The 71,678-nt window shown below is 48.0% G+C and overlaps 1 long non-coding RNA gene across 1 annotated transcript; it reads left to right on the top strand.

Moving 5' to 3' along the window:
* The first annotated feature begins 20,144 nt into the window (after window positions 1–20,144).
* On the top strand, window positions 20,145–41,505 carry LOC138428412 (uncharacterized). Its single transcript, XR_011252436.1, has 4 exons — window positions 20,145–20,218; window positions 20,868–20,942; window positions 29,421–30,173; window positions 41,231–41,505. It is a non-coding gene; the product is annotated as an uncharacterized lncRNA (long non-coding RNA).
* Window positions 41,506–71,678: the final 30,173 nt, after the last annotated feature.

Raw genomic sequence — 71,678 nt, 5'->3', positions numbered from 1 at the left:
CCAGGGATCAAATGTATGTCTCCTGTGTCCCCTGCATTGCAGGTGGGTTCTTTACCCCGCTGAGCCATCAGGGAACTTATATTGCTTCTGGGTATGTAAATTCTTGTAACTACACTAGAGGGTAACTGGCATTTGGTAAAAAGGCCTTCCCTGGTAGCTCAGACAATAAAGTGTCTGCCTACAATGCAGGAGGCCTGAGTTCGATCCCTGGGTTGGGAAGATTCCCTGGAGAAGGAAATGGCAACCCACTCCAGTATTCTTGCCTGGAAAATCCCATGGACAGAGAATCCTGGTAGGCTACAGTCCATGGGCTCACAAAGAGTCGAACACGACTGAGCAACTTCACTTTCTTTCTTAAAATGTGTATATCCAGTAACCTAGTCATTCTACTCATAGGGGAACAGGAACTCTTGTGACATTGTTTATAGTAGCCCTGTAATAGCTGGAAGCAATCGGCGTATCCAATGCCAGTGGAATGGTTAAGTACATTGTGATATATTCACATAATAGAATGCCATAAAGCCGTGAGCACATCTGAATTACAGCTGCACTCAGAAATATGCGTGCGTGCTCAGTCCCTTCAGCTGGGTCTGACTCTTTGCGACCCTCTGGACTGTAGCCTGCCAGATTCCTCTGTCCATGAGATTCTTCAGGCAAGAACACTGGAGTGAGCTGCCATGCCCTCCTCCAGGGGATCTTCCCACCCCAGGGACTGAACCCATGCCTTTTGTGTCTCCTGCATTGGCTGGCTGGTTCTTCACCTCTAGTGCCATCTGGGAAACCCACACAATAATATGGATGGCGTGAAATACTGAATGAAGAAAGCAAATCTCAGAATACCCTCAGTACAATTAGATTTATATAAAATTTTAAAATACTAACAGGCCTATTGCATAAGAATACAAATAAGAATTTAAAAGCATAAACCCAAAAGCAAGCAAGAGAGTGATCTCCAAATTAAAAATAATCCTTTATCTGGAGGAGAGGATGAGATGGGTGGGGATTTAATACGCTTCCCTGTAACGGTGGCTTTCTTTTTCTTAAACTGATTTGTGAATTATTATATTGTTATTACTTATACCTTATGCATAGAAATAGTTTGGTGTATATACAGGCATCTAATCTAGCAATTAAAAAAGAATAATGACAAAAAAAAACCAGGTACCAAACAACAGAAATAAAAGTGTCAAACAATTGCCAAAGCAGGCAATAGAGTGACAGGCCTTGACCAAGACTGACCCACCATTTATATATTGCATTGTTGTTGACATTTGACATAGATCATTTTATTACATTCTTTCCAGTATCTTTTGAGGATATGTCTGATTACCCTGTTTTATAGAAAAGGAACACTGAAGCTTAGAAAGTTTAAGTGGCTTGATGGTAAAAAGCAGTAAATGACAGGACGGGAACTCAATTCCAACTATCTCATGTTCCAAAACTGGCAAAAATCTGTGTTCTGAAACCTTGTTCTTTGATTTAAAATTTCAAATCAGCTTATCAAGTTAAAAACGAAAGCTGAGACCGGCATCTCCTCTAGGCCATCAAGGACCCCGGACCCCTTTCTAATCAGCAGAGAAGCCAGACATAGATAGAGCAAGGCCCTGCAGCTGCTGCAAAGGGCAGAATCCCAGGAGAAGAAAGCAGCCTTAAGGAAAACGGAGGCCAATTTCAGTCCCAGAAGACGCCTGCAGGGACTCCCCTGGCAGGCCAGTGGCTAAGACTCCACCTTCCAAAGCAGGGCTGCACACCTGGTCCCTGATCAGGGACCCAAGGTCCCGTATTCTGAGGGGTGTGGCTAAAATCTTTTTAAAATAAAAATAAATTAATTAATTAAACATAAACTAAAAACCAAAAGATGTGTGCAGCCCCCAAAGGAGATAACCTATGGGCAAAACAAACAGAGCAGAGCTCAGTCTGCAAGGGAGGAAGTGGAGACAGAAACAGACAAGCAAGCAAACAAAACAAACGGGCCGTGTGGAACTTCCAAGGTGAGTAACGCTGCTCCCAGAGCCAGTCCTGGGCCAGACCCAGCGGATGCTGCAGGCAGACGGACGACAGATCTGCCTGCTGTCCTGAGAGGCTGCTCTGCGCAGGGAAGGCGGCTAGTGCAGGCGCCCCCAGCCTACCCCTTCCTGTCAGACCGGGCCAATTAACGTGACTCATTTAGGAGAAAAGCTCTTCTCAGAACTTAATCTTTCAGTGGTGAGCTGGGATCAAAATAATTTAGCAGAGGTGATTTAGGGCCTAAGAATTGGGCAAGAAGCAGAGATTTCTGCTGTGGTGTGTTTACTACAAACATTGCAAATGCTTTTCCCGTTGGGCAGGCCTTACTCTGTAGGGAATGTTGTCAGAAGTCTGTATTTTCCACTTTCTTTTCCCTCTGTGGCTCATTTTGCTCTCAATAGCCGCCTCTTCTGAACTTGCTTTGCACGGAGGAGGGGAGGTGTGACATTTCCCCAAATCATGGCCTTGACACACTTAGGTTTTGAAATGAGACTTGCTAAATATTCAGTGTCAAATCTTCCAAGGAGCTGGTTGCCTGCATTATCAGGGTGGTAAAAATTCCAGGTTCCATGGTGAGCTGAATTCCTGGGCTCTCATTGCTACTGTCTGCTGAAATTTCCTTCAAAATGAAACAGCCACTCCACTCCCTAGATCCGAGGTGGCAGTTTGGTGGCATTCTCGGTTTCTCAGTCTCTAGGTCTCACCGTCTGAGATCTGCTGACTTCCCCAAATCCATTTAAAACTTGGCTCCCCCACCATCACCCCCCCCCCCCACCAAAAAACAGCATTTCTTCACTTTGCTTCACACCATATAATTGTACTTTCTGGATGAGAAGTTGCACCTCAGACATTTAGCCATGGTTTTCACAGTCAATAAATGAATAAATTAAAGTGCTCCCTGCCAGCTGTGGTTTCTGAGAAGAAGAAACATTTTTCCTCATCATCTGACTCTATTTCCCATTCTTCCCTTTTAGGCAGAGATGAACTTGGTAGGTGGATACAGTTTCTTTTTTATTTTCCATTAGAATTTGACAATTAATATTTATAGTTAGTCAACCCCAAATAAGTTTTTCTAGCAGGCATTTCCATACTTAGAGAGATTAGAGAGTTAGAATCCAATGAACTTATGAGGATTTCTCCTGCCCAGATCATTTTTGTTTAAATTGTGATAAAATACACATAACAAAATTTTGTTTCTCAGCCACTTGAAGAGTAAATAATGTGGCATTAAATATATTTACAACATTTTCAACTATCACCAATAACTAGTTCTAGAAATGTTTTATCATTCCATGCAGAGACTCTGTATTCAGTAAGCAATAATTCTCCATTTCCTGGCGCACCTCAGTCCCTAGTGACCACCATTCTATTTTCTGTTGCCATGAACTTGACTGTTCCAGGCATGTCATGAGTGTAATCATAGGAAAGGCAGCCCTTCCGTGCCTGACTTAGTTCACTCAGCGTGTTTTCCAGGTTCATCCACGTTGTAACAGGCATCAGAACTTCATTCCTTTTTACAGATAAATAATATTCCATTGTACACGTTTATCCATCTGTTGATGGACACATTATTTACAAAGGCCAAAGACCCTCCTTTTTGTTTGACTCTTGTATGTTATGAATGCTCTGCACTGGTATCAGAGTCTGCTTTCAATTATCTGAGGTATGTACTTAGGGTTAGACCTGCTAGATCCTACGGTGATTCTGTGTTTAACCTTTTGAGGAATCAGCCTCTTAGTTTTCTTCCTAATTTATTTTTAACTGAAGGATAATTACAATATTGTGTTGGTGTATGCCATATATCAACGCTCTTATTTTTTAAGGTAAGGGAACGAAGGATCAAAAGGATCAATTATTTTTCAAGAGCACTCTTACTAAGAATGTTTGATGACCATACATTTTAATTTTTTTAATTTATTTATTTTAATTGTAGGTTAATTATTTTATAATATTGTATTGGTTTTGCCATACATCAACATGAATCCGCCATGGATATACATGTGTTCCCCATCCTGAACCCCCCTTCCACCTCCCTCCCCATACCATCCCTCTGGGTCATCCCAGTGCACCAGCCCCGAGCATCCTGTATCATGCATTGAACCTGGACTGGCGATTCATTTCATATATGATATTATACATGTTTCAATGCCATTCTCCCAAATCATCCCACCCTCTCCCTCTCCCACAGAGTCCAAAAGACTGTTCTATACATCTGTGTCTCTTTTGCTGTCTCACATACAGGGTTATCATTACCATCTTTCTAAATTCCATATATATGTGTTAGTATACTGTATTGGTGTTTTTCTTTCTGGCTTACTTCACTCTGTATAGTTGGCTCCAGTTTCATCCACCTCATTAGAACTGATTCAAATGAATTCTTTTTAATTGCTGAGTAATACTCCATTATGTATATGTACCACAGCCTTCTTATCTATTCATCTGCTGATGGACATTTTTAAAAACATGCTTCTTCCTACCTTAAAATGTTTCTTATGAACTTCCAGAGGGCAGGAAGCTTAATTTGTTTGAATTTCCAGTGTTTAACAGTGTCTGGTGCATGATTAACTTGCAGAAAATATATTAGGTTTTTACACGTCAACATTTTGAAATGGGGCTCTTTCAAAGACTCAGAGCCAAATGAGATGGCGAGTTAACCCTCACGTTCTTAAGTGTGGTGTTAGAGCACTTATAGAGGACTTGAAAATCTGTAAGCCTCTTCTATAAGTAGTCTAACACCACACTTCAGAATGCAAAAAGTAGGAAGTCAAGGAACACCTGGAGTAACAGGCAAATTTGGCCTTGGAATGTGGAATGAAGCAGGGCAACGACTAATAGAGTTTTGCCAAGAAAATGCACTGGTCATAGCAAACACCCTCTTCCAACAACACAAGAGAAGACTCTACACCTGGACATCACCAGATGGTCAACACCAAAATCAGACTGATTATATTCTTTGCAGCCAAAGATGGAGAAGCTCTCTACAGTCAGCAAAAACAAGACCAGGAGCTGACTGTGGCTCAGATCATGAACTCCTTATTGCCACATTCAGACTTAAATTGAAGAAAGTAGGGAAAACCTCTAGACCATCCAGGTATGACCTAAATCAAATCCCTTATGATTATACAGTGGAAGTGAGAAATAGATTTAAGGGCCTAGATCTGATAGATGGAGTGCCTGATGAACTATGGAATGAGGTTCGTGACACTGTACAGGAGACAGGGATCAAGACCATCCCCATGGAAAAGAAATGCAAAAAAGCAGAATGGCTGTCTGGGGAGGCCTTACAAATAGCTGTGAAAACAAGAGAAGTGAAAAGCAAAGGAGAAAAGGAAAGATATAAGCATCTGAATGCAGAGTTCCAAAGAACAGCAAGAAGAGATAAGAAAGCCTTCCTCAGCGATCAATGCAAAGAAATAGAGGAAAACAACAGAATGGGAAAGACTAGAGATCTCTTCAAGAAAATTAGAGATATCAAGGGAACATTTCATGCAAAGATGGGCTCGATAAAGGACAGAAATGATCTGGACCTAAAAGAAGCAGAAGATATTAAGAAGAGATGGCAAGAATAAACAGAAGTACTGTACAAAAAAGATCTTCACGACCAAGATAATCACAATGGTGTGATCACTCACCTAGAGCCAGACATCCTGGAATGTGAAGCCAAGTGGGCGTTAGAAAGCATCACTACGAACAAAGCTAGTGGAGGTGATGGAATTCCAGTTGAGCTCTTTCAAATCCTGAAAGATGATGCTGTGAAAGTGCTGCACTCAATATGCCAGCAAATTTGGAAAACTCAGCAGTGGCCACAGGACTGGAAAAGGTCAGTTTTCATTCCAATTCCAAAGAAAGGCAATGCCAAAGAATGCTCAAACTATCACACAATTGCACTCATCTCACATGCTAGTAAAGTAATGCTCAAAATTCTCCAAGCCAGGCTTCAGCAATACGTGAACCGTGAACTTACTGATGTTCAAGCTGGTTTTAGAAAAGGCAGAGGAACCAGAGATCAAATTGCCAACGTCTGCTGGATCATGGAAAAAGCAAGAGAGTTCCAGAAAAACATCTTTTTCTGCTTTATTGACTATGCCAAAGCCTTTGACTGTGTGGATCACAATAAACTGTGGAAGATTCTGAGAGATGGGAATACCAGACCACCTGACCTGCCTCTTGAGAAACCTATATGCAGGTCAGGAAGCAACAGTTAAAACTGGAAGTAGAACAACAGACTGGTTCCAAAGAGGAAAAGGAGTGCGTCAAGGCTGTATATTGTCACCCTGCTTATTTAACTTATATGCAGAGTACATCATGAGAAATGCTGGACTGGAAGAAACACAAGCTAGAATCAAGATTGCTGGGAGAAATAGCAATAACCTCAGATATGCAGATGACACCACCCTTATGGCAGAAAGTGAGAGGAAGTGAAAAGCCTCTTGATGAAAGTGAAAGAGGAGAGCGAAAAAGTTGGCTTAAAGCTCAACATTCAGGAAACAAAGGTCATGGCATCCGGTCCCATCACTTCATGGGAAATAGATGGGGAAACAGTGGAAACAGTGTCAAACTTTATTTTTTTTGGGCTCCAGAATCACTGTACATGGTGATTGCAGCCATGAAATTAAAACACGCTTACTCCTTGGAAGAAAAGTTATGACCAACCTAGATAGCATATTGAAAAGCAGAGACATTACTTTGCCGACTAAGGTCCGTCTAGTCAAGGCTATGGTTTTTCCAGTGGTCATGTGTGGATATGAGAGTTGGACTGTGAAGAAGGCTGAGCGCCAAAGAATTGACGCTTTTGAACTGTGGTGTTGGAGAAGACTCTTGAGAGTCCCTTGGACTGCAAGGAGATCCAACCAGTCCATTCTGAAGGAGATCAGCCCTGGGATTTCTTTGGAAGGAATGATGCTAAAGCTGAAACTCCAGTACTTTGGCCACCTCATGCGAAGAGTTGACTCATTGGAAAAGACTCTGATGCTGGGAGGGATTGGGGGCAGGAGGAGAAGGGGACGACAGAGGATGAGATGGCTGGATGGCATCACTGACTTGATGGACGTGAGTCTGAGTAAACTCGGGGAGTTGGTGATGGATAGGGAGGCCTGGTGTGCTGCGATTCATGGGGTCACAAAGAGTCGGACACGACTGAGCGACTGAACTGAACTGAACTGATAAGCCTATCTTGTGATCTTAAGCCCTGAAAAAGATTGAGGTTGAAGAAGTCAAGAGAATTTCCCTGAATGTGGTGGTGAACACGCTCCAGCATTTTCCCTTCACCAAGTGTGCTGTTGGGAGAAGACTGGACTTCTGCTGACGGCAAGGCAGGGTACCCTGTAGACCGCATGTGAATATAGGTCACTCAGAGACGACATCCTGCCAAGAATGTAGGGATGCAAAAGCTGATAGGGATGTCTTAAGCAGATGGCCCAAGGAGAGACCTTATCCTTTCAGTCAAGAGAGCTACAGATGGGCATTTCCGGTAGGTGCCCCATGAGATGGTCAACAAAGGAATCCGCGCAATCACAGAGCATGTTGGCAGGTCCTGACAGTCACAGCCAAGTAATTCAGTGCTCCTTTATCTCCCCAAGAGCTGGCCCGCAAATCCCATTTTCAAGTGCAGTCCTGAAGGATTCCGAAATCTAGGCTGCCCAGCTAGAGAGAGGAACAGAAAGAGGGAAAGGAGAATGTGATTCACCTCGCCCCCCGCCCCAAGCAGACACCCCGCCGGAAACAAAGCGTGCGGTGGGAACTTCCTGTGAAGTTTGTCGTTTTATTTGTTAAACTGAAGAGGGAATTTTAATTGCTGAGCGGAGACTGCCCTTGGTCCTGAAAGTGACTGGGGAGCTTTTTCTTATCACAGTGCCTGACAAAGACAAGATCTGCCAAGGGTTCATCCAGAAGGCGTGGGCAGCAAGCACTCAGAAGGTGAGCAGGAAAAATACACGTGTTTCCTGCGTTCCTACTGTTGAGTTTCTCTTTCTCAAGGCTAAATTTAAAGTGAGTTAAAATAGAGTTTTGTTTTGAGAAAATCATCCATCATAAGCTTATCCAGGCTAACAAAAATGTTAAATGTATTTGCTTCTGTTTATAGCTTAATTGACGGTATGTGGTAACACTGCATATTTTATCCATTCTAACATTCAGTATCTATTTTAGTACTAGTATTTCACATGCCTTGTGGGAAATTGTTTCTCTTTCATTTAAGAAACTTTGGTAAGACTGCTACTCGAGAAGTCTAGTCTTCCCCTAGCCAAAAAATGGAATAGTGATGCACGCTACCCTGGACTGTTTATATATACATTTGAAAACTTTTTGGTCCTGTGGCATGCGGGATCTTAGTTCCCTGACCAGACACCGAATCAGTGGAGGCTTAACCACTGGACCACCAGGGAAGTCCCGACTCTAGAATTTAAATTTCAAGCAGAATGAAGAAAAATACAATTAATAGGGGTAGCAGGCCTCCCCAGTGGCTCAGCCATAGAGAGAATCTGCCTGCACTGTAGGAGACTAGCAGGAGAGGCTGGTTTGATCCCTGGATGGGAAAGATCCCCTGGAGGAGGAAATGGCAACCCACTCCAGTATTCTTGCCAGGAAAATCCCATGGACAGAGGAGCCTGGAAGGCTGTGGTCCGTGGGGTTGCAAAAAGTTGGACACAAGTGAAGTGACTTACACACACACACAATAGAGGTGGCACTCTGAGAAGGCTGTGAGTAACGACCTAAGCTCTCTGACCCACCCTCTTGCCCAGATCCGGGTTTCTAGACTTAGTTCTTTGTATCTGAGCCACCACATATCCTGCCAACAGACCGCTGCAATCATGGATTCTATAACTCAGAACCAAAAGAATCTAATTTGTACTTATTGGAGGTTAGTCGTGTTGGACTCTTTACAACCCCATGCACAGAGGGGCCTGGCGGGCTACAGTCCATGGGGATTCTCCAGGCAAGAACACTGGAATGGATTGCCATTTCCTTCTCCAGGGGATCTTCTGATCCAGGGGTTGAACCTGGGTCTCCTGCACTGCAGGAGGATTCTTTACCATCTGAGCCACCAGGAAAGCCCACTTATTGGAGGCTGACTTATGCGGATACCAGGGTTCGATCCCTGGGTCGGGAAGATCCTCTGGAGGAGGGCACGGCAACCCACTCCAGTATTCTTGCCTGGAGAATCCCTATAGACAGAGGAGCCTGGTGGGCTACATGTCAGTGATTAATACATACAAAAAACAAAATAAGTTTTCATTTAATATTTGCAGTTTGTCTTTCAAAATGGAAGCTGAATGGGGGTGTATATTATAGATCGCAAAGTGCCTGGTGCCTTCAAAGACCTGAAGGAAGAACCCTGTTGCTTCATCATGGAAACGCACAGTCCGGAGACCAAGGGTGGACCCTGACTGAGGATGGGAGATGGGCGATGCCTGAACCTCAGAGCGTGACTCTCCCCTTTGTGCAGGGAATGTAGGCACCCAGGCAGGTTAGTGAGAATGAGGAATGGCTCTTTCGTGTGTTGGGTTGGAGAGAATACTCCAAAGGCCTGTAGTCACTGCGTTTTCCAGTTCAGCTCAGTCGCTCAGTCCTGTCTGACTCTTTGCGACACCATGGACTGTAGCACACCAGGCTTTTTAACCTATACTTAAAATGGTTCTGCCGGGCTAAGCACAACCAGAGCAGAAACTGTAATTACCCCTGAAATAACAGATCCAGCCTTTTATTTTTTAATTAATAAGAAGTTTGGATAGCAGCAGACTAGTAATCTAGGTTTGAGGAGATGCATGCACTCAGTTCTGCAGAAAGAAAATGGCAGATGTGGGGTCCCATGATCCCCTCCGCTGATTCTACTCCCTGACTTGTCTGCCGCGGGGGAAAGGGCGCATAAGAGGAACCGACAAATGACATCGTGATTACCGGGTTTCTTGCTTCCAGAAGGTTTCCCTTTGGAAACCCAAGAGTTGAAAACTTCATGGTGGATACCACTGAAGAATGTGTGCCTGGTAAGTATTGATTTGTTGGGGAGATGCCATGGAGAACCAATAAAATGAAGCATCTCCATGTTTTAAGACAAACTGGCCAGTTTCCACAAACACGCTGAGCACTGCCACGTGACCAGCGCTGGGCGTGACACTCTGGGAGGTCTGTGGGTAAGTATGGCACTGACTGTCCCCTCAGGAGCTTGGCTTCCTTGGTGACTCAGATGGTAAGGAGTCAGTTTGCAATGCCCGAGACCAGGGTTCAATCCCTGGATTGGCAAGATCCCCTGGAAAAGGGAAAGGCAGCCGTCTCCAGTATTCTTGCCTGGAGAATCCCACAGACAGAGGAGCCTCATGGGCTGCAGTCCATGGGGTCGCAAAGAGTGACGTGACTGAGCGACTAACCCTTTCACTGTCAGAAACTTATCTGATAGCAGGCATTTGCGATCACTGTAGATCTCATGAATTATTTTGGACAAATTGCTTACTGTCTATGAGTAGAGATGCATATTGTCAGCCTATATTATAATGAATGAAATAAGCTGATTGTGATGATATGGCATAAAGCTGATATACTATTTTAATAGGAATTCAAGAGGAAGAAAAACGAATGATTATGGGCCAGCGGCTTGATGAGCCTCATTTCATTGAGTTCTCCCTGCGACTTTGAAAGTACACGTTAATGGCCCCACTTTACAGAGGTAGAAACTGAGGCAAAATTAAGGAACTTGCCTACACGCACACAACCGGCAGGAAGCGGGCTGGCTGGGGAACCTTGTCTCCAGGGTCCCGGCGTTTCCCCCTGTACCACGCTGCTCCTCCTGCTTCCGAATGAAGGATTTTTCCATGAACCTCTCAGAGCCTTGCTGTACTTCCCCAGTGCTTCCAACAGACCACTGAGATTATTTAAAGAAGTGATGAGCCTATATAGTAGAGAAGCTTCTCATGCATAATTCTTTTATTTGTCTATACTAGATGAGACTGGCCAGATTTTAATCTGAATTATTGCAGGAGAGACGCGGCTGTTGTGTGCCCATGAGTCTTCTGCTCTGATGAATCACCACTCTGTGACCCTAAAAAGTCACAGTTGACAATAATCACTTATTGTCATTGAGGAAGGAAAAAACGGATACTCGCTGAGTGAGAACTGTGGCTCTGTCTGGGTATTTAGATGATATATGCTCCACTGCAATGATCCCTGGCTTTTAACACTTGTGAGCCACCCTTCTTCCCACTCATCCCAAGTGTGTTGCAGAATCTGACAGCTGTCAGCCCTGGAGCAGTGTGAAGTTGCTAGAACACAGCATGTATCCATTAGTGTTTTTTTTTTGATTGAGTGTCTGAATGCCACAAGTATGGTAGTGACCCCCTTGGACACTTAGCCTTTGCCAACCCCCAGGTAGCTGTTAGTATCCTAATTTCCAGGTGAGGAAATGAAGTTCAGGAAGATGAATACACTTCTTCACGTTCTCATGGCTAACAAACGGCAGAGCCGGGACTCCAGGGCACCCTGTGGGGATTCACTTGGCTCTGCCTGAGTATAGGCAAAAGAAGCATCCAGGTCTTGAAGTCCTGGGGGAGCTGGTTATCAGTGGGCAAGACCTGAAAAGGATGGTTGTTGTGGACCCCACATTTATATGTTGGAATCCTAACGCCTAATGTGATGGTTTTAGGGGTGGGGCCTTTGGAAGGTGGTCAGATCAGGAGGGTGAAATCCTCGTGAGCAGGGTTAGTGCCCTAGGAAAGGAGACCCCAGATGACTTTCCCCCTCTGTCACCGAGGACACAGCGAGAGGGGACGGTCTATGAGTCAGGAAGCGGGCCTTACTGGACAGCCAGTGTGCTGGCTCTTTGATTTGGGGTTTCTCAGGCTCCGGAGAAGGCAGTGGCACCCCACTCCAGTACTCTTGCCTGGAACGTCCCATGGATGGAGGAGCCTGGTAGGCTGCAGTCCATGGGGTGCTAAGAGTCAGACACGACTGAGCGACTTCACTTTCACCTTTCACTTTCACACACTGGGAAAGGAAATGGGAACCCACTCCAGTGTTCTTGCCTGGAGAATCCTGGAGATGGGGGAGCCTGGTGGGCTGCCATCTATGGGGTCGCACAGAGTCGGACACGACTGAAGTGACTTAGCAGCAGGCTCCAGAACTGTCACAAATGTTTAAGACACCAGCCTGAAAGGACTAACGGTCTGTTGGGGTTAGTGATAGATGCTGGTTTAACGTAAATGTATCTCCCTGTCGTTTATTGCCTGGTCCCGAGCCGGCTGCCGAGCCCCTCTTCCGAGGGCCCCACGGGCCCTTCCAGCCGCTCTTCCCACCTGTCCGATGGCCCTCCGCAGCCTCAGCAGAGGACTCCCATGGAGAGCTCCTTCTGGCAAATCCTCAAATGTCCCCTTCATTCTCCCTGCACCTACTACACGTCGGGTCCTCAAGAAGCTCATGGCCAAGGGCAGTGACAGACGTCCAGACCATTTGGTGTGACGCTGCGCCTCATGAAAGTGGATGCAGCCACAGACCTCGTGCACTAGCGAGAGCCGCTGGGGCTTCCCTGCGGGCTCAGTGGTGAAGAGTCTGCCTGCCGTCGGGGACACGGGTTCAGTCCCTGATCCAGGAAGACCCCGCCTGCCGGGGAACAACTGCGCCGTGCTCCAAGGCTATTAGACCTGTGCTCTGGAGCCCGTGTGCCCCGGAGCCCGTGTGCCCCGGAGCCCGTGTGCCCCGGAGCCCGTGTGCCCCGGAGCCCGTGTGCCAAGGCTATTAGACGTGCGCCCCGGAGCCCGTGCGCCCCGGAGCCCGTGCGCCCCGGAGCCCGTGCGCCCCGGAGCCCGTGCGCCCCGGAGCCCGTGCGCCCCGGAGCCCGTGCGCCCCGGAGCCCACGCTCGGCAACAAGAGAAGCCACCGCAGGGCGGAGCCTCACACCGCCGCTAGAGGAGAGCCCGCACGGCCACAGAGCCTCAGCACAGCCAGAGTAAGTGAATGAACAAAGTCACATAGAGAAGAGCCCCCGGACACGGGGCAATCTCCAGTGATTACGGGAGACGACCCTCAAACTCATCTTCAACCTCCTCGGTTGCATCCTGGTTAGTCAGAAAAAAACCCTTTTCTGAACTTCCGCTATCACAGCTTGCTTACTACTTTCTGTTTCCAGCAGCGAGTCAGCTTGATACGGCCTCGCACGTTCCAGAAGAGCCTCTGGTGCCATGAGACTGAAGTATCCTTTCCTGGGGCTGCGAGGGCCTTGCAGGGCTGTCTCTTCTGGTGTTTTAGAATAATGCTGCGTATAAATAATGCTTGAGCGTTGCTTATAGCCCGTGCCTAACATTTCGATGTGATCCCCAGTGCATTAAGCACCATAACAAGCATCTTTGGATTCCTGGACATTTTCAGCGATGGACTTTGGGAAATGCTTGTATGTATCAGCGTCAGAGCGTCAGACGGAGCACGGGCCGAGGTGGTGGGGAGTCGCCACAAGCAAGCCCTCCGCAGCGCTTGTGCCCTGAGGCTCTGAGCCGGGCTGTCTGGCTTTCACTGGAAGCACAGCACTTCCAGGACTTCCCCGGTGGCCCAGGGGCTGGGACTCCACACTCCAGATGCAGGGGGCCCAGGTTGGGTCCCTGGTCAGGGAACTAGACCCCACGTGCCAAAGCCAAGACTTCATGGGCTGCAGCCAAAGGTCAACTAAGACCCGGTGTAGCCAAATAAATATAAAAAAAAAAAAATCCACATCGCTTCTGATGAATAGATGTTACTAAGAGAATTTAGTGGCTATTGCTCAAATGATCTCTATGCCCTACTTTATCTGAATATCGAGGCTGTTTTTTTAGAAAATCCAGAACCTCCAACTATATTTAGCAAGTAAATTTCACGGCCAGGCTATGCATGGTAGGAGTCAGAAGAGAGCATCAGTTAATGCTTCTCCTTTTCAGAAGAGGGAAGCAGAAACAAGAATATGGCCTGCCAGCAGAGATGTGATTAGGTTACATATAGACAACGGATTTTTGCCATTCTTTATCCCTGATTTCTGGAAATAGCCTGTCTCTGAGTACCAGAAGGCCCAGGGCCCGGGGGACCAGACCGTGGAAACAGCTTGTGCTTCAGTTTCTAGGGCTGCTATAGACGGCATGCCTTTTTATATTTTCTTGCAGTTTTTCTTATCAGACGGATTTGTGAGTAATGATGTACTTCCTTGAAAGTTCTTAAAGCTCTGCAGGAGAGGGATCACATTTGAATGAATTACAACAGATGGTACAGATCCTTCCAATGTCTGGGTCACGTCTCCGTGACACAGACTCTTTTAAGACCATATAAATGTGTGCATTGCATGAAGGTGATATCAGGACATTTCAATAAGTTACGGAATGCGTTCATTCATTCAGTTGCCAGTGGACATTTCTTGAACACCCGTTACATGCCAGGCTCTGCGTTAGCCACAGGGGTTATGAAGAGCTCTAAAGTGGTTCCTGAGATCAGATGCTGCCCCCGTGGTCGAGTGTTTTGGTATGAAACGCTGCATTTGTCTTCACAACGATGTGGGGAAGTAAATATAGTTATTGGCTCTGCTTTACTGGTGAGGAAACAGGCTCAAGGAGCTCAAATGCTCTGCCCAAGGACCTAAGACCCTGCCCCCAAGACCCTTGGTGTCTGGTATTCATGCCATTGTATCCCTTTCTCTTCAACATCAACTGGACCTATGACTTGCCTTTTACATTTTAATGTTCATTTATTTCGTTGTGCCCGGGTCCCAGTTGTGGCATGAGGGATCTTTCGTCGCAGTGTGGGACTCTTGGTTGTGACATGTGAGATCTAGCTCCGTGATCACAGATTGAACCCAGGCCTCCTGCCCTGGGAGTGCACAGTCGCAGCCACTGTACCGCCAGGGAAGCTGTATTCACACTTTCTGTGAACTTCGGCTGTGTGTTAGTGGCTCTGGCTAACGTTGGTGGTGGCTCAGATGGTAACGAATCGGCCTGCCATGCAGGAGACCTGGGTCCAATCCCTGGGTTGGGAAGATCCCCTGGAGAAGGGAATGGCAACCCACCCCAGTATTCTGGCCTGGAGAATCCCATGGACAGAGGAGCCTCAGCCACTGGGCCGCCAGGGAAGTGGTATTTGCACTTTATGTGACCTTTAGTTACTAGATTTTAACCAAACGAGACCAACCAAGGTCAATATATAGACCCTCGGCATTGGAGGACTTAACTTTCCCGGCTTTGAATATTTGCTAGACTATTCTTGGGCACCAGCAAATGCCAGGGAAGAGCCATATCTTAGGGGTTTAAGTTGTTGATACAGAATCTACTGCCTCGCTCCCATATGAGGTGAGGGTAGGGGGCTAGTCCCTTATGTTCAGAGTGTCTTACCAAGTGGCTGCACCTCAGCGTGGCTCTATGTTTTCATTTATACATTTTGTAGGGAAAATGCTACAGTAGCCTACCCATTATTAATAGTATTTATGAATATTGGAACTCATGAAAATATCTCAGGCGTTGTCCATCATGAATGTCAATATGATAAAATTTACTAACTTGGAAATGAACAGCTTCAGTTTGAGAATTTGATCTCATTGAGGTTCACATCTTCTCAGCCATTTGACTCACCAGAGCCTCTTCTACTGGCCTCTGAAATGGCAACCCACTCCAGTATTCTTGCTTGGAGAATTCTATGGACAGAGGGGTCTGGCGGGCCACAGTCCATGGGGACGCAAAGAGCTGGACACGCCTGAGAGACCACCACTCACTCACTCGAGGAAAGGGGCACAGGGCTGTGGCTTGGGTCACTTTTTATTGGAACTTGAGCAGTCATGCTCTTTGTGTGGAACCTGCAGAGAGGTCCCTCTTGGACCCTGCAGGCTTCCACAGCTCCCGGTGTTACTCTGCATGGTCAGCTGAAGCAGTGGCCACTGAAGCTCCTATAACAAAATACCGCAGATGGGATAGATATAGACAACAGAAGCTTATTTCTCAGCTCGGGAAGCGCTAAGTCCGAGATCACGGTGCGACGGTTTACCGGTGAGCAACCTTCTTCCTGGTTCATAGTTGGCAACTTCTCTCTGCGTCCAGGGGCTGCAGATCTGTCTGGAACTACTTTTATGAAAGGGCACTCATTCCATTCAGGAGAGATCTACCCTCTCTTCAGGATTCCCGAAGGCCTGCTCCATAACTCCCTCATCTTTGGGGGTTAAGTGTCAACATACGAATTTTGAAGGACACAAATATTCAGACCATAGCAGGCGGTACTGCAGAGAATAGACAGTTCTATGCAGCCTTGTGGAATTTTCGTACTTTCTCTCTGTCGTGAAGTTAGTAGAATGAGCAGGTCTGTCTCAGATCGACCCACTACATCTGTGTCTGCTGCAGACTCCTGACTGCTGGCAGGAGTCTAACCAGGGTACAATCTCTGACCCTAGAGGCTTCATAAACCTTTCATTCCATAAAGCACCCCATTTGGAAGAATTTTGATGGGAATGAAATGCTCCAAATAATGGCTTTAAAAATCCTTTTTTTATTTGGAATAGGTATTAGTAAAATGAAACTCTCTGTGGCAGTTCAAGGCTATTTTAGAAGAGTAGGAAAAAAAAAAGGGAAAATGGGGATTATAGCAACCCAACCCCAGAATCACAAAGCAGCATACAGGATAGTGGACACAGAGCAGAGAAGCAATAGTTTAAAAACCAACCCAACCACTATTTTCAAAAAACTATTCCAATGAGTGGAATCCATAGTCTTTCTGATACAAAGACACCATATGCTATACTGCAAGGAGTTGTTTTGGAAAAAAATAAAAAATCTCACTTTTTACCATTAGTCACCTATGACTTTAACCATTAAGATTCTCTGGAAATATCCCTCCTGACCACATGCAAATTTTCGTATCATCATTGAGTCTTATTTAACCAAATGTGTACGTGTGACTTTGGCTTGGTTGCAAATAAAGGGAGCACTTAGATTTATCTGTGCTTCCCTCATGGCTCAGATGGTAAGGAATCTGCCTGCAGTGCAGGAGAACTGGGTTCGATCCCTGGGTTGGAAAGCTCTCCTGAAGAAGGGAATGGCAACCCACCCCAGTATTGTTTCCTGGAGAAGTCCATGGACCCAGAAGCCTGGTGGGCTATGGTTCATGATGCTGCAAAGAGTCAGACATGACTGAGCGACTAACGCTTTCACACTTTTTAGATTTATATACCTTAAAACTACCCGTTTTACCATTCATTCCTACCACATATAAGAATTTGAAAATGTTCTTCAGAGGTCCAGGGCAAATACGTGTCATATCCTGGAAACAAATTGCAGGCTGAACAACTTCTGTTCTGTTTCTTCTTTGTCGATGAGAAGGAAGAGTGGAGCTGATGTGGCCAAGAAGAAAGTGAGGAGAAACAAACCAAAGCGCATCTTTAGTTTTGGGTGGTACCGGCCTCATCCTGAGCACATTATAGAGATTTGATGCCGGGCCCGAGCATTAACAAATATTCTTTACGAGCAAAGAAAAATGCTGCTCCTGCAAATGGGAATGTCTAAATGCTAATCAAAGCTTTGCCATGGTCCTGCGGAAATGCATAATGAGATTTCCCCGCTGTCAATCACTGTGACTCTGACAGCTGTAGTAAGATTCTGGCTTAACGTGTACTTCTCAGCAACGTGGGCCCTGGAGCAGGTGTTGTCCTCTTGAAAAGACAGCTCTCAGACTGTCAACCAGTTTCTCCCCGTTTGGAAAGGAGGCGACGGCCCTCCTTGGTCCAAGCCCGAGTGGGGCCGCAGAAGAACTGGGGCAGATAAGGTGCTTGATTTTTTCTTCTCTACCGCCGCTCATTGTTCACAGGGATGACAATTTCCCACTGCAACTGGTCTTCCAGAGGGACACTTCGGTAGAAGACTGTCTAACCAGGAAAGGCAGAGCGTTTGAGCTCCAAAGTTTTACTCTAATTCCAATAGAAAGATTTCCAATAATAGAAATTAGTTAAGGGTCTGTTCTCGGTAACAGAATGTTTACTGCCACCTCTTTTGAGATAATGAAATGCCGTTTAAATTACCCTCTCCCCCTGGTAAATCTGAGCAGAAAGCAAACTCTAAGTTTCCTATCATTTGGCAGAGCCTGAAACCGTGTCTAGTAATCACTTCAAGTCTCACTGGGGAAGAACAGCAGGTAGGAAGCTATTTGGGATTTATAGTGCCACTTACTTCTCGAGGCAAAACCGGAGTCATAAAAAGCAAGAAGAAAGACTTCCTCAGCCCTCTGGGGTAAGTAAGGCAATAGCCTTTAAAATTCTGGTTTTTATTATTCTAGACAAAAGCATACACCTTAGCCGGTTACTGCAAGGCTGAGCTTCAGCTTTTTTCTGCCTACTTATCCCTAGGGAGCTCAGACAGGGCTGGCACTCTCTCCCTCCCTGACTCAGTCTCTCCATCCCTGAAGTGAAGCTAGCCATCAATATCCACCAGGTGGTAGCCTGGGCGTGCAGGAGACTCAGGAATAAGAGGCGCCATCTCGGGGGCTCGAGGACTTTGTAAGGATGACCGAGACTCTGACGGCAGAGAAACCAGACACACAAATGTGACATTTCCCCAAGTGTTTCCAACCAGAACTCGTCCAGGTTGTGCCCTCTGTCGGCTTCCAAGCCACGGATCACCCTCTGTTCTTATGGGCCCTTCACCTGGGGTATCAGAGGTGGGTCGTAATGGGGAGAAAAGAAAGAACCCCGAGTCAGAGTTGCTGGCTTTTCCGGGTAAACTTGGCCAGGACCCAGCAAGAAAGCCCGAGAGGAACCTCATGGCTTGACGCCTGTTAGAGAAGAGGCCAGTCTCAGGCTGTGGGAAGGTCCAGGGCGAGGCTTGTTCGCAAACCATTCTAAGTGGGAAGAGGGCTCTGATCCTGGGTCTGCCCTCCTCTCCCCTCCCCCGCAACTCCTCCTCTTGGTCTTGAAGGCCGCTCGTCCCCTTGCGGCAGATCCCCTCCCCTCGCTGACAAACGCGCACGGCTCTTTTCCAACAGAAAAGGGCAATCACACAAAGGGACCCCGGCACCCCTTCCAGCACGAGTGTGCTGCGTCCATCCCCTCACGGCGGAGGAGGAAGACGTGTCCGGAAAAGCGGGGGCTGGCGCTCAGGCTCGCACCTCGCCTCTCTCTCTATGCGTGCACCGGGGACATCGTCTCCCCTCTGTCCCCTCAGCAAAAACGGCAACACAAAGCGGTGGTCGCAACGCCCGCCAGAATTAGGGAGCTGAGCGAGGGCGGGCCTGCAAGCGCGCAGCAAGGAGCCCGAGGCCCCCATCACGGCCGGGACCGCGAGCCCCGCCCTCACGCCCGCCGGCCGCGGGCCCTGCAGGGAGCGGGTGTCTGTTGACCTTCTGCCGTGTGACAAGGATAAACACTGCCCCCGCCTCGGAATCCTGCCGGCGCCGGTTTCCATGACGCAGCAGAATCTCTTGCTGTTTACACAGCAGCGCCGAGAATGCCTCCTCCAGTTTGGGGGCAGGGCGGGGTCTGCCTGTGCTTCCTCAGCGCCCGCAGCCTTGGGGAGGGGTCCGCAGAGCTCTGCAGACCCCTGGGGGTGGGGCGCGGGGCGGACTGAGTCGCTTTTATTTCCGTGAACGCTCAGGGAACGCGCTGTATTAATGGCAGCGAGCCCTGGCCGCATCCTCACAGGCCGGAGGAGCCCCCGATTTGTTCTGGTCGCTCTGGATATTCTGGAGTGAGTGGGGCACGTGAGGTGGGCAGAAAAGAAGTGAAGGAAAGAAAGTGTTAGTCGCTCAGTCGTGTCCAGCTCCTTGGGACCCTATGGACTGTAGCCCACCGGGCTCCTCTGTCCGTGGGATTCTCCAGGCAAGAGTACTCGGGTGGGTTGCCATGCCCTCCTCCAGGGGATCTTCCCAACCCAGGGAGCAAACTGGGGTCTCTTGCTCTGCAGGCAGACTCTACCGTCTGAGCCACCTGGGCAGAAAGTGCATCTAACATCCTCTGCTCACCCTTGGTGGCTCGCTTGGAGCCTGTGACCCCCTCGAGTCCCGCCCTTTCATCATCCATGGAGCAAGCCGGTTCTGGGACATCGCACGCAGGCACGCGGGTCTCCGGCCTCAGCCTGGAGCTTGCTCCACCCCGTCTGCAGCCATGGACTGTTTGTCTGCAGACAAGATGCCAAACCCATGTGTCCTATATAAACAAGGGTGTTTGTGGGGAGAAAAGCGGAAACTAGACTGGTTAGGCCAACTGGCAACCAGACAGTGGATGGAAAGAGAGCCCGGAAGCCTGGTGTAGGTGAGACAAGAGAAAGGGCGAGAAATGAGTCAAGGGAGCAGGGAGACCCATTGCTCAGGGTCGTGGCCGCCGGCGGGAGAGAGCTGAGGAGGTTCGCGGGCACGTGGGGGCCGCTTATGCTGCTCTTACACCAGAAATTGAGGGTCAGACGGGAAATACTGGACAAAAAGCCTTTGCCGGCTGTAAGACTCCAAGCACATGAATAGGGAGGGAGGGCAAGCATGGGGCCAAATCCAGGAAGGAAGCAGAGGAAATATCAGAGGAGGGTGTCGTGGATCACTTCATAGTATATAAAAATACTGAGTCACTGTGTTGTTCACCTAAAACTTATATAATATTGGATGTTAATTATAACTCAATTAAAAAGAAAAGAGATTCTAAGATCTTTAGGCTCAGAAGAAATGATCTAATTTTATTCCTTCCTTTACAAGTGAGAAAACTGCAGGACAGGAAGGTTAAACAGCCTCAGAGCAGGTCGCTGGGTCAGTGTGTAGAAATCACTCTGGATCCGGGTCTTCATTATTCAAGTATTGGTTACCCTGGATAAATATTATATCCTCTCTCCAAACAAGGTCACTTTTGTAGATACCAAAGGTTAGGACTTAGACATTTCTTTTACACAAAAAGCACATACTTCCTTCTCACACAGGGCAGAGACTGAAGTGCTGCACTTTCCAGCCACGAAATGCCGTGAATTGTCAGCAGCCACCGGAAGCTGGAAGAGGTGCGTAAAGCGGACCCTCCCTCAGGGCCCTCCGGAAGAAACCAGTCTGTTTTCCTGACCTCTGGCCTCCAGGACTGTGGGACATGAATTCCTCTTGTTTTGAGCCACGCAGTTTGTGACCCTTTCCTATGGCCACCCTAGGAACCACCAGGCTAAGGAAATCGCGCGTGTGTGAAGCATGGAATTTCCCCAGGCATATAGCCCAGTACATGGCAACATGTGATGGCTTTCCACAGAGTCTGGATACACCTTCCACACGCTCTAGGTTAACTATAAAGCCTTAGCAAGCAGAGACAGGTGAGAGGGAACACAGGGGACAGAGGACGGGCAGAGAGAGCCAGGACCAAGACAGGGGTTGTAACTGTCCGGTTTTTAGATTCTACAGCTGTGTTAAGGCTTCCCAGGTGGCGCAAGTGGTAAAAAAAACCCCACCTGTCAATGCAGGGGACTTAGGAGACTCAAGTTCGATCCCTGGATCAGGAAGATCCCCTGGAGGAGGGCCTGGCAACCCTCTGCAGTACTGTTTCCTAGAGAATCCCGTGGGCAGAGGAGCCTGGTGGACTCCAGTCCATAGGCTCGCACAGAGCTGGGCACGACTGAAGTGACTTAGCAAGGCTCAGGTGTGCTAAGGGCCATCTTGACCTGCGCTGCTCTTGGATGTTGGGGGATGAGCCAACAGTGATTCCTAGGGTGCCCGTAAGAAAGGGTCACAAGCTAGGTGGCTCAAAGCAAGAGGAATTCACTGTCTCACGAGCCTGGAGGCCGGAGGTCAGAAAGAGAAACAGCCGCCTGGGGTGCTGTGTTCTGAATCGAATTAAAGGGGCTTAAGCCCGGGGACGCCACCTGGTGTCCTTGCCTGATGAACTGCAGGGGATCAAGTCCACGTCCACCCGGCCCTCATCTTCCTCCCTGCATCCCTGAGGCAGCCCTGCCACACTCAGGTCCCAGCCAGCCCCTGCCAGGGTCCTCGCTGCCCTGCACCCCGCACCCCACCTTGCACCCTGCCCCCAACCTGCGGCCCGCACCCAGCCCAGCACCCCCCCCCGGCACCCCACACCGCCCCCCTGGCACCCCGCACCCTGCCCCGAACCCCCGCCCCCTGCCTAGCCCCGTGGACCCTGTCTGCAAGGAGTGGCCAGCCCCCCGGCCGCGGGACCCGCAGCACACCCCCCTGTGAGGCCACTTCGTCCGGTGGCCTTCCTTGTGTAATTGCCATCACAGATGCGGAGAGTGTTGCGCTGGGTTGAAAAGATCAGCTGTTTTAATTAGACATATGTCTCCCATGTCGCCTGGCGCTGACAGCAGTCACTCTAGGTTTTCTTGGTCCTGACAAGAGAAGGTGAATGAGGCAGAAGCTGCCTTTTCTCATTCAGTCTGGCCTGTCAAGTGAGCTTTGTATTTCTTTGTGGTGAAACTGCTCAGTCAGTTAGGCAGGGGGGCAAAGCAGAGCAGTTACACAGTGTAAGTCCTGGCGTGTAAGTCCGGGCTCTGCTGCTCTGCTTATGATTTCGGCAGCTGGTGAGCCCTTCCTGTGCCTCAGTTTCCTCATCTATAACTTAGGGCTGCTAATGGTGCTTGTCTCATAGGGTTTTTGTGAAGGTTATATGAGTCAGTGTCTTCCCAGATGGCTCAGCGATAAGGAATCTGCCTGCAATGCAGGAGATACGGGAGACCTGGGTTCAATCCCTGGGTTGGGAAGATCCCCTGGAGAAGGGCATGGCAACCCACTCCAGTCTTCTCACTTGGAAAATTCCACAGACAGAGGAGCCTGGAGAGATACAGTCCATAGGGTTGCAAAGAATTAGGACTGAAGTGGCTTAGCATGGCCGTATGAGTTAATAACATACAGCACTTGAAGTAATGCAGAGTGCCTCATGGGCCTTCAGGTGAGTTGGGTTTATTTCAGTTCGTGCTCTTTGAGTACTTGCCGTCGTTTCCTGCTTTTAAAGCCACTGTTGGCAGGTGGCAGAGAAGCCATTATTGACAGGGTATAAAGCTTCTGCAGCCCTCTCTCTCTCTCTCACAAAACATCACTTGGGAAACTCTTTCTGTGAAAGTCTGCAAAATATTTGTTCTTTCTCCAAAGTACCTCCAACTCCATTATACCCTTTCTGAAGGTGGAGAGACTGATAATTGTTTTTACAGTCAGTTTGGTAGAGGTGCATCTTCTTACTTTTTGTAAAAAGCAGCTGGAATTCTGTATGTGCAGTCTTTCCTTATTCCTGGGTGTCCTTGAACTGGTGCCTGGGTTTAGGGGCAGTGGTTATGCTAAGGAGGGGCTTCCCTGGTGGCTCAGATGGTAAAGAATCTGCCTGCAATGCAAGAGACCCGGATTCGATCCCTGGGTCAGGAAGATCCCCTGGAGAAGGGAATGGCTATCCACTTCAGTGTTCCTGCCTGGAGAATCCCATGGACAGAGGAGCCTGGAGGGCTACAATCCACGGAATTGCAAAGAGTTGGGCATGACTGAGCGACTGCGCTTTCACTACGACTTTCTCTGTGCTGAAGCCCCAGAGACATACTGCTCATCAGACACCAGCCCGGCATGTTGTGGACACCCTGTAAAGACTTGCTCCCATTCTCTGCTCTTCCGACTTGTTTACCAGTCTGAACTATTACTACAGCCGTGGCCAGACTCCCCTGGCCCCACCCCGTGCTGATGATGCCCACGTGTGGACTGTGGTTCTGCATGTTCAATCTAGTGAGCGAGGAGAAAAGAAGCACGCATGATGACCTCACAAGCAAAGGTAGCCCCTCGGTCACTGAGCAAAGATGCACTGACTTGGTAGAACCATATCCTTGAACGATGCATTTTCTCTGCAAATTTGTCTTTGATTGAGAAATTCGCTGCTCTGGGTGAGCGGGGTGGCTCTTCATCATGATGCCTGATACCCACCTGGTGTTTGAATCAGGAGGGCCCTCTTGTAGCTCAGGGTCACAGCAGAGGGGATCAGCTTATTTTTACTTGCCTGTAACCAAGAGTTCACTCCAGAACCAACCCTGGCTACGTCTGGGAAGCACAGAAAGAAAGCTCATCAAAGGAAATGAGAAACAAATCCGTGCTGGTTTCTAAGAACCCCTGGTGGGGGCTGCTGAAGGGAGATACTTCCTTTCTCCACTGCAGGGACCCTGGCGATCAAGAAATACAGTGGGTTTTCAGGGAACCGTCACCTAAAACAATACCACTTATGTGTGCCAGGCAATGCCATCCTTTGTAGCAGCTTTTCTGCACTGGCTAATTGCCGATGTACTAAACCAATTGTGTGCAGACCCCTGCCCCTGAGGATCTAACTTCTCCAAAGCTGTCCTTTCTGCCCCTTGCTTTGTCACAGAAATGAAATGTATTCGCTTCCCTCCCTATGGGGAAAACAGTTGCCCCTTTAAGGACTTTGGCATGGGCCTCGAATCACCTGCTGAGAGAGCAAGAAAATCAGAAAAATCTATGTAAACACTGAGGCTCCCCTTTGCTAGACAATGACCAGAGTTCTTACGGCCCAGCCCCCTACACATGCGGGCCCTGGGCTCAGCATTCTGAACGCTGACCTGTGTCCTCTCTTTACGAGCTCCAACTTATTCGCTGTCTCCTCTTGTTCTCATTCTCTGGGGCATGCCTTTGTGTTAGGCCTCCCGAAGGACACTCACGATGGCCCCAGAAATTCAAGCCAAGGCTCACACGATGGGCCAGATGGCTTTCCTTCTCTGGTGCCAAAACCGTGGCGACTCTCTGAACCTAACACTCTCACGTGGGAGCTAGAAAATGACTACCCAGGCCAGGAATGCGTGCTCTGCATGCTGAGTCTCTTCAGTCGTGTCCGACTCTGTGCGACCCCATAGATGGGAGCCCACCAGGCTCCCCCGTCCCTGGGATTCTCCAGGCAAGAGCACGGGAGTGGGTGGCCATTTCCTTCTCCAATGCATGAAAGTGAAAAGTAAAGTGAAATTGCTCAGTTGTGTCCGACAGAGACCCCATGGACTGTAGCCCACCAGGCTCCTCCATCCATGGGGTTTTTCAGGCAGGAGTGCTGGAGTGGGGTGCCGTTGCCTTCGAAATCTGTCCTCTATTCAGAAGCAAAATGACTGGTTATTGTTGAGGTCTGCGCCTCTGTGCTGGCTGCTGCTATTTACTATTTATTTGGCTGTCTTGGGTCTTGGCTGCAGCTGTGGGATCTTCCACGTTGCGGCTGGAGGCCTTAGTTTCCCCTCAGTGAGTGGGATCTTAGTTCCCTGACCAGGGAATCAAACCCACGTTCCCTGCATTGGAAGACGGATTCTTAACCACGGGACCACCGGGGAAGTTCCGCACTGGTTGTTAAAGAGCTCTAATAAAGACCATGGGACAGCCTGCCCAGAAGGCCAAAGGAGCTTCCCGCTTTCTGGAGGGAGCCCAGCACGTTCTTGAGTGAGCCCCAGGCAGATGGACCCGCTCTCATGGGTAGAGGCTGGAAGGGCAGGAAGTCTGCATTCAAGCTTCCTGGAAAGTTTTGCTCTGCTGTGTGGAAACTGTGCTACACTCTGCTGCAGACGGAGAAGCATGAGCCATCTGAAAGGCACCCTCAGCCTCTGTTAGGAGACGCTGGGCTGTTCGAGTGTGTGTGTGTGTGAGTGTTCGAGTGTGTATGTGTGTGAGTGTGTGTGTGTGTGTTTGAGTTTGAAGGTTAAAATGCTTTGTACAGGAAGAGATACAGGTACTTTGAGGAGATTGTTTCCAGCTGTAGGCTCTGTGTTGACAGTTCCTAGCTGCTGAGAGGATGGTTGTATTCAGTTTCAGTTCAAACAAGAACTTCCTCAGGAGACTGAAAGGTCTGCTTCCCAAAGTTGTATGTACTGAGGGCACCTTCTGACTGAGGAGAAGGTGAGTGCACCTGAGCCCCTGCTGGAGACATTTCAGCATCAATAAATAACCATGTCCTACCATGGCCAGAGGACAGCCAAGCAGCTGCTCTAAAGGGTGGAAGTGAAGCAGAAAAATCCAGAGTCATGTGACTGTATGAAAACCTGGAGAATTAGGTTTTCCCTACCAGGGACATTAAAAAGCAGACATTACTTTGCCAACAAAGGTCTGTCTTGTCAAGGCTATGGTTTTTCCAGCAGTCATGTATGGATGTGAGAGTTGGACTATATAGAAAGCTGAGTGCCGAAGAATTGGTGCTTTTGAACTGTGGTGTTGGAGAAGACCCTTGAGAGTCCCTTGGACTGCAAGGAGATCCAACCAGTCCATTCTGAAGGAGATCAGTCCTGGGTGTTCATTGGAAGGACTGATGCTAAAGCAGAAACTCTAATGCCTTGGCCATGTGATGCAAAGAGCTGACTCATTGGAAAACACCCTGATGCTGGGAAAAATTGAAGGCAGAAGGAGAAGGGGATGACAGGATGAGATGGTTGGATGGCATCACCGCCTCAATGGACACGAGTCTGAGTAAGCTCTGGGAGTCGGTGAAAGACAGGGAAGCCTGGCATGTTGCAGTCCATGGGGTCGCAAAGAGTCAGACATGACTGAGCAACTTTCCCTTTCACTTTACCAGGGGAATCACAGCAAAGCATAGAGCATTCTGTGAGGGAGGGAGGCTGGGAGGAATGTGACCAGTGGAAATCCCTGATATTTGATGGAATGGCCAAAAGGCTGGGAAAACGAGGAGTCTCAAGCTTAGTTTTATGAAAACGAAAGTGTTAGTCACTCATTTGTGTCTGACTCTTTGTGACCCCATGGACTGTAGACCTCTAGGCTCCTCTGTCCATGGGACTCTCCAGGCATGAATCCTGGAGTGGGTTGCCGTGCCCTCCTCCAGGGGATCTTCCCGACCCAAGGACTGAACTCAGGTGTCCTGCATTGCAGGCAGTTTCTTTACAGTCTGAGCCACGAGGGAATCTCATGCTTGGTTTTATGGATACAAGTAATTTTGAGCCTGTGCTGCTTCAAGGCGGGCCTTTTCACTGTCTCAGACCTTTAGTGAAGTCAGCTTCAACAAAAAACTACTGCGTGAATGTATTTGGAAGAAAATCACGGAAAAGAGCTGAGTCCCAGGTCTTAGGGCAAGAGGATCGCTCTGCAAGGTGGCAGAGGGAGACACAGCCCGAAGAGCTTTGAGGAGTCGCTGGACTTGCCTGAGGACTTGCCAGTGTCTTGACCTTTCCACAGAATTTAAGATCGAGGCATTATGCCAACTTAACTTCAATCCCAAATGACACAGGGACCCCAGCAGCTGCAGCAATCAAAGCAGAAAGCACAGGTGAGTCACAGCACATAGGACACGACACTTAGTAGGTCCTCAGTGATTGGAAACCAAGATTAAAGGGGTGGTTATTACTGAAGACTCTGATTTTTGAATTGCCAAGCTTGTCTACTATGATAAGGAATTCTATTAAAATCCTGCTCCCTCTTGGTTAATTATGATCACAGATGTTTGCTTGTTGGATTATGACATCATCATGACCCAGGTAGGGCCACCACCTGGGAGGAGCTTGTCTGGATGTCAGGACAGCTCCCAAGGAGGTAGTCCTCCTGCTTGCCCTGGACTTGACAAAGGCCAAGGTAATCTTGCAAAGGCGTTGGCCAACCACTGGCCAAATCTGGTTCGAGGGCCTGATAAGATTTAAAGGGGGCTTCCCCAGAGGCTCAGCCAGTAAGGAATCTGCCTGCAATGCAGGAGACCCGAGTTCGATCTCTGGGTCAGGAAGATCCCCTGGAGAAGGGAACGGCTACCCACTCCAGTGTGCCTGCCTGGAGAACTCCATGGAAAGCTATAGTCCATGGGGTCGCAAAGTGTCGGACATGACTGAGGGACTGATACACACACACACACACACACACACACACGCAAGATTTAAAGGATTAAAAAAGCAGAAGCCCCTCCAGGAAAACAAACAAGGAATGTGAGACGGAGATCATCTGAGACCAAAAAGCCCCCAAATGTTGGCCACTTGACCTTTCACAGGAAGTTTGCAGCCCCAAGGGTTAAGGCCATGCTGGCCGCAGACCCCCAGCCCGGAGGAGGAGGGGGGTTCCCCGATAGAGGGTGTCGCAGACACTCTGGGCGGCTCCAAGTCCAGGGATGCACCTGGCACTCAGTCTGGTCTAGACAGAGGGCTCAGGATCGAGTCCCCCCACCCCCCCAGGGCCCCACAGAGAGGCCAGGGCTGACTGGGGGCCTGGGCAGATGCTGGCATGGCAGGAACCCCACCCACTGTCCCAGGACGCCGGGAGGGAGGCTCTGGCAGGAGCGGCTGGCTCCGCCACGGGAGGCGCTGGAGTGGGCCCCGTGGGGATGGTGGGAGGTGGGATGTAGGCCTGGGGAGGGGAGGAGGCTCAGCGGGTAGCCCGACCTGGGGGCTGAGCCCCGGGTGAGTGGGGAGATGGGCCGCCTCCTCCAGAAACCAGCGCTCCGGGTTGGTATGATCCTACCGCGTGTGTGCGTGCCTGCGTGCTCAATCACTTCAGTCGTGTTCGATTCTGCAAAACCATGGACTGCTGCCCGCCAGGCTCCTCCGTCCTTGGGACCCTCCAGGCAAGGATACTGGAGTAGGTTGCCATGCCCTCCTCCAAGGGATCTTCCTGACCCAGGGATCGAACCCACGTCTCCTGAGGGAGGATTCCCCTTTACTGCAGGCAGATTGTCTACCTCTGAGCCACTGGGGACGCTGAGATCCTGCCTCCGCCGTCTGTAAGCGGCCTGCCTCTGCCCCTCCTGTGTCTGAGCTCTTCGTTTGCAGCCTCTGCTCATGTTTCTCCACCACTCTGCTGGGAAAAGAGAGGACAGCCAGGCTCCAGGCTTCCCCAAACCCACCTTCATCCACACACAACCTGGGGGAGGTTTCCCATCTCCAACGGCGGCACATCTGGGGTTTGGAGTAAGAAAGACAATAGAGGGACCTCCCTGGTGGTCCACTGGTTAAGAATCCCCTTGTAAATCCAGAGACACGGGTTCGATTCCTGGCCAGGGAACTAAGGTCCTGCATGCCGCACGTTCCGCAACGAGAAGCCTCCCAGACACAGTGATGGTCTCACATGCTGCGACTAGGACCCAGTGCAGCCAGATAAATAGTCGTTTTTTTAAAAAAGAGAGACAATGTAATCTGACAACTAGACTTCACATCTGTGCGCTCTGTTTTGAGTCTTGTTTGTTTGTTTGGGTTTTGGTGCTGCAGGCATTCCTGCAGAGTGGAGTCTGAATAAAGGCGCATTCTTCTCAGGGAACAAATCCCACTGCATCACCCAAGGCCAGGCTCTTAGGCCAAAGCATCTGGATGACGGTGTGGAATCACAGGGGCCACCTGAGAGAGTCAGAGGATGTGCCCCGGACAAGCCCTGGTGGCCACACAGGGTCTGGGCCCCGTGGGGTGGGGGCCCAGCTGCAATGACGGAGGCTGCGGGCCTGGGAGCTCGGGCGGCCTGAGCAGCGGCTCCTGGTGCTGGAACCTCGCCGCCCGCCCCGGCTGTGCCCGCGTCTGACTGCTGGTTGGTATTTCTTGGGCATTTTTCAGGAACCAGAGAAGTCCAATTAGGAGACGGTTGTTTCAAGCTCCCGGACAGAAGGGGTCCTGTTTGCTGTATTCCCTGCAGAATCCTCCTGCTCGTAACAGAGCATGCCTCCTGGAAGACACACAAATATCCGTTGATGCTGGGCATGTTGGAAGCTCTATTTTTAAAGGGAAGCCAGCTCATTTTATAAAGAAGAGGCGAATCGCTACCCAGGCAGGGTTTGGTGCAGCAAGCTATTCCAGAAATTCTTTCCTTCCAAACCCAGTCACTTCTTTGAGCTCCTAATGTGTGTGTAACTCTGGTGGAAACAGAAAGATGGGAGGGACTCAGGTTCTTAACTCGAGATGAGAAAAGGAACCAACTTGCGGCTGACTTTCCTGGCCAGCCTCACTGTGCCGCGCTGTCTGCAGCTTCAGTTTCGAGCCCAGTCATTGCCTTCACGTATTTCCTGAGTGGAGGAAAGGCCAGGTGGCTCAGTGGTAAAGAATCTGCCTGCCAGTTCAGGAGATGCAGGTTTGATTCCTGAGTTGAGAAGATCCTTTGAAGGAGGAAATGGCAGCCCACTCCACTATACTTGCTTGGAAAATTCCGCAGAGGAGCCTGGCTGGCTACAGTCCATGGCGGGTCACAAAGAGTCAGACGTGATTGAGCACGCATGCGTTTCCTGAATGGAGAATAAGCTCATGTCTTAGGAGTCAGAAAGCCCCGGGTTCCAATCCCAGCCTTGCCAAAACCTGCTGTATGACCTGAGTCAGGTAAGCGATTTAGTCTAAGCCTGAGTTTTCATCTATGCAATGGAGATAACATAGTATCCATCTCTGAGTATGAGGAGTAAATGAAGCAATGGAGGCGGTGTATCTAGAAGGGTACCAGGAACACAGCAGAAGTTTAATAGAGTTTTAACATTACTATAGGACTTTTTTTTAATGTCTTCTCTGCCTAGAACACAACATAACCCTCCACTCTTTCTCTAAGGCTCACCAGTATGACATTCCCCTGGGAGGAAGCTTCCACGGACATTTCCCACTCATAAACGTCTCTTTGTGCTTTCGTTGTAACCTGTGAACACTTCGTCCTTGGATTCACTGCCTTTATTTTCATGGTCAGCTCCGGTACCTGTCTCTTGGCCAGAATGAGAGCTCCCTGAAGTCAGGGCGCTGTGTTACTTAACCCTTCCCCTCCCAGCTTGCATGGCTTTGGGTCATGTTAGGGGTTTAAGCATTTGCTGGTTAAACGAAAGGCAATGTCGCATAGTTTAAGGGATAAACGATCGTTACAGATAGCCAGGGCTTATCTCAGGCCTGAGGAAGAGGCAAAAGGGACTAATACTTGTGGACTGTGTTCAAAGAAGGAAGGACAATTTGATAAAAAGAAGTGAAGGTTTTGATACATTATCTATATTTTTTTAAAGAACTCTGTTTAAACCGGGTGATGATCATGTGTTTTTGAGTTTAATTGCTGCCCTCAGCATAGTTATTTAACATTTGAAGTTTTCTAGCATTCTTGGATTGTTTAAGGGTAGTTCTATCATATTCCAGGGGTTCCTGGCTGGGCTCTAGTGGTAGAGAATCTGCCTGCCAGTACAGGCTACAAAAAGAGACTCAGGTTCAGTCCCTGGGTGGGGAAGATCCCCTGGAGGAGGGCATGGCAACCCACTCCAGTATTCTTGCCTGGAGAATCCCATGGACAGAGGAACCTGATGGGCTACAGTCCATATGGTTGCAAAGAGTTGAACACAAGTGAATTGACTTAGCACACAAACACACTATTATATTCCAGAGGTTGACATTGATACATTGGTTATATTTATTTCCAGCGAACATCAGAAGGTGTATTAGTGTCCTGGGTATCAGATTTTATTTTTTTGTTGGTGGAGTGAGTCGTGCTTGTTGGATTGGTAGACAAGTTGTTCAGAATCCTTGCCTTCACATGAGGAGAGCATAAGCAATTCGTGTCCTTTGGAACGGCCTCCAGGTCTTAGAATTCCACTAGGTCCCGAGTCTATCGCTTAAAGAGAAGTCTGTCATCTGACCAATTCACTGAATCTTGCCGCTAGCGTCTTGTCACATCTGCTTTCTCGAGTGAAAGGACAGAGAGCCGGGGCTCTGAGAGCTTACAAACCAGGCGGTCTGATGCCGGTTCCTGCTGGCTGATGAGCACCTCCGGTGTCAGAATCCAGCTCGAGACTTGCATTTTCTGTGACAGGCTCAGAGACAGAGGGGAGGACACTCATGGCCCTCGCTCCCCTCCACCACTGAAGCCTGCAGAGTGATAGAGGTGATACTCTGATGGTGAGCAGCCACTGGTTCAGGTCGTCATGGACAAGCAGGCCAGGAGGCGGTGGCAGCAATGAGAATGGAAAAGGAGGAAAAAGTGTGGGCGGGACCCAGAAGAGAGCAGAACCAGCAGGACCTGGTGGCTGTGGTTCGATGGGTACTACAGTCTGGATGTTTATCTTCCCCCCGAATTCATATTGCAGTCCTAACCCAAGAAGGTGATGGCCTTAGGCGCTGAGGGCTTTGGGAGCTGATTGCATGGTGGAGCCCCCAAGCACAGGATCCGTGCCCTTGAACAAGGCGAATCTTTTCTGAAATATCTATTGTCTGGCTGCGGTGGGGCTGTTGCTGCACGTGGCATCTCCGACCTTTGTTGAGGCACGCAGGATATTTAGTTTCGGCGTTTGACCCTTAGGTTTGGCATGTGAGCTCCAGTTCCCTGACTGGGGATCGAACCTGGGTCCCCTGCATTGGGAGTGTGGAGTCTTAGCCACAGGACCATCAGGGAAGTCCCAGTGCCCTTATACAAGAGACCCCAGAGAGCTTTTTCTCCCTTTCTACCCTGTGGGGTACATGAAGTTTGTGACCTACAAGAGGGCTGTCACCCAACCACGCTGGCACCATGATCTCAGATCGCCAGCCTCCAGAGCCACGTGAAACACATTTCTGTGTTTGACAGAAAGTCGCCTGGTTTGTGACATTGTTATATGAGCAGCACCAGGAGATGGAGACGGGCGCTGATGCTGACCTTGCACACAGAAGAGGCTTGGCTTCTTTGTCCTAGAGGCAGACTCCCCTAAATCTGAGGGCGAGTTTGTGTAGAGGTCCAAGGTGTCCCCATAGCTTACTCTCCAGGTCATACGTTTCCTGGGAGCTTGCCTTCTATTTGCAGCCTTCTGTTTTACCCAGAAACCCATCCCCAACATCCCAATTTAGAAACAAATATATCTTCTGCCCTATAACATGGCTTTGGAAAAAGGGTTTTCTATGCATCAGGGGATGTAAAGGGAAAGCACAGCCGTAGAACATATTTTTGTTGGGCATGTCACCGTTGACACTTGGGGACTCCTCGACTGTGAAACAACAGGTCCTTTGTGATCCTTTGAAGCTCCCTGGTTGAGCAGAATCTCCTATCTCAGCATCTTCCTGCTGTTTTAAGAAATAAGTCAACAAATAAAGATGAACATCACATTCTTTATTGTTGATATCCACAACATCATCAAACGAAAGAGAACACAAACCACTGTATTTTGGCTTTTTATTTGCCATCACTTTAATTGAGACCATCAGCTCTCCCAGGGAGCCTTGTAAAAATACAGATTCCTGGGCCCAGCCCCGCTCCCAGGTTCTGGTTTTTGCAGCTATGAAAGAGAGACTGTCTTTCCCACCAGAGAGCCAGCTGTGTTTTTGTTCAAGGAACCTTTGCTCCTTTGTTCTAGGACAGGCTACAGGCTGAGTGAAGGTGGAACTTTCCGTGTGTTCTGTGCCAGTGTCCATGTGGTCTTGTTTGGTGGCAGCTTCTCACTGCATTAGTAATAAGCTGCCTTCGGGCCCGGGCCAGCTCTGTTCCCCACGAGCGCTCCCCCAGCTTCTCCATTTGGCTTCAGCCTTCTGTTTCTGAATCGGCCTTGGCAGGTTTAGAAGGTGCCTTGGAGACATTTCTGTGCCCAGTGAGCAACTTGACTTGGCACAGGGCTCTGGCCAAGAGGGCTGATGGGGAGAGCACGGTCTAGGCTTCCGGACGCAGCGTGTGACAGAGAGACTGACCGGGGGAGGAGACTTCGGAGAAGACATTTCTAAGGTTTTCAGAGACACGCAGGCAGAATCTGATTTTGAGGCATAAAAACACAGGCAGAGTTAAAATACAGGAAGGGGAACGGAGCTGGCAGCCTGCTGGAGAAGGTTGGAGAGGTTGAACGGGGAAGAGTCGGGGAGGTTGCCAACTCTGTTCCCGTCCCTGTACTTTAACTCTGCCTGCTCAAAGCTTGGCCTAGGTGAAACGTGGCCGTTCGTGGGTGCGTCTGTATACATCTTCTTAGGCCCTTACACCTCAGTGTGAATGAATGTATTAGCATTGGGTCCTTTCCTGGAATCAGGAAAGAAAAGAGAATGATGGTTGGACATGAAAAGCAGGAAGGGCGAGGGGGACGAGGGGCCCCGAAGACCAACTCTGGCTCATTGGCAGCCCTGCCTGATACGGGGAGGGTGCGGGCTGTACAGGCAGGCGCACTCACAGCAGGCTAAGGGCGCAGGGACCCGGGCTCACGCGTTCTTTGGAAACATTTCACACGAAAGCCCTGAACTTGAATGGATACAGAAACGTCTCCAACACCTTGAAGTCCTTACCTTTCTCGTGTCCCCCAGTAGTGTTTTTCTTTAAAGATTTTTTTTTTTTAATGAGGACCATTTTTAGTCTTTATTGAATTTGTTTCACTATTCTTCCTACTCTGTGTCTTGGTTCCTTGGCCGTGAGGCATGAGGGATCTTAGTTCCCCGACCAGGGATCGAACTGTATCCCGTGCACTGGAAACTGAAATCTTACCCACTGGACTGTCAGAGAAGTCCCCGTCAGTGATGTTTTTGTTGTTTATTTTCCATTATAACTGATGCCAATGTATTGCATATAGCTCCCTGTGCTGTACAGTAGGACCTTGTGGCCCGTCTACCTTATAAAGTCACTAGCTAATACACTCTGCTAATACAAAACTCCTGATGTGTCCGTCCCCCTGATTTAGCAATGATTTTTTTTTAAATCAAAAAACGTGGAAAAGACTTAGCCGTAGACTATATGTTTATGAACAGAATTAAATAGGAAATGCAAGTGTGTTGTTATTAGGGTAAAACAGACCCAACATAGCATCTGCCACTGAGCCATTTTTAAGTGCACAGTTCAGGGCTGTTAAATCGGTTCACCTTGCTGTGTAAGCATCACCAGCATCCATCTCCAGAGCTTTTTCATCTTCCCGAGCTGAAACTTTGTGTCCGTTGAACACTGACTGCCCATCGCCCCTCCAGCCCCTTGTAACCACTGTTCTTTCTGTGTCTATGAATGATGCCAGGATTTTATAATATGGATCCTCTAGGATACAGCTCACAAGCTTATACCCTAAGAGTGTCTCTCTCTCCTTGGATAAAACGAGTTGCCTGCTCTGGTGGGTTTTCCTGTGTTTTGACCATTTGTGTCTCCAAGAGCCCTTTTACTGCAGGGCCACCTTCCTCCTGCGCTCCCCTGGTGTCTCAGAGGTAAAGAATCCGCCTGCAGCGCAGAAGCCACGGGAGACCCAGGTTAGGTCGCTGGGTCTGGAGGATCCCCTGGAGGAGGGCAGGGCAACGCATTCCAGTACTCTTGCTTGGAGAGTCCCGTGGACAGGGGAACCTGGTGGGCTGCAGTCCATGGGGCTGCAAAAGAGTTGAACGTGACTTGGCGACTCAGCAGTAACAGCGCTGGCAGGTGACTGGTGGGTCTGCTAATCCGATCAGTCTTGAGATATCGCTGGGCGGCTCCAGGCGTTCAGCCACACACCACATGCTCAGGACCTACTTGCTCTAAAAACCACAACAGACAGCAAGGCAGACCACCCCAGCTGGCTCGGAAACTGGCTCTCTGACCAGCCTGCCATCTCTCAGGGAGGCAGGTTCAAGGTAGCTAATAAATAGCTTGGTTGTAGTTTTTGTTTAGCTCTGTGAACTTCACAGGCAGCTTAACTGCAGTTGCATAAGCGAACCGTGTAATTGGGCCCTTTCCATCTGCCGTCCTCACCAGGAGGACTGCTCTGACTGAGGATCCTTATTTGGGGTTAATACTGAACCAAAGGGGTGTTTAAAGCAAGAGGGGAGAGCAACGCACTGCTTTTTTTTTTTTTTTTCAACTCAGAAACCTTTGAGATCCAGTTGTGTCTAACTCAGCCATTCTCTCCTTCCCTTCTGGATTCTTCTATAGCTTGTCAATGGGTATCTAAATCCTAGCTACTGTGTAATTGATCGGCTTCCTGGTTTAATTACCTAGCCAAGCATATTCTCAACCAATCAATTTTGCTCCTGAAATGTCTGGCCCTGCTCTGGGGAGGGAGGGGGGTCAATTAATCCTTGTTTGCTTTTTAATTCCTGTTCCGAACATAGTACATTCACACATGGGTTAATTTTTAAATCCACTCTCCTCTTACTTCACTGCTTTCTTTAATTCGCCTGGAAACCTCGGTGACACTAAAACCCTATCAACCTCTTCTTATTGCTTATGCAGCCTCATTAAATAGCTCAGCAAATACCTGACCTGGTCATTTCCCAGACTTCCCTAGTAGCAGCTGCCCAAAGTCCTCTTACTTCTTCTGTTCCGAGCTGCAGCCCTTCAGGGCGGGGTTTTCAGGAACTGCTGACACCTCTCCGTCTCAAGCGCTTCCCTGTGGCCCAGTGGTCAAGAATCCCTGCGATGCAGGAGACCCGGGTTCAATCCCTGGGTTGGGAAGGTCCCCTGGAGGAGGGCATGGCAACCCACTCCAATATTCTTGCCTGGACAAGCCCATGGACAGAGGAGCCTGGCGGGCTGCAGTTCACCAGGTCACAAAGAGTCGGACATGATTTAGCTACTAAATAACAATAACAACAACTCCATCTTAATCTGGTGTGGAAGGGATGGGGGGACTTTCCTTAGGCCACCTGAAAGCCTGTTCCCAGGTCCTCTTTCTCAGTAAATCCAGCAAATCTGTGAGCCCAGACCCCACTGAATTTTCAGGGATTTAAGAGGCGAGAATATGTATAAGGTATCAGGAGCCACGGACACAGAAATGAGTCAGTGTCAGCTCGTTGCATCTGCTTTGGCAATGACCTTGCCAGGCATGTGAACAGAATCTCATCCTTCTGGTTTAACGCTGATGTTTACTTAAGCTGCAGCTTGCAGAGTTCAGAAAATAGCAGGAATGGCAGTCTGACAGTCAGCACCGGAGAAATGAGTCCCAGGTACGTCTCCCCTCCCATCCCGAGCCTCTGACCCAGCCAGGAGTCCCAGGAGTACCTGGGCTGAGTTTAGACACTTTGAGCTCCAGCCGCAGGCTTCGTCTCTCGGCCAGGGGGTCAGATCTGTCCAAGGTCCAGACTGGTTTGATTCTGGTGTGCAGCCAGCGTTGTTGGAATATACCAGCTTTACTAAGTAATTTAGTAATGTACTTTAGTAATGTGCAGTCGGCTTGGGTATAATAACCTTGAAGCCGAAGATCAGTCAGAAAAGCGTTAAGCAGGTCTACCGGGAATCTTTTACAGCATCTGAGCGGCCTGCCTGGATTTGGCTAATGCGCGTTTCCTCTCGCCTGACAGAGCGCACAGCGCCTCCAAACCCGGGGGAGGCTCCCCCAGGGACGGCGGCCTCCAGCGCTTTCTCAGGATATTCATGCCGTGGGACTTGGCGGCTCGCAGCTTCTAAGCAGTTCTCAAAAGCGAGCTAGGAAGCAGGCATCTGACCTTTGGGAGTTCTGATCTTGTAATTTTCGGCTGGAATGTTTAATATGATAGCTAAAAATAAACAGGAGAACAGGTACTTTTCATAAGTCCGCTGATAAATCTCGGAAAAAGTCTGAGGAGTAAAACATTACAGTCGTTTCTGGTATCACGGAGAGAGGCTGAGCAGAGACGCAGAGCAAGGCTCCTAGGCTCCCTTCCTGATCAGGCCCAGCTGCTCCCCAGGTGCCCCAAGCCGTGACTAACGCAGATCTGACCCGTACAGATTGTCCCGGGGTGCTGATAGCAGCATTAGCGACCTGGCCGAGATTGTGTTAGAGGTCCTATTATGCACGAAAACACAGCTAAGCAGCTAATGCCAGGCAGCAAGGCCGCGGGGGAGCCGACAGCTCCCAGGAGAAAGGCCTTTTGTTTTCAGGCTTATGGGGCTCCTGTGGGCTTATTCCCAGGGTTGTCTGTGTCTTTACTCTCCTCTCCTTCCAACTCTGCCCCCAAAGCCACCAGGCGAGAACGAGAGTGGAGGGCTGTAAGCCTAAGACGACCGATCTAGAGCGAAAAATAAAACACGAGCCTGTAGGAGGGCGAGCATCCTTCTTCCGTCCCACGTGGAACCATTTTGGTGACTTCCACAGTAAAAGCTATTTGGGAGTCTATTATTCCCATACATTTTTGTGGTACAGGTTCTGTGCCTTTAACATCCAGGATGCTCGTTTAGCAGTTGTTTTGACTTCTGCAAAATCTGAGTTGTGCAAACCTGTCTGGGTGGGGCAATTGCATAAGCTAGGATGTTACAGTGTTCAGCTTCTGGGTGGTTGACTGGGATTGAATGTATCAGTGACTGAACCCAGAACTGGAAGGGTAGGAAAAAATCCTACATAAACACATGCACACATATGTGTCTGTTTGCTTGCTTAGCTATTTAACATCTGTCTTAGCTTGAATTTCTTGAAAGAAGAGCCTAAAAGGGGCTTGCTTGCCTGCTAGTCATTACTTGGGAGCGTCCCCAACACCACGGAGCAAATGTGAGACAGGGCAAGGAGACAGCGCAGGGAACGTCAGAACAGAGACATGTGGCCCCGCCAGCCAGGCTTCAAGCATCTGGTGCTCCCTCCTGCTGGAACCTTCTGAGAAGCCTCCTGTGACCCTCTTAGAACTGGCTGCCCAAGCGGCCAGGAGGGACGGACTTCTCCCAGAGTCCAGCTGCCACTGCACACGGGGCCGCACTCCCCCCAGCCCGCTCTGGGTGCCTGGTGAGCGTCGAGCAGCCCCATCGGGGGAGCCCCAGGGCTGGAAGCAGGAGCTGAGGGGAGAAGGCTGAGGATGAGGCTTCCCTGAGCCATGTCCACGGGGAGCTGGGCCGAGCAGAGTGGACCTGGTCCCCATCGCGATGCCCGGGGCGCGGGGAGGCCAGGAGGAATCCTGCTGAAGAGCAGAGTGTCGTGGGAAAGCAGGGTGAGAGGCTGTGCCTCAGGGCGTGGGGAGCAGTGGGAGCTCTGGTGCAGCTCTGCGCTTCCTCCTTCAGCCTCAGAAATGCGGGTGCTCTCTTCCTCTGGGTATACGGAGGGCATCTCTCCCATGAGGGTCTCACGAGCTTCTTCAGGGGACACAGGGGAGGTCAGCGTGTCCTTCTTGTACTGTTAAGCATTGGGCCTTGCCTTTCTACCCAGCAAGAATTCTTTTCTATGGGGTCAGGGTTATGGACACACAAAGATTCCCTCCGGTGGGAATCTCCTCCTTCTCATCTCCTCCCCAAAGACTGAGGAAGTCAGAGAAGCTGGTCCCTAGAAGTTAGAGAGAGTGGTGTAGCATCCAGAGATGGAACTGGAGGCAATTAGGAACACTTTCCTAATTGAAAAACTTCATTGAGCAGCTTCATCGCATTTCTTGCTACTTGGGGCTCATGAAATGTGGAAGCTGCGGTGTTCATTTGCAGCAGGAAAGAAACAGATGAATCTTCCAAGTACATTTTTGCCTAAAATTGCAGCAGCTACAGAAAGCAAGTAACGTAGGAGAGAAAATAATTGAAATCAGTAAAATGCAAGAAAATCAAGAGATGGGGCTGAAAGCAGAGAGCAGCTTCCTTTAAGGGCGAATTCTGGAGCTATATGCATTTTTTCCCCTCCCCCCCCCCCCCCCAGGCTGGCCACTGCCCTGCAGACATCAATAGACACGGCATGCTGGTTTGCATTTCCAGGGATTCAGAATGAGAAAATCCTTATTTGTCAAAATGTAATGGCTTCCTCATGACACAGACTGAGACAGAATAACTGCAAAATGCATGTCTCACAGAGGACTTGTATTCAGAATATATAAAGCATTTTAAAAACTCCCTTATTAGAAGATGAACAACTTGATTAAAAAGCGGGCAGAACATCTGAATAAAAACTTCACCATAGAAGAAGTACAGGTGGCAAATAAATGCACACAAAGATGTTCAGTGCCGTTGATTATTAAGGAAATGCCAATTAAAACTACACTGAACCAACACTTCACACCCACCAGAAGAGCCAGAGCTAGAAAGGGTGGCAATGTGTCGGAGAGGGGCCAGCGGAACCCCACATACCATCGCTGGGGATGGAGAGTGGTAGCCGCTTTGGGAAAGTTTGAAAGTTTCTGCTAAAGTTAAACATATACTCACTATATGACCCAGTAATCCCACTTTTTATTGTTATTCGTAACAACTCCAAATGGGAACCAATCCAGATGTCCATCAGCTGGTGAATGGTTAACTGCTTTGTGGCAAATACATACATTGGACCATCACTCAGCAATGACAAAGCATGAACAAGTCACACACAGGATAGTGTGGATGCGTCTCACGAGCGTTATGCCAAGCGAAAGAAGCCAGACACGGAAGTCTACATGTTGTGAGATCCTGTTGTTGTTGTCATTGTTTGGTTGCTCTGTTGTGTCCGACTCTTTGTGACCCGCCAGGCTCTTCTGTCCATGGGCTATGCCAGGCAAGAATACTGGAGTGGGTTGCCATTTCCCTCTCCAGGGAATCTTCCCGACCCAGGGATCCAACCCGTGTCTCTTGTACTGCAGGCAGATCCTTTGCAGCTGAGCCACCAGGGAAGGCCTTGCGTGACCCTCTTTGTATGAAATTCTAGAAAAGACAAACCGGATGGTAAGAGAACAGATCGCTGAATGCCAGGGCCTTCAGGAGGGGAAGGGGATTGACTGTCAGGGACGCGAGGGGACTCGGGGGGTGGAAATGCTCCATGTCCTGATTGTAACAGTAGGCAACTGTGATCAGCTGTGAACACTCAAGAAACAGCACGATTAAATGACGAATTTTATTGTGTATAAATCATGCTTTAATAAAGCTGATTAAAATGTAGCTTTCTGAACAAAGAGACTTGACAACTTTTGGATAGGACATCAAAGGGGAGATACTTGTCATCCTCTGGGGACCCTCAGCCTGGCAGAGGGTGGACACTGTCTGCTCCCAAGCACGAGAATTACAAGCTGAGGCTTGGTGCTCGGAAACTCCCACACCTTGGAAGTAAGCACTGAGCTGGGTCAAGGAGAAAAGGGCATTGGAGGCAGGGCCTCCCTGGTGAATTCTTGGTCATAAAGATAAATTCCAAAGGATATATAAAGGATATATCCTCAGAAGGGTATAAGCCTGAACTAAATTAAAGATTTTCTTTTTCTTATAATAGGAAAACCAGGCAGCTCACCGGCTATAAGTGGTAAGGAATAAGATAAAGAAAAAAATTTCAAAGCTAAAGAATGTTGACATGAAGGTGCTAAGAGAGGCAAATTGGCTTTTCCACAAGGAGGAGGGTCACTCGCCCACCAGGCAGAATTCCTTTGCATGTGAGAGCTACTTCGGTTACCTACACATGTCACAGCTGTCGAGTATTTCCCACAGGTTCAGCTTTCAGATCTCGGAGGAAGGGTATGCTAGAGACAATACCTAGTTTGCTGTTGAAACGCACACTTTTCCTTCCCCGGCTTTCTGGAAAGGCCTCCTGGAACCATAGGGAGAGGCAGCTGCCTTTCGGTTGTGGATTTTCGTGGCTGCCTCTCTGTCTCTCCTCAGCCTCTGTCTCTGCTGCAGTCAGATGCCTTTTCCCCTGCAGAACTCACTGCTAAAGAACACTTCGGTGGAACAGAGATTTACTTTTCTGAACGCCTTGGATAACTTTGCTGCCCTGAGGATCAGGTGGCCTCTGGGTCCCACTCATAAAATTGTCTTCACGCTGCTGCTTCCGAATGGCATCGCCTTTGTGAGAATGAAGAGGGAAGAGCCCGCTCAATGCACAGCATGTGCTCAAGGTCAAGTTCTTACCTTTTTTTTTCTTTTTAAGAATTTTTTTAAAGGTTTTCAAAATAATATACATTTCTTAAAAGCTAACATGTGTGTGGTGTGTGTGAAGTCGCTCAGTTGTGTCCAACTCTTTGTGACCCGGTGGACTGTAGCCCGCCAGTCTCTGTCCCTGGGATTCTCCAGGCAAGAACCCTGGAATGGGTTGCCATTTCCTAATCCAATGCACGAAAGTGAAAAGTGAAAGTGAAGTCGCTCAGTCGGGTCGGACTCTTCAAGACACCATGGACTGTAGCCCCCCAGGCTCCTCCGTCCATGAGATTTTCCAGCAAGAGTACTGGAGTGGGTTGCCATTCCCTCCTCCAGGGGATCTTCCCAACCCAGGGATCGAACCCGCGTCTCCTGCGCTGCAGGCGGACGCTCTATCCCCTGAGCCGCCAGGGAAGCCTGACGTGTGCATGATGGGAAAGCGAGCGAGAGGCAGACAGCTGCACAATTACAGGCGGTTCACTGTGCGGCGCGCCCCTCGGGCCCCGCGTGTGTGAGGCCAGCCTCTGTGTGTGGCGGACGGCGCAGCCAGGGCCACCGCACGCGCGCCTGGAGGGTGAGCTGAAGCCCGTGTGTGAGGCGTCTGGCCTTTCCGGATGTGTAAAAGTACGCAACCTATTTTGAAAACAGAGAGTTAAGGGAAACAGCTTGTAAGTATTTTTTTCTGTTAATTCATAGGAATAGTTGCATTTGGGGAGTGGAGTTGTCTCAGATATTTTTGATGCGGGCCGATTTTAAAGGCTGTATATTTTTGATGTGGGCTTTTTAAAAACTCTGAGTTGAGTCTGCTTCTGTTTCATGTTTTGGTTTTTTGGCCACCAGTCGTGTGGGACCTTAGCTCTTCAACCAGGGGTCAAACCAGCAGCCCCTGCACTGGAACGTGAAATCTTAGCCACCGCACTGCCAGGGAAATCCCAAATTCGTACACCTTCAAGTCATTCTCTCCTCTTCTGCCCCAGTCTCCAGGCTCCAAGGGTGAGAAATCACACTAATAGGCGTAGTTTCATGGTTTTGGAACATAAAAGCTCACTCGCAAAACTATATCTGCTTGGATCAACTTCTATAACAAATCTTTCTCCCCACACTAATCGTATATCTGTACTAAGAACGTTGAAATAAACTTTCTACAGTATTTTAAGAATTATGTGGAAACTCCAATAACCAAATATCTGAATAGAGGATGAATGGTTTTCAAGTTAAATTTGTGGTGTTGTCAGTGTGATTACGTGCAGGAAAACTAATCAGATATACTTGGGATTAAATCTGTGCTCTGCCAGTTCCTGTGTGACCTTTAGCAATTTACCTAACCTCCTTGAGACTGGGTTTTCTCTGTACAATGGGAATAACATCAGCTTTACAAGGCTTTTATGCGGATTAAATGCAAATGCCTATAAAGCACTAAGGCTAGTCTCTGGAATATAGGGAGGCGGTGCTGAAATAAGCAACCATAAGTTGCGTGTACAAGGTGTGAGGGCTGGGGAGGGGCAGAATCCTCTGTTCTGTTTACTCTGCTAGCACAGGGACTGCCTAATTTTTATGCTGAGGTTTAAATATGTGTAGGATGAAAGCCAATGAACCTAGTTACCGCAATCTTATAAGTCTGTTTACGTAATGGACTTTACATAACCACTGGGTCTAGCAGCTTGAACTTTAAACTCCTGCCTAAACACAGCCTTCTGTGGGAACTTCTACTTGTTTTTCTTACAGTCTTTGGAACCATGGCCTTTTGACACTCTCCATATTTACTTTTTTATTCTGCTCATGTATTCAATAAAGATCTATTCAGCACCTCTCTGTGTCAAGCACTGGGCTAGGCAGTAGTGGACAGATGGGCAAACCTGCGCTCCAGCTGCTTAATCTAGTGGGAGAGGAAAGTCAGGACAAACGGTGAATGCAGCTTAGGGTGAATATTCCACGGAGGTGGGTCAGGATGCCTGATGGCTCACAAGGCTGCTGCTGATGAAACAAGTCAGGTGCAGAAAGACAACTGCTATATGATCTCACTTATATGTGAAATATAAGAAAGTCAAGTTCTGAGAAACAGAGATTAGGATGGTGCTTACCAGGGGCTGGGAGGTGGGGGAAATGGGCAGATGTTGGTCAAAGAGCTCAACTTCCAGTTACAAGATGAGCATATACCCGCGGATCTAGTGCACAGGGTGGTGACTGTAGCTAATAACGAATATTCCTGAAAGTTGCTAAGAGAGTAGACCTTAAATGTTCTCTGACCACACACACACACACACACACACACACACACACACAGATGGCAATGTGACTGGGTTTTAGCCAACTCTATGGTGGTAAGCATTTTGCAATGGCTAAGTGAATCATATCAACATGTTGTAAATCTTAAGAGCACATAATGTTATATGTCAATTATATCTCCATAAAGCTGGGAAATAAAAAAGAAAAAAAGGCTACCACCTCATCCTGGGAGTAGGTCAAAGGGAAGGCTTCTAGGAGGAGGAGACACTTAGGCTGTCTTGCAGGATGGTAGTCATCAGCCAGGACGAACTGGTCATGGGAATTCTAGGCAGAAGCCATGGAAAAACACGAAGATGTGGGCAGCTGCTCTTTGGTTAGGGCGCAGGCGTGCCCTGGGTTGAGATACGAGATCAGATCTGTAGTAAGGGTCAAGTCATGAAGGACTTGATTGTCTTCGAACTCTGTACTGAATGCAGAGGCGAGTCCCTGAGTGGTTTAGAGCCTGTAGTGATATAAAGCAATGTGCATTTTGCAATTAAAATTGTGGTGGCAATATAAACCAGAAGACGCGAGCCTGTGTGGGAGGCGAGTGGAAAGGAAGAGTCTGCAGGCAGAGCAGAAAGAAGGGCGAGAGGCAGAAGGAGGCGTGGAGTGTGAAAGCTACCTGGCAACGAAGGCTGAGGGAACAGGGCATCCGAGTCACTACACAACGGGGAAGCAGAAGACGGGGGGAAAGCCCTCGGCCCCGTCTCTAATGACTAAGTGGTCGTGTTATCTCAGGGATTTTAGTGCAGCGATGAGGAGGGACGATCCTGTGGTCCAGGAGTGCGTGGGCGCGAGGAGGCGGGCAGGAAGCGCCGACCACCGCTTCCAGATGCTTGATCGTGCAGACGAGAAGGTGAGAGGATGAGAACTTAGAAAGGATGCCGTGGGGGTCGCAGGAGGGTGGTTGTCACTACTGGCGGCAAAAACCCGAGGACGCGTGACCGTAGAGGGCAGAGAGCCATATGGAAGCCTCAACAAGTCAGCGAGAGAAACAGGGCGAGCAGTGTTTCGAGACCACAGCGGTGTTTCGAGCCTGGATGTGCAGTTAGTGTCTGACAGAGAACAATACGGAATTCTCTGTTACAGGAATCCAGGGAGATGCTAACTCCAGAGGCAAACCTGGTGGATCTGGAGGAACGGAGTCCTGAGGGCATGTTTTCCTTCTGTCTTTAGCCTTAAGTGAAGGAGCACAGGGCTAAGCAGCACAGGACCCTTATTCTGAAAGATGGCTTTCCACCCGCTTCATTTAAGAACCAGTCTTGCTCATCACCAGGTCTGTCTGGGAGGGGAAGGCGCCCCTCGGCTCTGACGCGTGATGCAACGCTTCCTCTTTGCCCAGCACTGTTTGCCGCACAATGAGCGCTTTTTCCTCTCCTGGATGGGAGTCCTAAGACCAAGCCGAGGCACCGCAGGCAGGCAGGCACCAGAGGCATTCAGGTTTGACTTTGCCTTTGGTGTAACAAAATCCTTGGATATTGAGCATTTGTTGAAAACATTTCTCTGTTATTACGGAAATCAGAGCTGGGTTTGGGTTTCAGGGTGAGAAATTATTGACAATTACTGATATTCTGGTTCTGTTTCCATAGCAATTAGAAACATTGAAAATTGTCCATTGTTGCCAAGAATATGGTCAATAATTCCACACTGTTGAAGTTCACTGTCTAATATTGCTGTCTACCCAGGTTTCCGGTGTCACTCAAGGTGTGCTGACCAGCACTGTGGGTGATAATGTGACCTTCACAATGTCCATGTATCATTACATACATTACGTTGGGTAAGGGGTAAACATTTAATTTAAAAATATCCTGCTCCTGAACTTCCCTGGAGGTCCAGTGGTTAAGGATCTGCCTGCCCATGTGGAGGACACGGGTTCAGTCCCTGGTCGGGGAAGATTCCCCATACTGAGGAGCAGCTAAGCCCTCAGGCTACAGCAACTGAGCCCGCACCTACAGCCAGCGCTCTGCACAAGGGCGCAGCCCCTGCTGCTAGAGAAAGCCCGTGCAAAGAATGAGGACCAGGTGCAGCCAAAAATAATACATGAATAAAAAATTTAAAGATAAGAATAAAAATATCCTGCTACTGCTACCTTAAGCCTTTACTCAAGTTAAATCTCATTTGATCAATCACGGCATCCGAGGCCTCTGACAGTCTTGCTGGAGATGACAATGGGCCGCTCATTTCCAGAGACGGGCTGCCTCCTTTGCAACCTGCCCTCATGCCCAGTGTTTCCGGCTTTCCATCACGCCTCACGGCTGCAGAACCGAAAGAATGGATTTTAGGGTTTAGCATTGGGGCCACCCTGCTGAGGGTGACGGCTACCTTGGAAAGATAAAGAACAGGTGAGCTAAAATAGGGTCCAGGGGAACAGTGTCTAGGACCCCTCTGTGAATCTCTGGTGTAAGTGACCTCTTTAGGGAATTATTATGAAATGATCATCAGGTGAGCCTCTTGATGAAAGTGAAAGAGGAGAGTGAAAATGTTGGCTAAAAGCTCAACATTCAGAAAATGAAGATCATGGCATCCAGCCCCATCACTTCATGGGAAATAGATGGGGAAACTGTGGAAATAGTGGCAGACTTTATTTTGGGGGGCTCCAAAATCACTGCAGATGGTGACTGCAGCCATAAAATTAAAAGTAAGGATTGATGGTATTTACTCTTGGAAGGAAAGTTATGACCAAACTAGACAGCATATTAAAAAGCAGAGACATTACTTTCCCAGCAAAGGTCCATCTAGTCGAGGCTATGGTTTTTCCAATAGTCATGTATGGATGTGAGAGTTGGAGTATAAAGAAAGCTGAGCACTGAAGAATTGATGCTTTTGAACTGTGGTGTTGGAGAAGACTCTTGAGAGTCCCTTGGACTGCAAGGATATCCAACCAGTCCATTCTAAAGAAGATCAGTCCTGGGTGTTCACTGGAAGGACTGATGTTGAAGCTGAAACTCCAATACTTTGGCCACCTGATGTGAAGAGCTGACTCATAGGAAAAGACCCTGATTCTGGGAAAGATTGAAGGCGGGAGGAGAAAGGGACGACAGAGGATGAGATGGTTGGATGGCATCACCAACTCCATGGACATGAGTGTGAGTAAACTCCGGGCATTGGTGATGGACAGGGAGGCCTGGTGTGCTGCGGTCCATGGGGTCGCAAAGAGGTGGATACGACTGAGCGACTGAACTGAACTGAACTGAACATCAGGTGAAAGTCTATAGAGGTCTCTCTCATCCATTCCTGTAGAAGTCTTCAGAAGATGGAGGGGAGGGTGGCTGCAGAGGGGTAAGAAGTGGCCCCTCCACATCCGTGGAGGAAACGCCAGTGTGGGTTTTGAGGAGCAGGGGCTGGGGAGGAGGACAGCCCTGCACCAGCAGTCCCGGTGGAGGCACCGAGATAAGGTTTCCCCAGGGTGGCTCATCGCTTGTCGTTGTCAGCAGCCACGTCACTGCCACTTGGTGCCTCTACTTTCAAGCTGTTACTCAACTCTCCCGTTTAAAAAGAAAATAGCCAAAAACCGGAAAACAAAACTGAAAAGACGTTCCTCTGATCCTGTTTCCTCCTTTCGCTACTGTCCTGCTTCTCCACCCTTATTCTTACCGACAGTCTTTACTTTGGGTCTTTGCTCTCTGTCACCTTCTTGACCAGCGGCAATCGATTTCTCTCGCCCACTCCAAATCACTGCCACATTGGAGCTTGGTAGATGCCCTCTTCATTGAAAAGTCTCCCAGGACTTTTCCTCTAGGCTTTCTTCCCCCCTCCCTTTCTTTCTTTCTTTTTTTTTTTTTTAACTTTCCCATTTCCCTTTTTATTTTGAAATTTCCAACCCGTATAGAAGTTTAACGAATAATACAATGAATACCCACATATGCTTCATTTTGCTTCACCAACTTGCTAACATTTTGCCATGCTGGCTCTTCTGTTGTGTTTATCAGGACATTTCATCCAAATATTTCAGCCTGAATACTTAAGCATATACTGCCTAATTTTTTTCTAAGTCATTACAATACACTATTGTTGTTGCTGCGAGGCTAGGTCATGTCTGACTCTTTTGTGACCCCATGGACTTCAGCCCACCAGGCTCCTTTGTCGTGGGATTTCCCAGTCAAGAATACTGGAGTGGGTTGCCATTTCCTTCTCTAGTAATCTGCCATTATTTGCAAGGGATTTAACATTGTTAATGTCTTTTGAAGTGTTATTGTCTTTAAATCTAGGACCCAAATAAATTTCCTGCATCTTTCTTTGTTTTGTTTCTTCAAGCTCCCTTAATCTAGATTTTAGAAAGTCCCACCCTCTTTTGTGAAATTCGACAACAGTTGACATTTTTGAAGAGTTCAGGCCAGTTGTCTTGCGGACGGTCCCTCCTCCTGGGCTTGTCTGATTGTTTCCTCAGGTTCAGCTCCAGATGAAGCATGGTTCTGTTCTGTGTTTTGGCAAGAAGACCCCTAAACGACGTTGTGCACTTTCAGATGCATCACCTCAGGAGGTGTGTGTCGTTTTGTCCCATCGTTTGCTTGGTGACCGTGCTGTCTGCCAAAGTTTGTCCATTGTAACAGTGCTTCTTCCCATTTGTAATTAGCAAATTACAAATTTTGAGACCTGGTGACTATCAGGTTTCCAGCAACCTTCCCCTCAGCAGTTTTCACATTCAGGATTACCCCTGCCTTCATCAACAGCTGCACTGGCTGGGCACTTGGCTGGCTCCTTCTCCTGTCCCTGGCTGGTCGCTTAGCTGAGAGAGCCTCCCCCACTCCTCTTTGTTCAGGGCCATTACAGACCGAAGGTTTCCTTCCTTTTCTTCTGTTGCATAACCCATGGCTGCCACTATTCTTGTTGATGCTCAGATCGACACAACTGTGGCCAGTGGGAGCCCCGCTGAGCCAGCGCCCGTGTGCGTCCTTTGACCCAGGCCCGCTTAGTCCCTCAGCACGCTCCTGCTTTCTGGCCCGAGATGCTTCAGGCTGCTCCTGTACTTTTTGGAACCTGGGACTAGTCCCGTGGGCAAGAAGCCCACGTTCGTTTCCTTCCTTGTCCTCTCCTAGCTTTCCCTGGAAAGCTAGATTTCGTTCCACACGGCCTCCAACCTGAAGTTCTGGTTTCATAAATACTTCATTAGCTTCAGTCTCTCGCTACTTTCATAACTGCGCTTTCTGATCCCAGTGTTAGAATCATTCAATTTTTTGTTAGACAGTGAAATGTTTGCTATGTGTCAGCCACTGGGTGTTTGAAGTCCAAAGACAAAGAGACCATAGGCCCTACCCGCAACAAGCTCACATTCTCAGCCTTCTAGCTGGGTAAACTGGTCATTGATCACCCAAACAGGACACTCTGAAAGTGAAAAGCAATACTACAAAATAATGATACCAGGACAAGACACAAGAATCTGTACTTTCCAAGGCATATCAAGAATTACGTCATTGGCTCCTGGCTGATGCCTCACCTCTAGGTTTCCATGATCAAATTCACTTTCTTAAAAAGAATTTTATTTATATGTATTTGTTTGGCTGCACGGAGTCTTAGTTATGGCGGCATGTGGGATCTAGTTCCCTGACCAGGAATTGAACTTGGGCCCCCTGCATCGGGAACTTGGAGTCTTAACCACTGGCCCACCAGGGAAGTCCCAAGCTCTCTTTCTTAAACATGGCTTCCAGTATGTAATCCATATGCTGCCCCCAAATCCTGCTGCTCGACATTTTTAGGAAGTCAAATCAAGCCTCTTATGAGACTTCTAAGGCGTTTGTAAATCCCACCCTGCGTCATCACGTCTCACTCCGCACTCGGTCTGACCTGCGCCCTTCCTGGCTGCGAGGCTCGGGAAAGCAGGGCGCCTTCCGAGTCCCCTCGCCTCGCACAGAGCCTCAGCTTGAGTCGGGGCGGGCGCTCAGATCCCGGGACGAGCAGGGAGGATGGCAAAAGCGCCCGCCGGAGCCCTGTTCTGGCCGCCGCCCGCCGGCTTCGTGAGCCGGACCCGCTCCTAAGCTCTCCAGCTGCAGTTTCCTCTTAGTCTGTCCAACGGGCTGACGGGCTGGGATGACCCCTGCGATGCATTCCAGCACAGCGAGTTGCGACTGGTCCTCCCATGCCTTTCCTCTGTGACCTGGTCCTCAAGAACTGTCCAGAGGGCTGGCTGCGAAAGTCAATGCCAGGGCACGGCCAGTGGGCAAAATACCACCGTCCGTCGCCTCTTCCCCAGCTAGAATCGCTGCTTCCTCCTTGGACTCTCAGCCAGCCTTTATTCTTCTTCTTATTTTCGTCCGTGCCTTGTGGCTTGAGGGATCTCAGTTCTCTGACCAGGGATCGAACCTGTGCCCCTTGCCGTGGACGGAAGCGTAGCGTCTTCACCACTGGACCGGCAGGGAGTCCTTCCAGCCAGCCTTCTGGAGCACTCCTGGATGTGGCCTGAACTGCATACCCTTGCCTGGCCCGAGGACGAGGAGTTCGTTCAGTCACCAAGGCTGAGGCCTCTGCTTGCGGTGCTCTGGACTTACTATTCAGCGCTCCGGCCAGCTCCTTGCTTTATCGTTTCCTTTGTCTTCCGGTCCTCACTCGTAGACTTTCCTCCTGGATTCCGAACCGAGGACTTAGTCCAGCCTTTGCTACCTCCTGACCCTCCGGAGCCAGCCCGCATCCCACGTGTCTGCGCGGGGTCCTGCTTTCAGCCGCTCACCTCCGCCCACGTGACAGCCGCGGAGTCTGGGTGCCTGACCCCCGCGTTTCTCCCTCAGCCTGGGACTCAGCCTTTCCTTAGTTCTTAGATCCCAAATGCTCACTCACTGTACGTAATACAACCTAGCCGCGAAAATCGTGGATTCCTGAAAGTAATGGCTTCAGAACCTGGGGCGTTGCAGATGTCTGGGACGCACACAAGGCGGTGCTCTTCACGGCTCTGCTCCCTTCCTGCGGTTCTCTCCGCAGAAGCAAGGTCAGGCATTAACAAGGTCGGAGGCGGTGCTGTGGTCGAGAGCAGCCAACCCTCTTCTCACAAGCGTCCCAGCACCTCCTCCTGGGCGCCCTCTCTCTGCTGGTTTTCCCTCTATACCTTTTTTTTTTCTCAGTCAATTAAATAATTTGGCTGCATTGGGTCTTAGTTGTGGCACACGGGATCTGTTTTTTCTCTCTTTTTTAAAAAATTATGAAAGTATGATAACACGTTTGCAGAAGACTTGGAAAGTCCAGAACTAAGTTATATATAGTTCCACTATTCCGTTCAGTTCAGTCACTCAGTCGTGTCTGACTCTTTGTGAACCACGGACTGCAGCGTGCCAGGCCTCCCTGTCCATCACCAGCTCCCAGAGCCTGCTCAAACTCGTCCATCAAGTAGGTGATGCCATCCAATCGTCTCATCCTCTGTCATCCCCTTCTCCCACCCTCCATCTTGCCCAGCATCAGGGTCTTTTCTAATGACTCATTTCTTCAAATTAGGTGGCCAAAGTATTGGAGTTTCAGCTTAGCATCAGTCCTTCCAATGAATATTCAGGACTAATTTTCTTTAGGATTGACTGGTTTGATTGCCTTGCAATCCAAGGGACTCTCAAGAGTCTTCCAATACCACAGTTCAAAAGCATCAATTCTTCGGTGCTCAACTTTATTTGCAGTCCAACTCTCACCTCCATACATGACCACTGGAAAAATCATAGCTTTGACTAGACAGACCTTTGCTGGCAAAGTAATGTCTCTGCTTTTTAATATGCTGTCTAGGTTGGTCATAGCTTTTCTTCCAAGGAGCATATGTCTTTTAATTTCATGGCTGCAGTGATTTTGGAGACCAAAAAAATAAAGTCTCTCACTGTTTCCATTGTTTCCTCATCTATTTGCCATGAAGTGATGGGACTGGATGCCATGATCTTGGATTTCTGAATGTTGAGTTTTAAGCCAACTTTTTCACTCTCTTCTTTCACTTTCATCAAGAGGCTCTTTAGTTTTCCTTTGCTTTCTGCCATAAGGGTGGTGTCATCTGCATATCTGAGGTTATTGATATTTCTCGAAGCAATCTTGATTCCAGCTTGTGCTTCATCCTGCCTAGCATTTGGCACGATGCACTCTGCATAGAAGTTGAATAAGCACAGTGACAATATACAGCCTTGATGTACTCCTTTCCCAATTTGGAACCAGTCTGTTGTTCCATGTCCAGTTCTAACTGTAGCTTCCTGACCTGCATGCAGATTTCTCAGGAGGCAGGTCAGGTGGTCTGGTATGCCCATGTCTTGAATAGTTTTCCACAGTTTGTTGTGACCACACAGTTAAAGGCTTTGGCATAGTCAATAAATCAGAAGTAGATGCTTTTCTGGAACTCAAATGTTTTTTTGATGATCAAGCGGATGTTGGCAATTTGATCTCTGGTTCCTCTGCCTTTTCTAAATCCAGCTTGAACATCTGGAAATTCTCGGTTCACCTACTATTGAAGCCTGGCTTGGAGAATTTTGAGCCATACTTTGCTAGCGAGTGAGATGAGTGCGATTGTGTGGTAGTTTGAACATTCTTTGGTATTGTCTTTCTTTGGGATTGGAATGAAAACTAACCTTTTCCAGTCCTGTAGCCACTGCTGAGTTTTCCAAATTTGTTGGCATATTGAGTGCAGCACTTTCACAGAATCATCTTTCAGGATTTGAAATAGCTCAACTGGAATTCCATCACCTCCACTAGCTCTGTAGTGATGCTGCCTAAGGCCCACTTGACTTCACCTTCCAGGATGTCTGGCTCTAGGTGAGTGATCACATCATCATGATTATCTGGGTCATGAAGATCTTTTTTTTTACAGTTCTTCTGTGTATTCTTGCCACTTCTTCTTAATATTTTCTGCTTCTGTTAGGTCCGTACCATTTCTGTCTTTTATCAAGCCCATCTTTGCATGAAATGTTCCCTTGGTATCTCTAATTTTCCCGAAGAGATCTCTAGTCTTTTCCAATCTATTGTTTTCCTCTATTTCTTTGCACTGATCACCGAGGAAGGCTTTCTTATCTCTTCTTGCTATTCTTTGGAACTCTGCATTCAAATGGGTATATCTTTCATTTTCTCCTTTGCCTTTCACGTCTTTTCTTTTCTCAACAACTTGTAAGTCCTCTTCAGACAGCCGTTTTGCCTTCTTGCAATTCTTTTTCTTGGGGATGGTATTGATCACCGCCTCCTGTACAATGTCATGAATCTCCATCCATAGTTCTTCAGGCACTCTGTCTTTCAGATCTAATGCCTTGAATCTATTTCTCACTTCCATTGTATAATTGTAAGGGATTTGATTTAGGTCATACCTGAATGGTCTAGTGGTTTTCCCTACTTTCTTCAATTTCAGTCTGAATTTGGCAATAAGGAGTTCATGATCTGAGCCACAGCCAGCTCCCAGTCTTGTTTTTGCTGACTGTATCGAGTTTCTCCATCTTTGGCTGCAAAAAATGTAATCAATCTGATTTCAGTCTTGACCATCTGGTGATGTCCATGTGTAGAGTCTTCTCTTGTGTTGTTGGAAAAGGGTGTTTGCTCTGACCAGTGCGTTCTCTTGGCAAAACTCTGTTAGCCTTTGCCCTGTTTCATTCTGTACTCCAAGGCCAAATTTGCCTGTTACTCCAGGTATCTCTTGACTTCCTACTTTTGCATTCCAGTCCCTTATAATGAAAAGAACATCTTTTTTTGGTGTTAGTTCTAGAAGGTCTTGTAGGTCTTCATAGAAATATTCAACTTCAGCTTCAGTTCCACTATATGTCAGACTTTATTCCGGGGGGCTCCAAAATCACTGCAGGTGGTGACTGCAGCCATGAAATTAAAAGATGCTTACTGCTTGGAAGGAAAGTTATGACCAACCTAGATAGCATATCAAAAAGCAGAGATATTACTTTGCCAACAAAGGTCTGTCTAGTCAAGGCTGTGGTTTTTCCAGTGGTCATGTATGGATGTGAGAGTTGGACTGTGAAGAAAGCTGAGCACTGAAGAATTGATGCTTTTGAACTGTGGTGCTGGAGAAGACTCTTGAGAGTCCCTTGGACTGCAAGGAGATCCAACCAGTCTATCCTAAAGAAGATCAGTCCTGGGTGTTCATTGGAAAGACTGATGCTGAGGCTGAAACTCCAATACTTTGGCCACCTCATGCGAAGAGTTGACTCTTTAGAAAAGACCCTAATGCTGGGAGGGATTGGGGGCAGGAGCAGAAGGGGACGACTGAGGATTAGATGGCTGGATGGCATCACCGACTTGATGCCCATGAGTTTGGGTGAACTGTGGGAGTTGGTGATGGACAGGGAGGCCTGGCGTGCAGCGATTCATGGGGTTGCAAAGAGTCAGACGCGACTGAGAGACTAAACTGAACTGAACTGATGTCACAATTATTTTTGTAAGTGGGTAAATTTAGATTTTTAGTTGGAGTTTCAGTATCAAAGTCTCAAGAGTTAATAGAATGAATATTCAGGAAAGTAGGAGGATATAGTTGCCCTGAAGAACACCATGAACCAGTTCAGCACAGTTAGGGCTTATGCAGTTCTCACACAGCAGCGGGACACACATGCTACTCAAGTTCCATAGACGATAAACTAGGAGTCGCTGGAACATATCCAATGATATAAAGCAGTGTGCAAGAATTTCATGGTCTTAAGTTATTGAAATCATACAGAGTCTGTTTTTTTCCCCACTCACATGGGTTTTTTTCTGCTGAGGCATGTAGGCTCCAGCGTGCACAGGCTCAGTGACTGGGGCAGGCACGGTTGCTACATGGCGTGTGGCGTCTTACCCCCGCAACCAGGGATCCAACCCGTGTCCCCTGCACTGAAAGGCAGATTCTTAACCACTGGACCACCAGGAAAGTCCTGTCCCCAGGCTTTTACCAAACAGTGGTAATCATTTCTCATTTAGCAACAACTCCTAAGGGGTCAGATCGATTTTCCAAAGTATGAGTTACCTAGGGAGTAGTCTATAAGTTATCTATTGCTGTGTAGGGCTTCTAAATGGTTCAGAATCTGCCGGTAGTGCAGGAGAAAGCAAAAGACATGAGTTTAATCTCTGGGTCAGAAAGAGCCCTTGGAGAAGGGCATGGCAACCTGTAGAATCCCATGGACAGAGGAGCCTGGAAGGCTACAGTCCGTGGGGTCACACAGTCAGACGTGACTACGCATGCACACGCATTGCTGTGTAACAAATTATCACAAACTTACTATAGCAACACACAGCACATATTCATTGTCCCACAGCTTATGTGGGTCAGGAGTCCAGGCCTGGATTAGCTGGGTCCTCTGCTTCAGGAACACTCACACGGTATGTGGACCAGGGCTTCAGTCTCCTCTGGAAACTTGCCTGGGAAAGGATCCACCTCCAAGCTCCTGTGATGTTGGCAGGGCTCACTTCTCGGTTCCTTGCATGGCGCAGTCGCAGAAGCAGCATCCTTTCACCTTTGCTATATTCTGTGGGTTAAAGCAAGGGGCTGCCCTGGTGGGCCAGCAGCTAAGATTCCAGGCTGCCAGCGCCTCGGTCCCTTGTTTGATCCCTGGTCAGGGAACTAGCTCCCACACGCCATGACTACAGAGTTCGCATGCTGCAGCTGCGAAAGAGCCCTTGTGCCGCAACGAGGAACCAGGCGCAGCCAGATCAACCAGGCGGTCCTTGAAGAAGCGAGTCCTAGTGCAGCTAGTGCTCAAGAGGAGGGGATTGTACAAGCACCTGCGCATGCAAGGGTGCATGGGTCATGGGGCCAGCTCAGAATCTGTCATCACAGGCAGTGAAAGAGAGGGGTCTGGACTTGAATTGTAGAGCTGCCTGCCTGCTTTCAGATCTCCACCTTTCTGCTTACTAAATGCTCCCCCATTTAGTGGGCTTCCCAGGTAGCCCTAGCTGTAAAGAACCCGCCTGCCAATGCAGGAGATGCAAGGAATATGTGTTCGATCCCTGGGTCAGGAAGATCCCCTGGAGGAGGAAACGGCAAACCTCTCCAGTATTCTTACCTGGGAAATCCCAAGGACAGAGGAGCCTGGCGGGCTACAGTCCATGAAGCTGCAGAGAGTCAGACACAAATGAGTGACTAAGAAGCCGCCATTTAGCACCGGAGCTTCTCAGGGCCTCCGTTTCTACGTTTGCATAGCCAGGATAATAATAGTACCTAGCTTACAGACTTGTTGTGAGAGTAAGATGGGTTACCATATTTAAAGTGTTCAGAACTGCCTGGCTTGTAACAGGGCCACGGAACTGTTAGCTCTCTTTGCTCTCCCCCTTCGGTGATGCTGTTTCTAGAGGTCGGGGCTGCGCAAGGTTTCTCCTTCTCTCCGAGAGCACAGTGGTGCTTCGCAGTCGTTCCCACATGCACAGCACGTGCACAGGCGGTTTTAAGATAATTACAAATAAGCAGCATGTTCTACATTTGACAAATTGCTTCCTATTGATTTGTGTTGAGTTCCCAAGGGGAAAGTGGGATGCCACAAATGACAAGTAAAGTGTCTGGAGCCAACTATTCAGACCAAAGAGTCTTTAGGGACAATTTGATACTGTATAAAGTAGTTCATCTTTGGAAACCATGAAGATGGGGCCATCAAATATTTATGGGCCTTTAACAGGGGCTGCTGTCTTTCAGCTGCCTTCTGGAGTCCATTGGAAGAGTTCTGGATGAAAACTGTCGCCTCTGAAAAGGTTCTGTGCAGAAGACAGTCTTTAAAGATGTTTCAGCTTTATGACTGAAAGAGCAGATGGAATTGGCCCCTGAGGCAGTCTTCAGGGGGAAACTGTAAGAACTTCATTTTCCAAAAGTAATGCGGAGTATTAGGAAAGAAAGGGGTTTCAAATACCACCCCCACAAATCTAACTAAATTAAGGAATGACAGAGATGAAGATTTCAGAATTTAGAGAACTGAACTAAGACTTTAAATCAATTGGACTTTGGACTAACCATTTTCAAGACGTTTGGCACAACTCAGATTCTTTTTCCTATTACGACAGTAGTAGCGCTGGTTTAGGTGGTGTCAGCCAAGACAGATGCAAGCAGCGTCACCAGCATAGATGGCAGAAGGACAGAGCTGAGCTAGCACGCCTTGCATGCTCTGAGCAGATCCATCAGGACTGCATTGAGCTGCAGGTAACAGAACGTCAAAGTGACAAGACTTAGACAAGCAAGGGGTTTGTTTACCACGCTTGCCACACGCAACAGAAGGTCGGGGGGTAGATGACCCTGGACAAGGAGCGCAGTTCCAGGTGTCATCAGGGACCCATCCTGTGTATCCTCCTCCTCTCCATCCTTCTCAGCAAGTAGTGCTCATTTTCACAGCCTCCAGCGGGCGGCTCCACCCGCAGCTCTCACACTGTTTTAGGGGAAAGGAGGGAAGAAGCCAGGCTGAGGGACAGGGAGCTGAGGACGGCGCTAGCAGAGCCTGGCCTCTCCAGAAACCCTCCTGAGGGAGCTCCCTGCTGGGGCCGCGGCCAGGCCTCAGTGCTTCCCTGCCGCGGCCCGGGCCCAGTCTCTGCCCAGGAAACTAAGATCCCGCAAGCTACGCGGTGCAGCCCAGAACAAAACAAACAAACAGAAACTTTCCTGAACGCGGTCCAACAGCTTTTCTTTATTCACTGGCTTGAACTCTGTGACCTAGCCACACATAAGCCTAGGAAAGAAACATTTCCTCTTTCCAGCCTCTAGAGTAGGAGAAGCAAGGGACAAAGAGCTGTGAAAGATTTTTGAATTTCCAATCCACAGAACCTGCCCTAGTAATTTCTGGAATTCCACGAGCTCCTTGTCACGCTTGTTTGCATATCTCTGGCTGGATTTTTAAACTATTTCCTTTGTCTATATGCAGGAAACCAGTTGGAAATGTTTTTACAGAGTATCAGGGAACTGGGTAATTTGATGCTAATAATCAACGGAAACATGTGAAATTAAAAAAAAAGACCTCGTATCTGGTCACATCCATCTCAACGGCCGCAGAAAACTCCCTACCTCTAAACCCAGGTGTAATCATTTGAGCGATGCCACAGTTTGTACTTCTTGCCTTACTGCCTAGAGGTCAAGAGGAATGAACTTGAACACGGTCTTGCCCACAAGAGCCTGTCCTCTAGAATGGAAGCCATGGCTTGGCTTTATTCTTATGCTGAAACGCAAACATTAACGGAAAGCCCAGCGGCGACCAGCTGGCACAGGGCAGCGTTCAGTGAGCGCGTGACTGGGCGAGGGCACAGTCCCCTCCCCTCTGACTCGCTTCTCTCCGGGGGTCACAGGCCAGGGCTAAACGCAGTCACTTGCATGTGACGGGAGGACCCCTCAGGCTGCAATGCTGCTGTTTCGTTTCCACTGGAAGGACTGTGTTGTCGATACATCCAGTGTAAATACCTCCCTTTGGATCCTGGTAAAGCGCTTGCCTTGTTGTGTGTGCCCCTGAACTGTCTGTCTTAACATGGGGACTGCTGGCTGACTTGCTTTGACCAGAGCTGTTCCCATTTTGCACAATCCAGGTAGATTGTAGGGATCTCCTCTTGAGGCTCAGGTGGAAGGGCAGAGAACAGAGGCAGGGACGTGATTTTCCCTTTGGGTGGACCCGGGACACGGGGCAAGGGCACCCAAGCATGCCAAAGCGGTGGTGACGGAGGGAGAAAGAGGGCGTGCGCGGTCGGGGGTGAGAGCTCGGCCTGCAAAGATGAAAAAAATGCCCTGAGTCTCCACCCGAGAAGATGCCAAGTCTTTGAGCAAAATACCTAGCTTGACAATTCAGCAGGCTTCCAGAAGACCTTCCCTGGTGGTCCAGTGACTAAGACGCCATGCCCCCAGTGCAGGAGGCGCAGGTTCCATTCCTGGTCAGGAAGGTAAATCCCACTTGCCGCAACTAAGACCCAGTGAAGCCAAATAAATAAATATTTTTAAAAGGGAAAAAAGCAAGCTTGCAGAGTGTGCGTAATGAGACTGAAACCGAACTGTTACTCAGCATTTGGTCAAATCGCTTTGACACTTCACTGATAAGAAAAATAAAATGCTTAACTGCATCATCCTGTAAATGGAAGGAGAGATTTTTGAAAAAACAAAAAAACAAAAAAACAAAAAACCAACAACCTTTTTTCAAAAACACTGTTTTGTCAAAATTGTGTGACTTCTCTTGTCCCCTCAGCCTCTGAGAACTCTAATCCTTTGAAGACTATTGATTTCCTTTTGGTTGATGTAGCAAGGCACATTTCCACACGACTCAATTAGAACACAGTTTTCCAGTGGGCAACGATCTTGATCACATTAACATTCATGAGATGAGTCTGTGTCCCACTTGTTTTTTAATAAAAGGAATAGAATATTATTCAGTCATAGTGGCTCATCTCCCGGGGACAGCATCACTGTTGCAATTCCATTAACAGCACGAGCGATCGGAAGGGAAGGAGCAATAATAAAAAAACTGTTGCTTTTAGGTAAAAACTAGAAGATGCTTGTTGTGAATATCCTCTCTTGACTGTTTCTTCAAGAGTAGAAGCCGATGTGCTCTAAGCAGCTGGAGATGCTATTGGGGTCTGCAAAAAACAGCCATGATGACTGCGTCAGAATCTCTCTCATAAAAGGGGAGGCACCATGCAGCTCTTCTAACCGACCTCCAGGGCTTCTGCTCCACCCTGGGAAGGCTGAACCCCCCAGGCACACCCAGCACTCCTATTCCCTTGCCTTTTGGGGGGACATCACATAAGCATTTTGCCCAGATCTTTTCTGCACATCATTTCATTGAATTCTCACTGCAAGCCTAAGTGGAAGATTGTTGCTGTTGTGACCTCATGGACTGCAGCAGGCCTCCCTGTCCATCACCATCTCCTGGAGTTTGCTCAAACTCAAGTCCATTGAGTCAGTGATGCTATCAAACCATCTCATCCTCTGTCGTCCCCTCCTCCTCCTGCCCTCAATCTTTCCCAGCATCAGGGTCTTTTCCAGTGAGTCAGTTCTTCACATCAGGTGGTCAAAGTATTGGAGCTTCAGCATCAGCCCTTCCAATGAATATTCAGGACTGATTTCCTTTAGGATGGACTGGTTGGATCTTGCTGTCCAAGGGATTCTCAAGAGTCTTCTCCAGCACCGCAGTTCGAAAGCACAGATCAAAAGAGGAAGGTGTCATGACTCATTTCCTAAACTGATGTCATTACGCATCATCCAATGTTATATTGCTAGTAAACTGTGGAAAGTATGATCTGAACCAGATCCTTGTAAGTCACAGAGTAACAGAGAAACACTGTCAAAAAAAGAAAAAAAAAGGCAAGAAGTGGTTAGAATCCCCGTGCAAGAGTGAAGAGGGACTTGTGTGAAGGCTACCAACGTGACTGCTGATTTCACACTGGCATCAGCAGCGCAGAAACAAAGGTCATGCAGAGACAGAGGGCAGTGGGCCCACCAGGAAATATACGTGGGCTTGCGCTCCTCCTCCATCATCTCTCTGATACTTCCCTTACAGAAGTTCTCACTGAGTCTGGCTCCCCGGAGTGGAGTTTAAACTTGAGAAGAGCAGGTCCCAGACAGAGGTTTGCATCTTGGCCAGAATGTGCGTTCATCAGCCCTGTATCCCAGGCGGCTTCCTTGGCTCTGCCCACAGGTGCCTCCTATGTCATGACCCCTCCTCAGAAATAAGCCATTGTCTCTGTCCCCGCTGGCGGCCGTAACAGGACGCCCTAGACGAGGGACCTAACCAGTGGGAACTAAGTTTCTTGCAATTCTGGAGGTCAGAGTTCACAATCAAGGTTCTGGCAGGGTTCAGTTCCTGGTGAGGTCCCTCTTCCTGGCTTGAAGACGGTGGATTTCTCACTTTCTCTTCTCGTGGCAGAGAAGGAGCAAGCGCTCTGATGTCTCTTATTATAAGGGCACTAATTCCATCTTGGAGCCTTCATCCTCGTGACCCCATCGAATCCCAGTGGCCTCCCGAAGTCCCCGTCTCCAAATACCATCACGTTGAGGGAAAGGATTTCAACGCGTGGATGTCCAAAGGACACAAACACTCAGCTCGTACGTCTTTGTGTTTGCATCTGGTTTCTCCTGATTCTCCTCTTAGCTCCAAGGAGAGTTAACAACTGTCTTTCTCGCTGAAAAAGCATCATTTCTCCTTTCTCTGTGTCCTGCTTGCATCTTGAGCTAGACTGAGCCCATCTCTGGCAGGAAACACAGTTGCTGAAAGATTAACTGCCTGCGTTTCAGTCCACAGAAGTCAGTCCATCTTGATAAGCGCCCCGCCCCCTGCCCACTCCCATCACCCACCAGACTCATCGCTCGATCCACAGCACTTTGCCCATGGGCTGCCTTACTCTCACACATATCCCTTCTTCTTGGGACCCTGAGTTTATCATGCTTTGTCTTTCTCCCATTTATACACATGCACTTATACATATGTATTATGTGAGTATGAGTGTCTTATACATATGTATGTATATATGAATTTATAATATATACATGCAAATGTGCTTGCATGCTCAGTTGCTTCAGTCATGTCCAACTCTTTGCAACCCCATGGACTCTAGCCTGCTGGTTCCTCTGCCCGTGGGATTTCCCAGACAGGCATACTGGAGTGGGTTGCCATTTCCTTCTCCAGGGGATCTTCCTGGCCCAGGGATGGAGCCCACGTCTTTTCATCTCTGCATTGGCAGGCGGGCTCTTTACCACTAGTGCCGCCCGGGGAGCCTGTAAATGTGCTTATGTATGTAATTCACACGAAGACGCCTTGTGCTGAGTAGACACTCCGAAGGGGCAGGGGAAATGTGGTGGTTTTATCCATCCTGTGAATGGGTTTTTATTTAGAAGGCATTTTTTCATAACTAAAGAACACTTAGTTACTGCATAATGAATAATTAAAAGGCCTCTTCCCGTGATCAGAGTCAGGAGTTGTTTTTTTTTTTTTTTTTTTTTAATGTTCAGGTTAATCCAGCTCCTCTGGCAAAGAAAATGCCTTATAAAGGATGATATGAACATTGAATTTCTGGTTAATATGAAATCTCAATTTCTATTATTGAGTGGCTCAAAAATGATTATTTTTTCTCTTAAACCGAGCGACTGAAAACATGTAGAGGGAGCAACAGTAATGACCTTGGGGTGTTCTTGAGGGTGAGAGGCTTCCCAGTAGTGGGTGTCTGGAGCCATTTGGGGGTCGTCTGATGCAGTTCCTCGGTACCGAGGGAAGAGGACATGAGGAAATTAGCCTGGAACGCGGTGCTTTTGCTTAATGAAAATTACAGCTCTCTTACTTCTTTAAGAGTTCAAAGACCTAGAGTGATATCTCTAAACGGTTTCCGCTAACCTGATGCAGAAGGGAAGATGAGAATTAACGGCACCCTCACTGAAAGGTTGAAAGTCCAATTAGCTCTCCGGCGGGCTGAGTCTCGTTAATTCATCGATGGGATTCTGGGACGGCAGGCAAGGCCAAGGAGGCAGCAAGAGCTAAGTCAGCCTGAAGAGCGCGGGGACAAGCGACCGCCAAGCTGATTTGCGCCTCATTCTGCCTCGCCTGGCACAAAGGCCATTACCAAGCTGTTGCCTTGTTAACAGGCGCCATAAGAAACTTGGAATAGTGGCCCACTTACCCTTCGGATTAATTTTCTATAACTGAGGGTACTGTAAGTAAATGGATTAAAGAACCATTTGATCTTCAAAAAGAGGTTTACGGTGCTTTGATGATTAAGTACCCAGGGGACGCAATGGATTATCATGGATAACGGATTAGGAAAAGTGGGATATTAAAGCTGAACTCCCCTCCCTGGCTGTGCGACGATGGTGCTGAGAGGTTAAATGGGGACTAGGTTAGCCCTGTCACTTGCTCGAATGAACAGTCTAGGTGAGTGGAGGGAACATACTTTTCTCACTTCTGGGAGAACAATTGAGAATCTTGTTAATGGAACTTTGAAGGGTAACCCCATTATCTCAAGATAAATTCTTGGGAAATTCACAAGTACATTCACAAGTAGGAGTTCAGAGCTGAAAAAGCACTCTGAGAAAAATGGCCTTCGTTTACCAGGGCTCACCTCTGCCAGGCAAGTCTCTCTCACAAAACATCAGCCCAAGGAGAAGCGCTCTCACAGGGCAGACTCCTAGGCCGGGTTCCTCCGTCTCCGCCTAGTCTTTTTTTCTTGTGCTGGCCCTCCCTGCGCACTCGGGTTCTGGAGTGCGCAGGCTCAGCAGCTGCCGCTCTCAGGCTCAGTGGCCCCTGGACATGCGGGCTCTTAGTCCACCGGCCAGGGACTGACCCCGCGTCCTTTGTGTTGCAAAGCAGATTCTTAACCACTGGGCCACCAGGAAAGTCCCTCCACTCTAGTCTTTTATCTGTTCTGAAACCACACTGACTCTGCTTTCCCCGTTGGGAGAAATAGTTGATGATGATGAAGTGTCATGAAATAAGGAGATTTGGGGGTGAGGAGAATAAATATAGACACAGTAGCTTAGTAAATATGTAAGAGTATGGATGATTAACACATTCTGTGCCCTGTAAGTAACCTATGAAAGCCAATTAATAAACCAAAGGTATTGTTGATGCCAATATGTATCACCACTCAATTTAATGCAGAAGTGGAATCTCAGGAGGCTACCAGAGCCGGAGCAGTAACAAGGAGAGCAGGCCAAGCGTAAGTGCACACACATTCCTTGGCCTTGGTGGAGATTGTGGTTAACTGGAAAGCCTGCCTCTCGTAGGGATGGGCCCCCTGCTCAGTCACTTCAGTAGCATCTGACGCGTTGTGACCCCATGGGCCACAGGTTCTTCTGTCCCCACAGGCTCCTCTGTCCATGGGATGCCCCAGGCAAGAATACCGGAGAGGGTCGCCACGCCCTCCTCCAGGCAAGAATACTGGAGAGGGTCGCCTTGCCCTCCTCCAGGGGATCTTCCTGACCCAGGGATCAAACCCTCACCTCTTACGTCTCCCGCACTGGCAGGCAGCTTCTTTACCACTGCACCAGTTGGGACATGACACAGCTCCAGCTAATTGTTGCTGAGCAGGAAAACGAGGCCCAGTGTTAACAAATTTCCACATTTCTCAAGAGAAGATAGAAATATGGCCTTTTAAAATGGAAAATCTCTCCTCATTAAAATTTTCTATGGGCTGAATTTTTCCCAGAGGGAGGCCAATTTATGATTTTTGCTTAAGGAGTAACTAAGTAAACCACAGCTAAATTAACGATGATAAAGTTATACTAACAATAATTTATTATTAAAGAAGCAAGAATAAGTGAAATATTTAGGTTTATATCTAACAAAATATGTAGAGGTCCTGTGGACTTGTCTGCTGAAAACTACAAAACACCAAAGAAAGAGATATTCTTGTGTTTATGGATCGGAAGGTATAATATAAGAAAGATGTCAGTTCTTCCCAAGTTGACATACAGTTTTAATACTTTTCTTGTCAAAAATCCAGCAAGATTTTTTTGTAGATATGCAGACACGATTATTTTAAAATATGTATGGAAAACAATGTCGAAAGAGAAGGATAAATTTAGAGGAATCACTTTGTCAGTTTCAAGACTTATTATATAGCTGCAGACATCAAGAGTGTGGTATTGGTAAGGGACGAAGCATTTAGATCAATGGATAAAATAGATAACCCAGGAATACACATACATGTAATCAACGGATTTTTGACAAAGATGAAAAGGCAAATCCGTGGGAGAAGGGTAGCTTTTCAACAAATGCTGCTGGAAAAATAATCTATGAAGGGAAGATACCTTGTTGTGAATGCGAAATATTTTCAGCACAGCTCTGTTTTCTCAAGGATGTTAGGGTTAGGAATATTCATAGGACAAGTGTGGTATATAGGTGTTTTTAAAAAAGTTTTTTCTAATGAAAGTCTTTGAAGTTGAACCTGGGCTTAAGTCACTGCTCTATGTATCTTTTTCTTTTTTAATCGTAAGATAATTGCTTTACAATGTCTTGGTTTCTGGCATAAGGCACTGGGAATCAGCCATAGCTACGTATACGTATGCATACCCCTCCGCCCTGAGCCTCCCGCCCCTCTAGGTTGTCACGGAGCACAGGGCGGGGCTCCGCGGCGGTGTGGCAGCTTCCCCCTGGTTGTCTGTTTCACACGTGGGAGTGCGTATGTGGCGACGCTAGTTCCTCAATTCGTCCCACCCTCGTCTCCGTCTCCAATTTTCCCTACAAACAGGTGCGTCAATTTCACTTTTCTAGATCCCATATATATGCATTAGTGCGTGATGTCCTGTGTATCTTTATGGTAACCTGGTTGGTTTGTACTGCATGTTTGATTGTGATAAGTGTTAAGCGAGCTCCTGCATTAAGCGCCTAGGGTGTTGTTGAGAGCACATTAAATGTAATTGATGTTGGTTCTCTTCCCATGCGCTTTACGCTATTATCTAAAAGGTAGAGTCCCTTTAGTGAAAAAGAGGATGTATTTACAAGTGGGGAAATGGGTGAAAGATTCAAATGGATGGCAGAATTGTAGTTGGAAGAAAACGACCTGCAATAAATACTGAAAATCTGCAAGGGCAACATACCGGGCAGGGCAAGAAAGATTCCTGAACATTGGAGGTGACATAGCAGAAGCAACACTTCCAACTTGAAGTGACCCCCAAACTGACAAGGTCAAAGATTTTTAAAATTACCCCTCCATGGACGATAAACCAAAGATATCACTCCCAGTACATTAATCAACCCAAGTTAAACCACCTGGGCTGGAAATGGAAACACTATTTCATGTCTGAACACACTTTCTTTTTTTTTCTAATTTGAAGCAGAAAGTAATTTTCTTCTATATCCCTTCAATGTTACTTTTATTTCTTTCCTTTGTTTCTCCCAGGAGCAGCATTCCTGTTTTCACACCTTCAGTGTAAGTGTAAGGAGAAGGCAATGGCACCCCACTCCAGTGCTCTCGCCTGGAAAATCCCATGGACAGAGGAGCCTGGTGGGCCGCAGTCCATGGGGCGCTAAGGGTCGGACACGACTGAGCGACTTCACTTTCACCTTTCACTTTCATGCATTGGAGAAGGAAATGGCAGCCCACTCCAGCGTTCTTGCCTGGAGAATCCCAGGGACGGGGGAGCCTGGTGGGCTGCCGTCTATGGGGTCGCACAGAGTCGGACACGACTGAAGCGACTTAGCAGCAGCAGTGTAAGTTTCACCAGCTGAACTCAAACCGAGTGCGTTAGGAGGGAGAGGAGGGGGAACAGCGGGCCACTTGAGATGGACTTCAGCGGGGTTGGCTTTATGCTTTACTTTTAAAAAGTTAATCCAGAGACATGACTAACTACAAAAGTTGAGTCCATTTAAGACAGGCCATACTGTCTTTTTCCAGCTTTACTAAGCTTGCTGTGCTTGGTGGTTTTGGGCACAGATGTAAATTAGGACTTGATTCCAGGGAGTTCCTGGCAAAAAATGTCACCCTGGGACAGAAACAGGAAAACATGCTTTTGAATTCAAATGTATAAAACTACCTCCTGATATTTTAATCACTTTGTTCTCTTACGGTGGGTTTTTGAGATTCCAGTTGATCTTTTATAGAGCAACACGTGCTCATCTTAATGGCAGTTATTTATCCTTTTCCTCTATAGTGGTGGGCATGTTCCTTAGAACAGTGAATGTCAAATAAGTGTCTGATTTCACTAGTTACAAACAAAAAACGTCACTTCCAACTGCCATTGTTTACACACACAATTTTTAAAACGTTGCTATGAAGTATCTCCCACATGCATGTTAAGGGAGAAACTGGATTTCCCTAGCCATGTGGTTCCATGGAGGGGGACTTCAGCCTCTCCTGCTCCTGGGGAAGAGTGTCTTATGGGCTGCTACTGTGAGGCACATCAGAGCTGTCTTCCTTTCTACCTAGCAGTGGTGAAGGTCGTGGCTCTTCCACCAGCCTGCCTCCTGAGTGAGGAGACGTGAGCCCTTGGCTGACTTGCGATGAACACTTGTGTAAACCTGGAATAAACCTCAGTGGCTTCAGCTACACACAGCTGTCTGAGGCTCCCTGTGCACCCAAGCCCGGATCTTTCCTGAGTTTTGCAAAGCAAACTGTCTCGTTTCTCATCACTGCCTTCACTTGGGGCAGGTGGATTTATGCTCCCTCCGTTTGGCTAAATGGATTTCCTCCCTCGGCTCGTTTCTAATCCTCCCAAACTTAGCGGCGTCTACCGTCGGCTTTCCTCCCTGCTCCTGCTCTTCGTGTCCTTCTGACTTCATTCTTCTTGTAATATCTTTGCTTATATATTGATGGTGTTTCAGGAGGAGACAGAGATACATGTTTTCTGTCTGCCACATTTAAGTAGAATTCTTAACTAGCGTCTGGAAGCCTTTCTAACACTTGATGTCAGCGTTGCTCCTGGCAGTGAAGCGGTGTGGAGAGTGCCTGACACTGAGGAAACAAGGAGGAGAGAAACAGAACGCTGTTGGAATGTTCTTACATGCATAAATAGACCTTTCATAGCAAGGGCAGATGAGGGGCTTCTGTTTTCTTTTGGAAGGTTGTTCAGCGTTCTCATTTTTGGAAGATAAAAGTAACCAAGTATCAGTGGCGGGGGCTGCTTATTCACTTGGATGAGAGGCAAAGAGAAGAAAACGTGTAGTAACCAACTCAAACTCAGAATTGGGGCACCAGGATTGGTGTAGACAGAACTTTCTACTTCCAGAATTCTGTGTAAATCCATTTTTAGAATTATTCTTAGAGAGGGGGAAAAAGAGACCCTTCAATGAAAACTGACCAAAACTAGACAGGGAAGAGAGAAAGAAGGCCTAAAAATGAGAGTATTGGACTTCCTGGCTGTCCCTGGCCACAAATCCATGCTTCACTGCCAGGTGGGTGGGTTTGATCCCTGGACAGGGAACTAAGATTCTCCAGGCCAAAAAAAAAAAAAAAAAAAGAGGTTATGGGCTCATGTCTATAGTTTACTTTGAAATATATTAAAAAATATGAGGAATGCATAGAGGAATGGTTAGGTGGATAGATATGTGATAAGGCAAGCGGAGTAAAACATTAATAATACAATCGAGGTGATGAGTATTCACTAAAATTCCTTCAATTTTACTGTGTGTTTGAAATTCTTCATAGTGCAATGTTGGGAAAAATGAGGATTGTGGTGATAAAGACAGAAATAAAGAAAATAATGTTTCTAGAATAAATTGATTAGCAAGACATGCCCAGGAAAGACATTGTCACTCAGATTTTCTTGGAGAAACATCTTTGTGTGGACTTTAGGATTTCACCTAAAGACTCTGAAGTTATTGCTACATCCTTATAGCTTTGGGTACACTTGGTTGCCTCTTTCTGACACTTGCCCTTCAAACCTAAAATTAAGATCTAAATTCAGCTCAAAACTGAATGCTCCCAAACCATGGCCTGGGCACTTAACAAGGAGGAAATGATATGGATTCTTATTGCCAAAGCAGAAGGTCAAATTCCTGATAGGCTGATCAGAGAAGATATGTTTTGAATTGTCCGCTTTATCACCATATAATATCTAACTTTATAGTTTCAGTTGGCAAGTTCTGATGAGTAGAGCATGGTGCTAATGAAATCCAGAGAGTGTTGGCCAAACGGCCTTTAACCTAAGAGGTATAATTCTGACTTGATATCAGAATTATGGGTCCAGTCATCACCCAGATCAGTTGCTTCATATGAACCATTATCCAATGGCCAAAAATACAACCCTGATCCTAGAGCTGTCATTGGCAGCTGTGTCCTCTGAGACAAAGGGGGACTGAGAACAGGTCTATATCTAAAGCATATTTATCACCACTTTTGGAAAAAGCAGTTCATTTATGGCGTAGGAGATACTCAATAGCATTAACCTCCCAGGTTTATATGAGCTCGTCTGAGTGGTAAACAACTTTCTTTTTTAAAGGAGAATATTTTAATAAAATGTTGCAAAAGTTGACAGTATTTTTCTCCTCTCTAAACTTTTCACTTTGTATTGAGGTGTAGCCGATTAACAAGCAATGCTGTGGTAGTTTCGGGTGAACAGAAGGAACACAGCCATACACGTATATGTACAGTCCATGGAATTCTCCAGGCGAGTACTGGAGTATTCTCGGGTAGCCCTTCCCTTCTCCAGGGGATTTTCTCTACCCAGGGACTGAAACCAGGCCCTCCTGCATTCCAGGCAGATTCTTTACCATCGGAGCCACCAGGGAAACCCATATGTGCATCTATCTTCCCCGAGTCTCCCCTCCCATCCAGGCTGCCACATAACGTTGAGCAGAATTCCCTGTATGGTAGGGAATACAGAAGGCCCTTTTTGGTTGTCCATTTTAAATATAGCAGTGCGTACCTGTCCATCCCAAACTCCCTAACTGGCTCTTCTCCTGATCCTTCCCCTCAGCAACCATAAACTCGTTCTCAAGTCTGGGAGCCTCTTTCTGTTTTTTGAGTTCATTTGAGACAGTATATTTGAAAGACCTCACAAGTATTTCCAGGGGAAAGACTCTGCACAATTAGAAACGTCAGCTGTGTTCGTGCCTCGTCCGTATTCTGTTCCCATGCTTCAAGATGCTGCTGCTACCGTTTGGGATACTGTGTGTGGCACGTACCAGTCAATGCTGTAATTAAAGGCTGCAGGAGACACCGGAACTGCTGGCTTGATGTTTCCACTGACAGGGACCCTACTCGTTAGACGCTGACTTCACAAGGATCAGCTAAACGTGCTGATATCTGCTGTTCCACACAGATAACTCTTTCATCTTTCTTGAATTTGATTTTTTTTTCAGACTTCAGGGAGGCCCAGTGAATTTTTTAAAATGGTTTAGCTTTCAAATATAACATATTTTGAGGGACCTTTGTGGCTATTTTAGTCATTTATCAGAAGGAACCACTTGTTGGGTTGGCCCAAAACTTCATTCGGGTTTTTCTATAACATCTTACAGAAAAACCTGAGTGAAATTTTGGGCCAACCCAATACTTGTGAGTTGTAAAAGACCCTGATGCTGGGAAAGATTGAGGGCAGGAGGAGAAGGGGATGACAGAGGACGAGATGGTTGGATGGCATCACCGACTCGATGGACGTGAGCTTGAGAAAGCCTCGGGAGACAGTGAAGGACAGGGAGGCCTGGCGTGCTGTGGTCCGTGGGGTCGAGAAGAGTCGGACACGACTGGGCAGCTGCACACCAGCCGTGCACGCTGGGCTTGGAGAAGGCTTGATCACGTCAGTGCAAGCTCCTTATCTGATAAGTGGAGAGATAGGGGTCTGAGGCTGTGCGGCCTGTTTGGAGCTGAGGGAGTCAGGAGCGCAGCACAGGCCCCGTATCCCAGCTCTCTGACCCAGAGGGGCAGTTCCGTCCACGCACCACCCGTGCTGCTCAAGACAGAGTCTCCCCCTGGTTCAGATAACGTCTCTGCTGAGCTGTTACCGTTTGACAGACCTTTCTAAGCTCCCAAATTAAAAAAAGCAGTTTTGTTCATACTTGTCAGGAAAAAAAACATTTCAAAAAGTAATGTTTACAGTGCTAAGAGACAAACTTTGATTAAAAATAGGCCAAGGGTTTAGATGGAGCTTTCATAAAATGTATGAATAGTTAATAAGCTCATGAAAAGATATTCACCATCCTTAGTCATCAAGGACATGTAAATAAAAGCCACAATGAAAACATCACTACACACCCACTCAAGTGGTTTAAATGTGAAAAGACTGACTTTACAAGCACCAGGTTTGGGTCAGGGTGTGGAGCAAGTAGAATTTCATGCCCTGCTGACGGGAGGGAAAATAGTGCGATCAGTTTGGGAACGCTCTTGGCAGTTTTGTTTAAAGTTAGACCCACGCTTGGGCAAAGCACATTTAACCAAAAGGGATGGACACATATGCATGTAAAGGCGTGTACACGCGTGATCATGGCTGTTTGATTAGCAATAGTCGGAGAGACTATAGCAGAGACTGAAGAGAATCCGAGGCCCACCTGCAGGTGAGGCGATAATGAGACTGATATACCCAGGGCCTCACCCTGGGGCCTGGAGATGTGACTGAGATCATGGATCGTATGTGTCGGTCCCTGCTGTGGCTTCTGGCACAAGTTTCCTAAAAACTTGGTAATTTCCTAAGTGATAAGAGCGCTGGGTTGGGGGGAGAAGTAAATTAGGAGTTTGGGATCAACAGATCCATACTACTAAGTATCAAATAAATAACAAGGACCTACTGCATTGCACAGGGAACTGTCTTCAATATCTTGCAATAACAAATAATGGGAAATAATCTAAAACAGAATTTGTGCACATATAATAGTTCAGTTGGTATACGCATATGTTACCTGAGTCATGTCGCTACGCACAAACAAGGAAAAGAGAAAATGGAACCTCTCCTTGCGTTTCTGATGAACAGCCACGTTTAGAACAGCTAGACGGCGTGAGGGTCTAGTGTGCTCCCTTTTTCTATTCCATAGTCAGTGGTCCCATTTCATTTAGTGTCTGGTTTCCAGTTTCTCTTTGTTGTTGAGTTCTTTACCAGGTGCAGTAGAAAAGCTTTTGTATAAAAATATAAACGTTATGTGTAATATAATAAGTGAAAATGGAGTTGTTCTGCTTGGTCTCTGACGCTGTTCCTGACACAGAGTTCTGAAATTCCTTGGAATTTCCTGGATGATCAAAGTGTCTTTTGCTCTAATGAGGTGACCTGGGGGGGGGGTGTGCTTCTGAATTGGGGCTGGTTACAGAAACCCCAAGCCATCCTCAGAAGCCTAGAATTTTCAGCCCCATCTCTCAGTCTCCAGAGAGAGGAGCTTACAATGGAGAGGATAATCAACCGTTCCTCTGCGATGACGCCCCCATAACAGTCCCCAAGGCCCAGGGCTCAGAGAGCTCCCAGGTTGCCGCGCACGAGGGGGGCTGGGGGCGGAGATGCCTGGAGAGCACGCGGATGCTCCACCCTGCTTTCCGTAAACCTTGTCCTCTGCTGGCTGTTCCTCGGTAGCCTTCACTGCATCCTTTTATAATAACTTCCCTGGTGGCTCAGATGCTAAAAGCATCTGCCTACAATGTGGGAAACCCAGGTTCGTTTCCTGGGGGGGGGGAGGGGAGGGGGAGATCTCCCGGAGAAGGAATTGGCAACCCACTCCAGTACTCTTGCCTGGAAAATCCCGTGGTTGGATGGAGGAGCCAGCTAGGCT

This window comes from Ovis canadensis, chromosome 23 (assembly GCF_042477335.2).
Source record: "Ovis canadensis isolate MfBH-ARS-UI-01 breed Bighorn chromosome 23, ARS-UI_OviCan_v2, whole genome shotgun sequence".
NCBI classification, from domain to species: domain Eukaryota; kingdom Metazoa; phylum Chordata; class Mammalia; order Artiodactyla; family Bovidae; genus Ovis; species Ovis canadensis.
Note: the sequence above shows the minus strand (reverse complement) of the source record. Positions and strands in the feature narration are given on the sequence as shown.